This window comes from Corvus cornix, chromosome 5 (assembly GCF_000738735.6).
Source record: "Corvus cornix cornix isolate S_Up_H32 chromosome 5, ASM73873v5, whole genome shotgun sequence".
NCBI lineage: Eukaryota > Metazoa > Chordata > Aves > Passeriformes > Corvidae > Corvus > Corvus cornix.
In genome coordinates, this window is record NC_046335.1 from 57,273,050 (window position 1) to 57,343,691 (window position 70,642).

Here is a 70,642-nt window from a genome sequence, read left to right on the forward strand (position 1 = left end):
CAAAGGGGTTAAAATGGCTCGTCAGAAAGAATCCCAGACCTCAGGGAGCAGCATCTTTCAGCCCAGGCATCATCAACACCCTTTCTTTCTGCAGGGAAGCCATGCTGAGATTTGAAATGTTTTCTTCTCCCAGGTACCGTGCTCAGAACTAAAATTCTCCCTTTCTCATTCTGTCTCTTGATCTTGCCAGGACCTTTCTCACCAGAGATGGAACTGGCTCCCGTGGCTTGGGATGAAACTACACTGATCCGTGTGGTCTGTGCTGAGGAGCTGCCACGCTCAGCTCTGGTTCTCCTGCAGTCAGTGGTGGCGTTTTTGGTGAGCTTGTGAGGTGCGAGGACGTTTACAACAAGCTACTGGGATCAGCTGCCTGTGCTGTAGACCTGTGCTTAGAATCAGCAGTTTTCTGTGGAAGAAAATCCCAAGGTTTGAAACCAACACATTTTTTCACCTACATTTTTGCTTTCCGATGAATGGCTGGGAAGTCTTACAGTAAGGGGAAATCACTGCAAGACCTTTTTTAACAGTTGGACTTGGTGATCTTTTCCAGCCTAAATGATCCTACAGTTCTATAAAATCACACCAGCAGAGCCAGGATCAGGAGATAGTGAAGGAAAAGCACGCCAACGTCCCCACTCTTCGGCACTTAACAAGCTTAATTAAAGGGTAATGTAATCAAGCCAGTGATTAATCATAAACTTTTTATCAATGGAAAATGAAAGATTTTCCCCGCCTGAGACTCCAGCTCACGTTTTGCTATCACTGTAACTTCATCAAGTCCACGCTCTCAATCATTCCCCACCTGCCCAACCTGAGTCAGAAGTAGCTTCATGGAATTATACCAGGGTAAAACCAGCCCAAGGAGACAATGGCAAGGCAATAGGATTCCTTCCTTAAACTCTGATACCTATGGAGAGCCAAACAAATGGATCTGAATCCATATTCCTGCCGGGTGATAAGGAATTTTTACGGCACAAGCAGTGCATTGCTTTGTAGATAAACTGCATGTTCCTTAAGGACACTGCATTCATAATCCCTGAGGCAAGGGAGTGCATTATCCTTGTTCCCAACAGCACAGAGAGTGGTATGAAACACACCAGGAACCTCATCCTGCTGAATAATGCTGTTACTATAATAGGAGGGAAACAGAAGGGGGATGCTCTGCTACAGCCAGCAAGGATAAAATGGCCAGGAGTTTACATTTTCAGCTTCCCATGAAAGGAAAATAACAGCCTGCCCAATCCCTTCCTATAGCTCTGCTCGTGCCGCTGCAGCAACCCCACTGCCAAGCTAAGCCAGCCCATATAGGAACATAAACACAGCCAGAAATCAGACTTGGCAGCAAATAAAGCCCGGGGTGGGAAATACCTCTCACTTAAAGTATCTGCTGCTGTAAGAGGGTCTCTTTGTAGCAAACTCCCACGCTGTAGCCTTAAAGCTTAATGGTCTGTGAAAGTTATTATGCAACGTTTTTAGCATTCGATTCCGTTCTGCCGGGGCTTTATGATCTGTATTACAGGAGAACGCTGCTAAGCTAATCATACCCATAACGAATCTTTGAAATGGAATAGCTTCTAACATTCTGACTTTTCAGAAAGACAGAAGGACAAAGCTGTCACCGATGTTATTTTCCTCCTGCTTCCCCAAGTCCATCTGTTAGAGCTGCTAAAGATCAAGGGCCATCATTTCTTTTCTTCTACAGACTGAACAGTGGAAAAGAAACTTGGCTTCCCAGGGCCTAATTCTGCACTTTTTTATTCCCAGGCACGGACTCTTCAGGCACTATCAATCTGCCTTTTTCTTTTTAAGGCATGCCTGGTATAAGTCATGTCTGAAATATAATTCCTTATTTCTGCTACTGATGACAGCTTAAATGATTAAAAGGAATGTTTAAGTTCTTTGTAGGTTTCCCATTTTCATATTATTGTTATTTTCCTTTCTACATTTCATTCCTGGAGTCACTTTTTCCTTCTGTTCATTAAAACTAATTCTATTCTGTTTGCTTTTGATGAGCAGTTAAAAGAAAAGGAAATAAAAATACAGGTACTAAATAGTCTGAAACACTCACCAACTGCATGTAGGTACAGAAAAACCGAATTTGCATCCTAAAATTGTCAAGAAGGGCCCTTTAAGCTTGAAACTGGAGCATATTCTTTTAAACTTTCCCAGACAATAGCAGTGACCTTGCAGATCAGATAACCCACGGTATCCAAGAGTTCAAATATGTCATCAAGACTTTATTTTACTGCTTGATGTTCCTTGGCCTAGTTGCTTCAACCAGGCTAATTGCACCACTCCCCCCATCCCCTGCCCCCCCCCCCCCAAAAAAAATAAAAAAAATAAAAACCCCACAGCAGGACTGCACAACCAGAACCGACGTCAGCAGAGCAGAGCTGGGCACATGGCAGGAGCAAGGATAAATGAGACACTGTGTGGAAGGCTGGAGGTCTGCTGAGTGACTCTAATCTGATGGGTACAACATATTAAAGCCAATGGAAACATCTGATTAAAAACCTGCTAGATCATTGCTCAGGGTCTTATCACAAAGCCCTTACAGGCAGGCAGCCAAGTGCTGAACAGCAGCACAAATGGTCCATGATGGAAATCCACAGGCCCCAGTCTTCCTCCTTCCACAGAAAACTTGCCTGAGGGATACCTGGGGTCCTCAGACCTCTGCTGCCTTTCAATGTCTGCAGTGAGAGACTGAGATCTGCTACCACCACCCTGGAAAGTGCAGACAGCTCTGCAAGCATCTCCTGCCCCAGCCCATGACTTCTTGGGGTGTGTCCAGGAAGCCTCAACCTTCTCAAGAGTCCACGTGCCTCTGTGTCAGGTGGGCACCCTTCAGTCTCTGTGGCTTTATTCCAGAAAAAAACCAGTCAGTCTTGCAGGAGACAGGAGTGAGCATCCCAAAACGCCAGCATCTCCTGCATCCCACTGAGAGGGGCCAGCATCCCAAAACTCCAGCATCTCCTGCATCCCACTGAGAGGGGCCAGCATCCCAAAACTCCAGCATCTCCTGCATCCCACTGAGAGGGGCCAGCATCCCAAAACTCCAGCATCTCCTGCATCCCACTGAGAGGGGCCAGCATCCCAAAGCACTCTGTCTCCTCTCACTTGCTTTGCAGCCAGCTTGGTTTCACTGACACATTTTCTCTGCTGTTCCCTTCCCCCTGGCTATCACTGGCAGGATGGAAGAGCCCACGAGCACAGGAAATAAAAGCATCCCAGTCAGCGTGAGAACTGCTCCCCTCTGTTCTGTCTCCAACAGGCTGGAGCTTGTGAAATCAAATAGGGGCTGCATGTTAGCACAAAAGCTGACTCCAGCCCATCTCTGTGGATTTTAGCATTAGCTGAGACTTTTACTTTCATTTTTATGAGAATGGATGCTTTTCAAAGCTGTTGAGGAAGTAGCTGTTATTGTCAACAAGCTGTGTTGGTTTTACTCCAGGATGGGCATTTCAGGGAAGTCAACCAGGAGAAGAAAAATCACTTTCAGCAACAGCTACTGTCTAGACTAGTTTAGCCTTAACTTTAAACCATACCCTTAGGCTCCAGTTTAGCAATGTATTTAAACAGATATTTAATTTTTAGGCACATGAGTAATTCCGGTATACTTACTTATTTCAATTTAGGCACATGTTCCAGTCTTTTCCTGCATCAGCTTCTAAACCATTCACAATTTAGCCTCATTTCCATCAGTGCAAATCAGTGTGTTGCATCATTTGATTACTCCAGAAGAAGGAAAAAATATTCTTGGTATTTCTTGAGAAAAATTTCCTGCTTTTATACCAGCATTTTTCTGGGGGTTCAACTTTTTAAACCAGTTTCCTTCTCCAGCCTGAATTCAAAGGCAAAGCTGGGATTTGATGAAACACTTAGGTTTTGAAGAAAATATGCTCCAACTACACACAGATTTTAAAGAGGAGAGATAAGGTGGGGGCATAGCTTCATCGTGCATTTCAAGCAAAAATGCAGCCACTCCCCTTTTCCAGATCCTCCTTTTTCCCAGCTCAGTATTCTGGGACGTTACCTGTTCATTTCAAGACATGCTGGTGGTCAGCACTCACACCATGACACCACCAGCTTGTGGCTGGAGGAGACCTCTGGGTGTATTTTGGGTTGGTGTAGTTGTTGATCGAAACTGACATTCCTATTTTATTTTGATTTTTTAAAAAACTTTAACCCCTCTGAAATGGAACTCAGAAAGAAAATTCCTCTTTTTCTTCCCTGAAAATAAGCATTCACAGCTTGCAAATCAGAGCAATTTGGTCAGTGATGACCAAACACAGGTGAAAATTAGCCAAAAAAAGAAATTTAGTTGAGTTAAATAAGAGGTTATTACCATACCTTGCATCCTCTTCTGTCCCTACCTGTAACTGCAGGGAGAGTGAGTCAGGTTAAGAACCAACCAGAGGGGACAAATGAGCTACTGCTGACACTGTGTAGTGTTCCAGACACAGCAAAAAGAATACAAAATAAATAGGATACAAACATGTCATTCTAGGGTTATGTGCTTCCCCAAAAATATGCTATTCCACACCCATTTTTAACCAAATCGAGCCGCACCTCAAGTAAATAAGAAAACATCAGTTGCCACAAACAGCTTGAATTAAGTCTAAATATTTCTGAAGGCTTCACTAAGACTATAATCTCATCTCTCAGGGTTCTCAGTTCTTCACTTCCCTTACTGATTTGTGGAAACAAGCAGACCAGATGCCCCAGATCTTGCCACCCTGCATCATTATTTATATTTTCACCAATCTAGCAGATTTGAAATGGCAGCACCCTGGATCCACTCCTTTGGCACACACATGAAAGTGCACAGACACACACACGAGGCTAAAGGTGGTAGAAAACCCAGGCAAAGTGAGTTTATTTGATTGTAGTCATTAGGGCTATACATTACAGGTTCCATCCTGCTCCCTTTGAAGTTGGTGGTATTACTCCCATTGAATTCATGTGCTCTGAAAAATGCCTGAGTTTTGCAAATTTATCATTTTGTCATCTATGCTTCAGGTCAAAACTATAATCCAGTGTTTTAGACTTGGCTCTGAGCCAAATTATTTTTACTGAAGGTTCAAAGAACGCATACCTGTCCTTCAGAGAGGTGCCAATCCACTTTACAAGCAAGGAGCAGCACGGTGGAGGATCTCAGAACGGTCTGAGGGATGCAAACATCTTGCAGGTGACCACAGCAACCCCAGCTGCCAGGGTCTGCCCAAAAACAGCACCTTATTTTAAGTCAACAGAAAAGGATGAGAGAAACATGGAAACAACTTAGCTGGGTGTCAGAACTCGATAGGGGCTTTGATTTTGAAACCCTCTGCCTCCATTGCAGGTTAATCTGTAAAGAATTGGGACCCTGGAGAAGGGGAGGAGATTACAAGAGAGCCAGGCGCCCGATTCAGTGAAAAAATGACTCCTAGAACTGCCACTGGTTTAAACTGGAGTTAAGAAGTGCTGAGCATCCACAGAAATCCAGCCCCAGAGGTTCTGTGTACCACTTTTACCCAGAGGGTGTGTTGCAAAGATGCAGCGAGCAGATTTGCCACTGTCAGGCAGAGCTCCTTGGAGATGGAGTGGACAGGGCAGTGGACTGAAACAAGAAGTGCAGTGTGTGGCTGCACAGACTCACTTCTGGGCTCTGGGAGAGCTGGAGAATGGATGGTGGAAACAGTGGCAAAAACCATGCCAGATCTCATTTGTGTTTAGGCCAGGGAGTCCCAATATGAGCTTCTGTCCTCACACCTTTTTAGTGCTCAGAAAAGGGCACAGGGATGTTTGCTGATCTCTGCAGCTGCCTCTGCCTGGAGCCAAAATGTTTGGTCAGGAGGCAAATCTGCCTCCACAGAGCCACCCCACCAGCCCAGCCTACCCTGGATCACAGTTACTAATGCACAGGGATTTTCTGGCAGAGGAAGACAAACAAAATATATATATAAAAAAAAAAAAAAAAAAAAAGACACCCGAGATGTACAGTGTATGTGATCCATGCTGATTTACTGTCACTGACGGGGAATTGTGCCTAAAATCGTCACAAAACATCTCCCCGTGTTTTTTTCTTTTTAAAGAAAAACAATAACACTGCACCTCAAAACCTTCTGAACAAGCGATTCGACAACAAATTTCTAATGGTATTTATTATGTGCCTTTAAGGTGCCTTGCCAGGCTGCAAGAGCAGGTATCAGTGTGGGGAAGAGAGAAAACGTTTGTAACGTTGTAAACGCTCTGTGCAGCCGAGATGTGCTTTTTTGTACCTCACACATCCGTATCAAACCCCAGTGTCTGTGCTGGCCATTTTCATGCTGATATATTACCAAAGCATACTCTCAGCTGAGCAAAACAGAAACTGTAGCTGCTGGTTTTAAAATCAAAATATTTTCCACTAAAACACTTTCACTTTGAGGACGCTGGTGCTTAAATACATTGTTTATTCACCTTGTTACTGTCTGCCAGGCTTCCTCTGGTGCCTCTCCCTCCACTGACTCACTTCTGGCCTGGCCTAACAGGAGGTTCCCCTTGATGAAGAAAGAAACAAAACCTTGCTCCCTCCTCCTTGCTTTCCCTGCCCTTAGCCCTTTTGCCTCCCTTCTCCGCTTTCTTACCTCCAGCATAAATTTGGGCTAAATTCCATTAGCTATGGGTCTGTCCCTGCCTGTTTGGTCCCATCAGTGACACCTCCTCACCTCGGGACACCCCAGGCATCCCTATCTTCCCTCCCACCTGGATTCGCGCCTCTCCCCAGCTTGGTGATGGTTCCCCTACAGAAACCCTCTGTGAGCTTTGCTCCATCAAATTGCTCATTTCACAGTCCCCACACGGCTGCCCTGGGGGTTTTGGGCACCGCAGGTGGCACAGGAACCCCTCCAGGTGGGTTTGGAATGTCTCCAGAGAGGGACGCTCCCCGCTCTCCCTGGGCAGCTGGTTCCAGAGCCCTGCCACCCTCAACATGAAGACGTTTTTCCTCCTGTTGAGGTGAAACTTCTTGTGTTTTGTGTCTACGGCCATTGCTCCTCATCCTGTCGCTGGGTACCACTGAAGAGTCTGGCACCATCCTCTTGGCACCCCTGGGAGATTTTTATAGGCACTGATGAGACGCTCTCGCAGTCTTCCCCAGACTAACCCCAGCTCCCACCATCTCTCCTCCTGGGAGAGCCGCTCCAGACCCCTCATCGTCGGCTGGACCATCTCCAGCAGCTTCCTCCCTTTCTTGTCCAGAGGACCCCGGAGCAGGACACCGCACCCCAGACACACAGAGGGGTGGGGTGCTTTTTTTTTTTTTGGGGGGGGGGGGGGGACGGGGGGAGGTGCTCTCGTCCCCGGCGGCGCCCTCGCTGCGCTGCTCTTCGCGACATTACGGCGGGCACCGGCGGCGGCGGCACGCCAGGAATGCGCGCTCCCGCGGCGGGGCCGCGCGGCGGCGGCGGCGCGCAGCGGCGGGGGCGGGATGACATCATGAGAAAGTGGCGGCGGCAGCGGCGTCCCCGGCAGCGGGCGGGCGCCGCGGGGAGGGGAGCGCCGGGCAGGCAGCGAGCGAGCGAGGGAGGGAGGGAGCGAGGGAGGGAGAGGGAGAGCGGGCAGGAAGGAAGCGCCGTCGGAAGCCCCCGGGGGCGAGAGCGGCGGAAGCGGCCGCAGCGCGCATCCCGCATCCAAGGCTGGGCGGCTCGGGAGCGGGGCGGGCGGCAGGGAGCGCACCGCGGGGTCCGGCGCGGGCACGGCGGCTCGGGCAGGCAGCGGCGGGGCGGTCCCGGCGGCTCGGGCGGGCGGCACCGCCCCCCGGCCCGGGCAGGTGCGGGACCGCCCGGTGCTGCCACCGGGGCGAGCGGGGGCGGCCCGGCGGCGGCTCTGGCACTGCCGCCCGGCCCGTCCCCTTTGTGTCGACGGGACCGGGCGAGCCCCGGCCGAGATCTGCCCGTCCCGCCCGGTAACAGCCCCGCGCCCCCATTGGCTCCCGCGCCGCCGCTTCCTGCGGCCGCGCCGCCCCGCGGGGCTCCCCGGGCCCCGCGCCAGCCCCGCCCCGCCGCCGGCACCGCCCGCCCGCCGCGCAGCCCCGCGCCCCGCCGCGCAGCTTTTATGAATGAAGCGGCGGCCGCGTGCTCCGAGGGGGCAAAAGCACCTCGGCGAGCCCGCTCCGACCGGCAGCGACCGGGAGGATGCCGGGGCGTGGGTGCTGCGCCGCGCGGGGACGGGGACCCGTGTGCACGGGCAGCGTGGCCCGGAACAAATGTTTGGAAGCGAAGAGCTGGCAGGATCCGAGGGAATGCGACCGGCTGCCCCAAGGGCTTGCCCTGCATCCCCAAACCAGCTGCTCACCAGAAAGGTGTTGGGGGTCCAGGGTTGTTTATTAAATAGGGTCCCGTGGATGTGCACCGGAGGCATGTCCGATTTCGACCCGAGAGTGTGGTTTCGTGCGTGTTTCTTTATTTAATGTTGAAACCTTCCCGGCCAACTAAAGTTGTGAAAACAGAAGTGCATGTCCTGTGCGTGAAGCACAATAGACAGGCGGAGGGACAGGGTACAGCTTCCTCGCTGAGGGACCCTCCCGAGTCGCCCCACGGGCTGCGGCATGCAAGGGGAACTGAGAGCGCGGGGCCTCCGACATCCTCCTCCTCCTCCTGACAGACGGAGACAAAATGGAGACAAATGGTCAAGCAAACGAGTAAATGAGAAAAGATGGGCAGACAGTCCATGCAAAGAGATTACATAAACACACAACTGTGCAACAACATGCCCTGTGATCTTTGGCACCGCTCTCCCTGCGGGTCACGCAGGAGAGATGCTGTGTGACTCCACGGCGTGTCCTCCATGTCCAGCAGCCCCTGCCACCAGCCGGAGTTTCTGCCATCAGTGTTGTACCACTGGCAGGTATTCCAGGTACCCGTGCAGCACCTGGGTGATGCTAAAGCACCGGAGCTGAGCTTAATCCGTGAACCCCAATTTACAGCCTTCCCACTCCTCCCCACTCCGCTTTGGTGCAGGACAAGTCGTTTCTCCCATGCATCGGCCTCAGCTCCGGTGTTCCCCAGCGGGCCTCAAGCTCCCCCGTCACCCCCTCGAAAGGCAAGGCTGTAAGAGATGCCCTTTTTTAACAGAACCAGCGCGAATCAGAGCGTTCCCAGGTACAGGCGGCCCACCCGGGGAACGGGAGTTATTTACGGCAGGGCCCCGCCATGGCACATCACGCGTGGACAGAATGTCCTGGAGACGCGGATGAGGCCCCGGCAGGCTCCGGCGGCTGCCGGCACCTCCCTCCACCCCGCCAGCTCGTCTCCCCGTAGCTGCTGGAGGGAGCCCTGGCCACCATTTTGCTGCTCCGCTGGGATGTTTTTCCTGGGTGGCGGTGAGCGGTGGGGGTGGGGTGCCGAGCGTGGCCTTCCCCGGTGTGCGCTGCCACCGGCTGCACCTCGGATTAGCTCTCGCCCTGTCCCCTGCCACCTCCGTGCCCCTCGGGGAAGGTGAAACCTTTAAAGTGAAAGGAAAGACTTTAAAAAAAAAAAAAAAAAGGAAGAAAAAAAGATTAGAAAAAGAACCATCTTGGCAGAGGGGTGGACACCCCAATTGTTTAAAAAATTTTTGGTGTGCAGCAAAACCATCCTGGCTGGGGAAAAAAACCAGGACTGAGGAAATGGGAGAAAGCTTTTCCCTAGGGATCAGCTACAAAGAGTAGGCGTTCAGGTTGGGAGCACGCCTTTTTAAAGGACAGATATGGCAGGTACGCGCCGGTGACAGCAATAATAATAATAATAATAATAATAATAATAATAATAATAATAATTTTGATAACGAACAGCAAGGCACTGGTGCTGCTCCGCTCCCCTCGCCGGCGCCCCCGTAAAATAATACCAAGTCTCCTTGCATTTCTCTCCCTGGTGTCTGTGTGTGGCCTTAGCCCCATTCATCATTTGGCTCCCAGTGCAGAACTCGCTCCATTTCTAAAATTATGCATGATCCACTGAAGAGACAATTTGGGTTTCCCCCACCTCTCCCTTGCCCTTGAAGAAAGCGAGCCCTTGTCTCATTTGCATTAAAACCCTGCTCTCTATAAGCTAAGCAAAGGGGAAGGACTTGAAGCCTATGGGATGGCTTTAGGGCTCTGCCCCTTGCTTTTGGCTCTCTCTCTCTTTCTCATTCTCTCTCGTGCTTTGATCTCTGCTTAACAACACAGGATCTCTGCTTAACGTCACAGGGACTAACTACACCAGGAGAGTTTTGTTGGAAGTTAGAAAGTTTTGGAGCCTCCAGAGGGCTGTAGCGGCAGTAGCAGAAGCAGCATCCAAGGGACTTCTGGAAGGGGAAGAGAGAGAGCGAGCGAGCGACTGACTCAGTCCTGCTGCAGAGAACTGACTCGAGGCGACGGAGGCAGACATGGAACATCAGCTGCTGTGCTGCGAGGTGGAGACCATCCGACGAGCCTACCTGGATGCCAACCTCCTCAATGACAGGGTGCTGCAGACAATGCTGAAGGCGGAGGAGACCTGCTCGCCCTCCGTCTCCTACTTCAAGTGCGTGCAGAAAGAAATCTTGCCATATATGAGGAAAATAGTTGCCACTTGGATGCTGGAGGTTTGTATCTTTCGGGGACTTTTCCTTGCAAGCTCCGGCACCGAAACGAATTTATTCCGGGGAGCTGCTGCTGCCCCATCTCCTGCCCCCCACCCCCCCCCCTTTCCCCGGGATCGCTTCCCCGGCGCGGCACACGTTGCCTGCCCTCGGAGACGCCCGCGTGGAACGAGGGGAAGCGGCCCGAGGTGCCCGCGGCCGCCGCCGCTGTCGCCGGCTCCGTGTCCCCGCTGCCGCAGCCGGGTCCCGGCGCCCAGGGGCGGCGAACGCCCCCCCCCCCCCCGGCCCGGTGGCCCCGGGGGTCGGGGTGCCCGGCACCTTTTCCGGCTGTCGGGGCGAGGCGGTGCCGGCGCGGGGAGCCGGGGCAGAGCCGGCTCGGGGCTCCCCCGGCCGGCGGGGAGCGGCCCCGGCCCGGCCGCAGAGCCCCCGGCCGCGCGGGGCCGCCGCCAGCCCCTGCCAGCTCGTGTTTTCTGGGGATTTTATTTTAAATTAATATCCTTGTACACGTATGCAAGCGGCTGCCCGTGCCAGTATTATGCGCCATCTTTGTTCTTTTATTTGCAAAGCAAAAGTGTTTATTAATCGGGAGAAAAACGAAGAAAGTCCCGGGGAGCAAAGCCAAGGGTGTGTGTGTGTGTGGCGGGGGGGAGCGGGGGAAGGGGCCGGGGGAGGAAGGTCGGGGGCCGGGGGACCCCGCTGGGGCTGCGGGCAGGGGGACCGGCCGGAGGGGCTCCGGCGTTTCTGGGGGAGTTGCAGGGCGAAAGTTTCTTTGTTCAGCGCGAAGAGAGGCTGGAGCTGCGGTCACCCCTCAAAGGCACGCTTGTGCTGCGGCGGCGAGCGGCAAGGTCGCCTGGGAAAAGCCAGTTGGAAAGGGCCTCGTCCCTGGCGGGACACGTCTGGGGGGCTGCCAGCGGGAGCCCCAGGAGCTGGGCTACATTTTCATGCCTTTTCGGAAGCCCTGGGTGCCCGCGATGTATTTTTAATTAATTTTTGAAACCGCAGCGCCCTGCCTTGCTCTGGGAAATGTCGCGCCCGGCTGTGCTGCAGGGCGAGAGAGGGAGGCGGTGAATTTCACTTCGGGGGATCCCCCTGGAGCCCCCCAGCAGGACCAGAGGCACGGGGCTCGGTAAAGGACCCCCGCCGCTTCATTTTCAGCCTTTTTTCAGCGCTCGAATAATTTTTTAAATATTTTTAAATATTTTTTGAAAAGATGACGTCTGGGGAAATGAGGCTGGACGCCACCTTTGTGTCTCGACCAGAGAGTGGAATCGGCAGCACAACGGCAAATTAGATGAAAAAATAAAAGCGAAATAAATAAGCCCGGGGCCGAGCCCGGCTCTGCACCCCGTTCCCAACCACGGGGCTTCGCATTTTCCTCCGCTTTCCGTTTTCTTCCCTTTTTAAAAATTTGTTCTTAGGGGCTGGAAAACTGGGCACAGACCTCTTCTTCGATTACCCCCCCTCCTCTTTTGCCATGAATCGCCTGCGGGTTTCTAACGCAACATTTCCCCCCACTTTGTCACTCGTGACTTTCATTTTCTTTGATGCCGCTGCTCTTCCCATATTTAACCATTTTCCCCAACTGCGTTTTCCCCTCGTCTCCTTCAACCTTGCCCTGCAAAGCCTGGGGGTGAGGGAGGAGGGAGGGCGAGAGCAGCGGGACAAGCCTGGCTTTTGCCTCAATTAAATTATTCTTCAACGATCTCCCTCCTTCTTGCAGGTTTGCGAGGAGCAGAAGTGCGAAGAGGAAGTTTTCCCCTTGGCTATGAATTATTTGGACAGATTTTTGTCGTTTGAACCCCTCAAGAAAAGCCGATTGCAATTGCTCGGAGCTACCTGCATGTTTGTGGCTTCAAAAATGAAGGAAACTATTCCTCTGACCGCAGAAAAACTGTGCATTTATACAGATAACTCCATTAGACCCGACGAATTACTGGTAATTTCACGTTCAGTCACTTCAAGAATAAAAAAATCGAAACAAACATTAAAAAAAAAAAAAAAAACAAAACAAAACCCGAAACATACAAAAAAAAAAAAAAAAAAAAAAAAGAACGCCAACCCCGCACACTTTGGGAAGCGCCGGCCGCGACTGCGGGGCTGCTGGCGGCGGGCGGGAGCTGTGGATGCGGCGCTGGGCTGGGATAGGGCCGGGATGGGGCCGGGATGGGATGGGGAGCGGGGCCCCCCCGCGCTGCCCGGCCGCGGCGCTGGCGGCCCGCGGGCTCCCCTGCCGGCCCCGGCGGGCGCTGCCCGGGGCACCCCGCGACCCCGCAGCCGCCCCGAGCCCGGGACAGCGCTGCGCCCCGGCACCGTGTGCGAGCGGCTCTAACCACGCTCCCCCCCACCCCCACCCGTCTTCTTCCTCTTCTCTCCTTCCCCCTTCCCCTCCCTCTTCTCTTTGCAGCAAATGGAGCTGCTGCTGGTGAATAAGCTGAAATGGAATCTGGCTGCAATGACCCCCCACGATTTCATTGAACATTTCCTTACTAAAATGCCTCTGGCAGAGGACACCAAGCAGATCATCCGTAAACATGCTCAGACTTTTGTGGCTCTGTGCGCTACAGGTATGAGCCCTGCACGTTGCGCAAAGCGCGTTGCTCCCCGACACGCGCCCACCCCCCGGCTTGTAAAGCTTCCCGTAGCTGTTGGTCTCAGGCGCGCTCGCAGAGCTGCGGGGAGGTAGTTTAAGCCCCGATTATTGCCCCTTGTTTGCAGAAGGTGGATTACTTTGCCAGAGGTAAGTTTTTCTTTTCAGAAGATATTTCGCTTCTGAGTCGGAGTTTTGTGTGGTTGTCAGGGAGGGAGAGGGGCCACCCTCCCCCCCCAGCCCCGTCTCTGTAGGCTCAGCGGGGCACGGTTTTCCTCGCCCCCCCTACACCGGGTTTATGTCGGGGCTGCAAAAGGCTTACTGCCCGTGTGGGGAATCCCTCCCCGTGTGGACTCATTCTTTAGGACGAGTTTTTAAAGGCGGAGGGAGATTTTCCCTGGGAATAGCTCTGCGTGGGGGTTTTAAACCTTCCCTCTTCAAGTTGCCTCTTCCCCCCTCCTCGGTGGCTGGTGGATTGGAGGAGGGCCACGCGGCACAGAGGCTTTTCCTGGCACGGGACCGAGCCGTGCCATCTGCACCCTCCCGACCACGTGCTGTGCTGGAGCCATGAGCAGGGCTGGCCTCCAAAGTGCCGTGGTATCCACACTCCAAAGGCTCGGTGGGACGTGCGCGGCCGGTGGCACCCATTAATGCCGTGTAGCTTGTTTTCCGGAGGTTGGATTTGGTATAGAAAGGTTGAAGGAAGATGGCAGGCGCTCAGAAGGGGAAAAAAAAAAATTATTTCGTGGAACCGGCCCCGCTGCAAGGCCTAAAGATAGAACAACCAAGCCTTAAAAGAGAAGTTTATAAACACTGGCATTGCTCTTCAGCTTGGGCCTAGCATCAGCGTAAGGGGCAGCTCGTAGGCGAGGTTGCCTGGAGTAATGCTCGGTGTTGGGAGTGCCACAACCTTCAAACCACCGGCAGCAACATTTTGGGAGAGTCCAGTGTGTCCCTCCGTGCCAGGTTCTACCAGATAAGAGGCTGCTAAACTCTGGAGGCATGATTTGCTAAGTTTGAAGCTAAAAGGAATGGCCACCCGGGCTCCCCTTTGGATGTGGGGATGTTTAACCTAGGTTGTTGTGTTGGCAATGACAGGGATGAAAACAAGAGTAGTTCAAAGGTTGGAGACTTGCTAAGAGTCCAGTACTTTGATCTACTGGCGGTGTTGTTATGTTTCTTTTAGGAAGCACATCCAGAGCCTTTATTTAACACTGCTACACACCACAGCTGGAGAATGGATCAGTAAATGAGAACCATGTTCTGGGAGTTTTACTTAGCTTTTAAAAAAGCCAGCGCTGAGCTCACCAGAGTTGGGGCCCTCTTCAGCTCCCTACTGAAGCTGGGAATATTGCCTGGGGAAGGAGCACTCAGGAAGGCTGCCACTGGGCTCTGTGTTTTTATTGTTATTTTTGGATGCCAGGGGTTTCTCTACCTTTTGCATTTCTCATGACTTCTTTGTTGGCTAGTGAAGATCACATGTGGCCTAAGCAGCATCTGGACTTTGCTTTGCTGTTGCTGGGTTGTGCTGCATTTCCCCTTGCCAAAACGAACCTAGACGGACTGCAAATGCCTTGTGCTGCCTGGATGCTGTGGGGCCTGATCCAAAGTCCACTGGAAACACTGACAGCTCGCTTAAGTGGCCTCAGGGGCAAGTGCAGTCTATATTTTGCCTGTGTCCTCTTCTGTAAAGGAGGTTCTCCTAAGAAGTGACTGCAAAATAATAATGCTTGCTTAGAAAACAAACCCTTGGCCAGTTGGCTCACCGAGGTGAAGGCTGTGGAAGTGTTTGTAGATGCGTGTGTATGTGTTTGCTCCAGAAAGAGAAGGTTACGCTGCAAGGTGAAGTTGAGGGGAATTCCTCCTAAGCTCTCTCTCCGGTTGTCTGGCTAGTAGAAGTGGGTTTGTTTGATTTGGTTTGGTTTTGCAAAATCCATTTTCACCAAAGGATGCCTTTGTGCTGTGGTAGGTTTTGGAGAAAAAGTGAAAAAGAAAAAAAAGAAAAAAAGAAAAAAAAAAGAAAAATTACCAGGGGTTGTTTGAAGTTAACACATAATTGAGCTTAATGAATGGGGCTTTGGCATGGCCGAGCAAGGCAGGGAGAGCTCAAAAGGAAGCAGGCCTCTTTTGGCCCAAGTTAAGACCAGTGTTGAGGGAGAGCTGCAGCTCTATACAAGCATAACAATGAATAGCAACAAATATTGGAGCTTCAGCATTTCATTATGTTCCTCTGGTTATCAAAACATACCAGACTCCTTTTTATTATTATTATTTTTATTATTATTATTATTATTGCTATTATTATTGTTGTTGCTTTGGTCCTCTCCAAAGGAGAAAGAAAGATCCCCCTTTGAAAGGAGCGTGTTACAATTCTCCCATTCTCCGGCCTTTATAAAATTGGAAGTCTCAAGGTATGTGACCAGTTGGAACCTGTTGCATCTTGCAGCAAGTGATTTATGTTCACAGTTTTGATTTGCCTCAATGAAAAGATTTTCATTCATAGCCCCCAGCTCTCCAGACGGATGGAATTGCTGCTCCATTTAAAAAGGAAAAGGGGTGACTCGCCTTGTTAGGAATTTTTTTTAAAGCGCTGCAGCGCCTATATGCCTGCTTTGTCCTCCCTTCAGGGTGGCTGGCATTCTTCTCTCTCCTCCCCCTCCTCTCTCTCTCCCTCTCTCTCTTTTTAACAACGCTGAAGTTGTTTATTCTTTTTGGATGAAGTCTCAGATAGGCTACTGGGGATGTGTGCTTCAATTGATGGGGCCCCCTACCCCATTGTGGCTGTGTCAGGTCTAATTCATCTCACCGAAGCCCCCTTGTTCCTGAGCGCTCAATAGCGCAAGATGAGGCGATGGAGGCTGACAATGATGCCACACTCTTCACTTGGGGGCATCCAATTACAGGCGAGAGGGGCCCCCTGATTAATATGCTGAAATTAGTGGCCTCTGCCACAAATAATTCCTTGTTGAGTTGCAACAAAAAGGCAGTCCATGCTGCTTGTCTGGAGTGGTTATAGGGACAGACACAAACTGGTCATTTAAACTTCATTATCACTTTTCCACCTTGGAAAGAATGAGGGTGTGACTATGAATTCATGTTCTTGTTTACTGCTCCGTTTAAAGGAAGGACGCAAATATTAATCCCAAACGTGATCCTGTCAGGACAGGCTCATTAAAGTGACACATTTTGGTCATGTCCCGTTTGTGGAGCTCGGTAAACAGTGTCGGGAAGGCACTGCCACCCTACCCCTCCGAGCAACCCCATCCTGGTGGGATCCATGCTCGGAATCCCCCGTTTCCAAAGTCCACCTGCAGCTCTGTGTCAGTATTTCAGTTCGGGACTGGCTTTGGAATGGGTACAGTGCCAATAAGCAGTCTGGAGTGCTGGTTTGTTTTGGTTTTGTTTTGTTTTGGGAATGACAGTGGCTTGCTAGAAGGTGGGTGTGTTTATATCTGCCCAGAAACGGGCAGGTTGGGAAAAGGGGGGCAGCCAGATTTATTTTGATATGATTATTTTTAACACAAACGAGATGACTTTAGCTCGAGCTTGCCTTTTCGCTGGCAGTGCATCCTAAAAGCTTGGCCAGATTTCCATGTATCAGTTTAATTTTGGAGGTATTCGCAGGATGCTGGGCGAAGTGCCCCTTTCAAGGTGGGTATTGGTCAGGGCCACAGCGGAGTGTCAGAGGTGTCTGAATAAACAGATTCAGAGCCAGGACTTCCACGGAGTCCTGATGGCTTTAGTTTCACTGGTAAAGCATTTGCACAAAAGTTATTTTATCATAATAACGGAGATGCATGATTTAATACTTAAACTGTTCCACTGAGCCCTCTAAGCTGTCCATTCCTTTGATTTTGTTCAGGGATTTGACAGATAGTTTATATTTTTCCAACCCAGAGGAAGCTGTATTCTGATAAAAGCTGAAGGAATGTATCTCAGGTTTTGGTGTACATTGTGGCCTTTCCCTTTCTCCCTCACCAAATTGGACCTTCACTTGTGCCACTTGCTTCCTTTGCTCCTGATTCTCCTCCAAGGTGTTCACTGCCACGGATCAAATGCATTCCTGTTCAGCAGAAGGAATCTTACCCTTAAAATGTGGACTGTTATTATTGAAAAATACTAGAAAAACTCAAACCAGACCAAATAAACCCAAAGGGAAAACATGCTAAATGGCAGAGATAGCCCCTTAAGGGATCCTGGGAGTGGCTTTGTGGAGAGACCTACAGCAATGCAGTCTGGAAGGGGGCCCAGCCTCTTGTCAGCATGGTGTCACATCAGAATGTAACTGATTGTCCGCCAATTCTTGGGACCCCCGTCACTTAGTTATGCCACATTTACATTAAATCCCTGTTGCCAGGATGGATGGCAGCCACTGACAAGAGACCAGGTTGAGACAAAGCATTTTTAAGATGAAACCTTAATTTAAATATGGATTATCTGCCTCCTGACAGGGTTAAGCTGTCTTTCTCTTTTCTTTCTTTTTGTTGATGTTGTTGTTCATTAAAGCAATATTCCTTTGAGTGTCAGAGCAAAGGTTTCTGCTCTAAAGGGCCCCAGGACTCGTTGTTAGAGTGCACCTTGGATCTGACCATGCAGAACACTGCAGGATGGGAACAGGTTTTCTCAGATGTGCAGTGCCATTGACCCCCGTGGCATTATTCACAGGAGCAGAGTATTTTAACGTTGGAAGAATGGGGGCCCTGCTTATGATGAAAGTACCTCGAAGTGATGAATGGCGTCCCAGGCTCAGTGCTAGCAAGGGCCACTCTCTGCAGAGCAGTTGCTCATGTGGATTAAGTGTTTGCAGGTTTGGACCTGTAGCAGTTTTAGAGCAGGAGGCACCTTTCTGCTCACCATTTTCCCTGCCTTTTCGGATGCAATAGTTGGCAGCTGAAAGCCACGCTGGTAGGAAGAGTGTATGTGTATGGACAGGCTTCTCCTAAAGCAATCATTTCAGTCTTTTTTTTTTTTTTCTTTTTTTTTTTTCTCTCCTTTCTTCATACAGATATTAAATTTATTTCAAACCCACCCTCCATGATCGCAGCTGGCAGCGTGGTAGCAGCTGTGCAAGGCCTGCATCTGGGGAACACTAACACTTTCCTCTCCTATCAATGCCTCACACATTTCCTATCACAAGTTATCAAATGTGATCCGGTAAGTGACTCTTCCTCTCGGTTGATCTCCTGCGTTAAGGGTTTTTAAGAATGAATGCCTGCTTGCTGCACGGGAGCTAATCTGACAGTAAATCTTGGGAAAGGTCAAGCCTCAGAGTGGGGGTTCTCAATGTGCTCTCCTGTGCTCAGCCTGCTTGCTTGGCTGTCATGATGCCCACCGATACTCTGTGGTGACGCTGCTGCAGTTCCCGGATGGGAATGGCACATCCGGCTCTGGTGTTTGGGAGAGAAGGAAGCCCTGCACTGACTTAGGAGGTGGCAGAGGCTGTGTTTGGCTGGGGGGTAAATAAAACAGGAGCCTCTGTATAACAAAACTTGGGGAGCAAGACCAGGAAACAGTTACTGAGACCTTGTGGTATCTCTGACCTTATCTCTGACCATTCTTGAGGCCTTTTATTGTGCCAAGTGGTGTGAAAAAGCCCTTCTTAAAAGAGTTCTAATGATCTAATTTGGTTTATTACGTGCTAGACCTGCACAGCAGCTGGTGTTGAATTCCTTTTTGGAACAAATGCTTGTCCCACGACTTTGTGACAAGGTAGATGGTCCTCACAGGACTCTTCATTTTGCCCTGCAGCTTCCAGGAGATGCACATCAGTAACTAGTGAGCAATAAACCTTTCATGAGTGAATGGGCCAGGAAGGGAGCCTACAAGGAAGACCTAAAGTCAATGATCCATGTCATAATGGTGTGTGAAGTTGGGGCAGAGTTGAGCTTTGTTTCATAACAATGTGGAAGACCAATAAATAGATGCTTTAAAAAGGTTCTTGTGAGGTCTCCAAGCGCTGGACAATGAGTCAAATAGAGACAACTCAGTGGTTAGGGGCAGAATCTTGGAGATGCTGTTAAATTATTTTACGTGTTAGTAATTTAAATGCATAGAAAACTGTCCCAGTCCAGCCACTGCAAAACTGGCTTTGTGTAATTGGGCTTTGTTGACAGGATTGAGCGATTCCTCAGCTTGTTATTTTGATCACCTGAACAGTGAGCATGTCATTTTTGCCACTTCTATCACTGCAGCTGAGGTAATACAGTGCTGAAGTGTTAAATACTCTAAGAACCTGAAATGCTAAATACTGCAAGAAAAGCTGACATAATGGGCTGCTCACTTTGGAAAGCACGTGTGATGCTTTTAGTCAGTTTGTGAGCAATGCAGATGATTCCAGCCTGTGGTTGGCCACCATCCAGGGCGAGATGTTTGAAGCAGGTACTGAGGGAAAATGCTTGCTATCTGTTCAGGCAGCATCTTGATTCAAACAATGATTGAACCATTCCTGATACTGGGCATTGAAGTGGATTCCCTCACATCGTGCAGAACAACGGCCTGTCCTTGTGTGACTTGACTTACTTGATGACAGAGCTCTTTAAAAGAAAACAAAATTGCTTTAGCAAGAAAAGAGGATTTTTGATTATTTCATTTTAATTGTCCACAGTCACTGCAAGGCCACAGTCTGTTTGATCTGAGCTTGGTTAACAGCTTGAAAAGGGAGTAACTCCCCTCCAGCTTCCAGTGCTAAATATATTCATGTGTTAGGGAGAAGTAAGGATTTTGTATGGATTGCTACAGAAAATGAGCATCATAAAGTTCTGTGTGTGCACAGGTATACTGTTGTGTTGGGGGTGGAGTAAGGCAACAGCAACTTCCACTGCAATTGTTCTGAGAGAGGAATCTGCTTGGTTGCATACAGAGGAGCAGGACTCCCCTGCAGGGAGACTTTCCCAAAATACCTGTCTGTGTAATCTGTGCTATCAAATGCCATTCCTGCTATCCCACTCCACTAGGATTTGTATGAAGTGTGTTATGCCCCAGTGATGGTTCCCCTTGTCAGGGAACATGTTTTACACTGGATAGTCTTGGAATGTTAAGAGCAGGGCTGGTATTCTCCCTGATGATCTGTTAGCTGGAGCAGCAGGTCTGTGGGATTTCAGGTTACATAATTACACTTTTTTACCTTTATTCTCAAAGAAGGCTGAATCTAAAGTAAAATGAATTCACCTGATTGGAATTCCTTTATGGTTCATGTTTATACGTTGGTAGGAGTCCAATTTCCCATTTTGCCTTTGATCAGGGGTAATTAGAAGTCAGATAATCACAATTAGAAGTCTTGGGCTGTCTTCCATCATTCTATTCCTGACCCCATCATCCAAACAGATGGAATTTTACCTGACATTCATTTCCAGGCCAGAAATTTGCTAAACTAGATTAGCATTGGGTCTCCATGCTGTCTGTTAGTGCACTGGAATCCGTCTCCTGCCTGCCCCTTCTCAGAGGCACCTTCAAACATGTGCTTGTTATCCAGAACGGGTCAGGCAGGAACAAAGGATTTCCAAGCAGTTCCTTTTTTGTTGTTGTTTGTTTCCTTTCCTATCTGACCCTGGAGTCTGATCATGTCCACTGTGTCTTAAAGGTGTTTGACCACATCAGTTAAGCTAGCAAGTTTGGGTTGTTTTTTTTCCACTGAGGAGCTTAATTAATCCAGGAAGGGTTTATGACCTTGAACAAACTGTGGGCATTGAAAATTTGGGTAGTGAAGCAGAAAAGTTGTTGGGAGAAGTTATCAGAGTAATGCACAAGTTTTGTATTTGCTTTTCAGTGTTGGGAAGTACTGAGAATGAAAACAGCTTTGGTGAGGTTGTTCACAGTGAATTTTATGTTTTGCAGTTATTTTTTGCTAGCTCTAGTGCATTCCTACAGGCCAGCTATTTATCTAATAGTCATGTGAATAAGACATGGACAAAATTCCTTGAACAGTAAAAAAAATATTTTTAATTCAACTGTAGCTTAAGACAGTCTGTTCATAATAAATTGCAAAGATTGTTTTTAAAAAATACAGTTACAGCATGTTGCACTCTGAGAATTTTAAATGAAAAAAAAATTCTGTGGGCAAAAAGTACCTTTAAATTACAAAGTCCTACGTAATTATTCATAACTGGACTCCAGAGGGAGAAGAATAGGTATTTATAGAAATTCTTTTGAATGGTTTTTGTTTTCAGAGCTCAAACACGCTATATGCAAATGGTCAGGATTAAAAAAAAACCCCCACGAAGTTCCCATCAAAACTCACCAGAAAATGAGTTTCACTCCCACCTGAAGAAAAACCCCCAAAACAAAACCCCAAGAGGGTTCATTTTGCTCTGAAAAATAAATGTGCTTTCAGTTTGGAACACTGAACGTGCTAAAAGAGAATTATCCTCAAGAGTGGCTTTGTAAAGCCAGGAGCACCTAAAGCTGTGCTGGTGCTCTCCTCTTTAACACGTGTGATTCCAAGGGCGAGGGAGCTTTGTGGTGCAAGGGGGAGCCTTACAGTCAGGATTGATCTGTCATATCTGGAGGAGGGCTGGGTGCAAGGACTTCATAGAGACCTTATTGTGGAGGCCAGAGGTATGCAGGAGCCAAAGGCATGATGACTTTAGGATATGAGGCGTTTCTTTTTGTCATTTAAAACACTGTGTGTCTCTGTCAAGAGGAAATATTACACTAGGGTTTAAACCAGGAAAGGTCATAGGTTATGTGTTTTCAGTGAGCTGTAACTGATGGTCTGATCTGCTTAGAGGTAGGATTAACCTCCCTCTCTCTCAGAAAGGACTTGCAGAGAATTGTTTGCTTGGGTTTCTAATCTTATTTTACCCCAAATGCCATGTGCCCTTATTGGTGGCAGAGGAGATTCTTGTGGTAGTGGAATCAGTGAAAAGCTGGTAGATCACACAAGAAGCCTCTGAATGAAGGCAGAATTGAAACTGGGAAATAAAGAAAACAGCAGGCAGGTCACCCTCTCAGGAAAACAACATTCATTCTCAGTCATGCACATCCTAACACTTTTGACGGCAATTTATCATGGAAGACTGGGTTCACCGCAAGGGCTAACACATGTCATAGGTTAAATCAGAAAAGGCAATGCTGAAAGGAAACTTCAAAGTCCTTAATACACAGAGTTAAAGATGTTGGGGGAAAAAGCTTATGATGTTTGTTATAAAGATGAGGGTAAACAGCATGCTGGATGAGTTTTGGCAAAATGCTGTGGGATTGTTTGGCCTGTTCAGGGCACCATTTTTGTGTCACTGCCGTGGGTGTACAGGCCTCCCTAACCTGCAGGAGGTTGGGCAGGTTGAGCTAAAAGGCTTTCTCCCATTTCTGGTTGCTGGGAATCTGATACATCTCCTCATGGTATGGCTTTTAATGCCTGGGGGAAGTCACCTTTCCCCACCCTAGACAGGATCCTCCTTGGTGCTTTACGGTTTTTTGATTCCCAGCGAGGCCTGTGCATCCTCCTGAACCCTCAGGAGGATTGTGTGCACATCCAGCTCGGAGAAAACACTCTGGAAGTGAGAGGAAAAGGTCTCCCCCTGCCTGAGATTGCCAGGTGGATGTGGTAGCACACAGAAAGCTTGGATGAACTTGGTAGTGCGGGGGTAGGGAGGTGCTTCGTGGTGCTTCTGAGAGGCCTCTCCATTTTGGGGTTGTCCAGTCCAGTCCAGTCCATCTCTGGAGGTGCTTTCAGAGTTAGGAATTTATCAGCTGCCTTGAGCTGCCCACAGCTGGACATTGCAGCAGCTGGCAGGCAGCTTTGGGCATGGGCATCTAAACATACATGGCATTTCTAAGAACTTAATGTCATTGGAACTTAGCCTGGGGAAAAATGTCCCTGCTTGTGAGCATTGCTTCTGGCAGACTCTGCTGCTGAAGGGTTCCTGGGGTAAAAGTAGAAATCACAGTTGTCATCCATGGACTTGTACAGAAGTGTAAACAGCACAGGCAGAGAAGCAGCAGTGCAAGGTGCAGTCTGCAAGAAATGGGCTTGCTCATCCAATGCTTTCACTGTCGGGTGCTTCTCCTGCTCTTCCCACCCTCCTTTTCAGCCTGCTGCTCTCCCAGATAACCCGACAGCATTTCTCTTGCTTTGCCAAGGAACGGTATTTTAGCCTGTGATCTTTCTAAAGGACTCTTGGGTCTCTCTCTCCCCTTCCATTCCACCCTTCTGCAGGATTGTTTACGAGCCTGCCAAGAACAGATTGAGTCCCTCCTCGAGTCCAGTCTACGCCAGGCACAGCAGCACAACGTATCTTCAGAAACAAAGACTGTAGAGGACGAAGCAGACCTCTCCTGCACGCCTACTGATGTGCGAGACGTGAACATTTAAAGAGGACTTCTTCTTAATGGATTTGCTTGGCAAGAAAAGCAGACAAAGAAAGGGCATCTGAGAAGGAATCAGCGTCAGGATCTCCCCCCCAGAAACCCTTTTCTCCAGGACATTTTTATACCAGAAGGGAAAACCAGTCTTGTTATATTTTTTTCTTGCTCTGTCTCCCTTCCATCTGTGACTTCAAACAAACAAATAAACAAAAAATACCCCAAAAACTGTCTTAAAAAAAGAAAAAAATAGTATTTGCATTACCCCCAGGGGTTTGTGCTACAAAAATAGAGGATTTTATACAATAATAATCAACTAGTTTTTATATTAAAGTGTTCTTGTCTGTATGTTGTAAAAATAGGCATTAACACACGAAATGTCTCCAGGGGAGGTATTAGATTTGATTTCTTACATATAAAACAAACCAACCAACCATTTTTAAAGTAGAAGAGGGTTTTTTTTTTTTGTTTTTTAGATAGTAAATGAAATATTCTTTTCCTTTAAAAAGCATAGCTTTAACGCAGTTCTAGGCTTTTCTGTATCTTGCTTGCTTATGCATTTAGTCACTTTATAATTCATCTGTAAATGTTTATTTTATTTCCTTAGGTTTTTTTTATCCTCTTCACCTTATAAATGGTTAACGTAACCCATAAGTTAGTGTATGTTAGTATGCAGCATTATTATATGTTAATCTTTTTTTTTTTTGTGCCTGTGGATTGCCTGTGCATTGAGGCATTTGTAGGGTTCCAGCTTAGCATGGTTGGGAAAGGCCAATGTACTACTCATACAGTACCCTATTATAAAGAGAAACCGAAATAGTGACATAATATATTATATTTTTGTAATCTTCCTATTTTTGTAGTTACCTGTGTAAAGATGCTGGTCTGACCCCACAGATATTCAGCCTAATTATGGTCAGGTTCAATCCACAGTTCAGTCTTTTTTGTTTTGTTTTTTGTTTTTTTTTCTTTTTTGTTCGTTTGTAATATTCTAAAACCATTCCATTCAAAGCACTTTCAGTCCATTAGATATAGGAAATACATTCTTTTATTGTGTGGGAATTTTTTTTTTTGTTTGTTTGTTTGTTTGTTTTTTTAATGGAATGGTTTGGAAATATATAAAGTGCTTGTTGGCAAACTTGGAATTGCAAAGCAAGTGCATTTAACTATGGTGTTAGAGGAGAGGTGATTCTTTTTTTTCCGAAGGTTGTGTTCCAGTGAGAGTAAATTGCATTCACAAATTGCCAGGATATCTTCCTTTCCTTTTCTATAGAAAAGTTTGAAGTTTAGAATCCTTTGGTGCCAACTCATCTTTATAAATTAGGGGCCTTAAAGGTTCACATATAGGACACATAGTTTTAAGGATTATCGCTAGATGTTTTACAACTGAAGGTTTTTAAACACTAAAATATATAATTTATAGTTAAGGCTAAAAAGAATATTTATTGCAGAGGATGTTCGTAAGGCCAGTATGATTTGTAAATTAATGCAATCGCCCCTTTTGAAAAAGAAAATCTTTCTACCCTTGATGTTGCAGTTTTAACCCAGCTTATTAAAGCAAAAAAAAGGACACGCTTCAAAGAACAAACCCAAAACCAAGCAGTCTATTTGGCCCCTTCCTATACATTTTCAAAAGCAGTCTAACCATGAAAAAAACGCCATAGTTAATAGATATGAAAATTGGAGTACTTGAAAGAAGTTTTTATTCCAGTATATGCCCCATTTGTTTTTTTTATTTAGCTACAAATAGAAAATTTGCACATCTTGGCTATGTATCTTTTTATTATTATTTTAGAAAGTAGCTGAAGGGACGTGGACATAGCTGTTGAAGTTGATGCTCGAGGAGAATGTGATGGTGAAATGTATGTGAGAAAACTGCCGCTAAGGTGTTGATTGTAAAAAAAAAAAAACCAACAACAACAACAACAACAAAAAAGAACAAAAAAAGGAAAAAAGAAAAAAAATTCAAAAGAAAAAAAGAAAAAGATAAAAGAAAAAGGAGTGGATGCTCCGTTTTTATTGAGCTGCTATGGATAAATTCCCAGCATGGTTTGAAAAAAAATTAACATTGCTTTTCTGTATCTTTGTCATTGTGTTTTGCTGCTATTTTGTGGATCAGTTTTTTTTTTTTTTTGTTATACAATGTCATATACTGCCATGTAATAGGTTTTAATTTTCTCATAGAAAATTATATTATTGACATCTTTTTTTTTTTGTAGATTTTTTATGTGATCAATTTTTACTTAATGTGATTACTGCTCTATTCCAAAAAAGGTTCCTGTTTCACAATACCTCATACTTCAGTTACCCGTGTCTAGACCAGGTTTTGATGTTCTTACAGTGCCTCATAGTTCTACTGCAAATGGAAATGCATCGAACGTTGCTCTGAATGGGTCTCTGCATTAATTTAAAAGCCAGCAGACATTTCAGAAGATCAAGTAATGTCAAGGGTTGGTTGTTTTTTTTTTTGGTTTTTGTTTTGTTTTTTTTTTCTCGTTACACATTTTATAAAGCTGGATTCTTTGTCTGATCTGGGGTTTATTATCATAGTAGTTTTAAGCTGTGTTATTAGCCACATTGATATATGAAAGGTGCATTATAATATAACTCTTGTGTGCCACCTGGTGTGGTTCCCCCTCAGCTGGGACACATCATTTGGTATGATAGGTTATCTTCTGGAACTCTAAGTATTTTGTGTGTTTAATCTGTTATGATATACTAGGGTTTTTTGTTTGTTTTGGTTTTGGTTTTTTTTTTTTGTTTGTTTTGTTTTGGGTTTTGTTTTTTTTTTAATTATAGCATAATGCTAATTTAAAAAAAAAGCCTGTAAATCTCATAAATAAGCCAGCTAACAGAGTTGTATGCTGAAGAATAATCTAGCTGTTGCCTGTATGCTGCTAAACCAAAACAGAATTAGAACTCATTTTGAGGCAAATGCAGTTAAGATCCTACATAGTGCTTAAATAAGCATTGCAATGCTACTAGCAGTCGCAGGACCCAGGAGGACTGGATACATTCTGTCCAAATTTCAGGAACATTTCTTACTGCTTACCTCATAAAACACTTCTGTTCGTGGCATCTCTGTGTCTCTGAACCAAACATGATTATTGAGTTTAGTGCTTGTTGGTTTTATTATGTGTTACACTGAGTGGCAGTGTGTACTGCAAGTTTCTTTAAAATATTGTTATGTACTGAAAAAGGCCAAATCCAGATAAGTGGGTTCACGTGCCAACAGAGATGCTTTATTTGTCACGTTATTATAACAATCTGTAGTAAGCAAAAGCAATTCAGATTTGTACATTTTTATATTGTACTTATTGGCATCACTGGTCTGAAATGCACATTTTCACCAACAGACCTGTAACAGACAAGTTTCCAGCAAAAAAAACCTAAAGTCTAGAAATAAAATTGGTAAAACCCAACGTGTGCCTGTTGTCGTCTTTTAATTTCCCTTTTTTTCCCTTTTTTAAAATTGCCTTGAAAATGCTTAATGGTCGTAACTCCCCGGTGCAATGAGCAAAGCACATGACATTTTCTAGGTTTGACTCCACATTTTAAAAGCTGAAGACCTTTTCTGTTGTTATTTTAGGAAGCCGTGGGTGTTTCGAGCCATGGGTAGGTGACTGCCTGCCTGTCACACCAACAGTGTCTTTTTAAAGATGCAAAATATTTCTTTTCTTCCTGAAGGCTTTATTTTTTATCATCAGAAGAAGTTAGTTAGAGTAAAACGCCCTTTGGTGGTTCATGTGAATGAAGGGTAAAACAAAGTAGGTGTTGGATGGCACAGAATGTGTGCTTGTATTTTCTCATCAGTGGAAGGTTTTACAGCAGGGAAGAGCTTTACAGAAGACAGTTGGTTTTAAAAGCCAGGTGGTTAAGCTGCCTTCTTCTCTGTGCCTTCCCCTCAGACACAGCTTTTGCATCTTACAGCTGAGATAATAAGGAATAAACCTGAAAAATATTGAAGCCTACTAAAAGTATGTAAAAAAAGGAACTGGACATAGAAGGACAGGAATTAGATACTGTTACAAAGTAAAACAAGAAAAAAAACGGTAACGTGTGTTCCAATTCACATTCCAAATTATCTCTGAAAATGGGGGATGCACATTAGCAATCATTATTATTTTCAGAGCTGAACACAGCAGAAACAGCTTATTTTTAGTGGAGATGGTCAAGCTTATAACCTATGTATTTATTTATCCTGCGGAATTATTTCTGCCTTAAAAAAATCCATGTAAAAGGCCAAGTGCTTGTCCTCCCCGTCACAAATCAGAAATTCAGTATCTGCCTCCTGAGTTTCCCATTGATTCAACTTCACATTACAACTGATTCTGTGCAGTGAGTGCAGCACAGGAAATGAAAAATGAAACTCCAGAGCTAACTTCTAACGTGTTAATCATTGTCTAGTGCAAAATAAGGTTCTCTCAGGGCAGTTACCACTGACGGGAAACCACCTGCATGAGAAGAATCCCAGATGAGCAGCTATGAGCTTGGTGGTTTCCCAGTAATTTCAGCCAGAAACTTGAAGCCTACATCAGGTGGGTGAAGTAAAACCAGTACAACTGTGGTCTGGTTTGTTCCATTTGAAATGGGCAGCTGCTCTGTAGGGTGAAGTACACTGGGAGGCGTAAAACACTGAAAGATGACCCAAACTAAACTTACAGGGACTTCAAAAACACATCAAGCCAAAGCTTAAATTGGTCTGGGCCAAACATGATTCATTTTCCCCAGCATATTAAAAAAAACCCTGAAACCCCCAGAAAGAACAAATAGCTTACTTTTATATGGCTGATGGCTCACCCCTCTGAAGCGTTTGAAAATCAAGTGAAGACACACTTAGGGGACCTTGACTTCTGATAAAAATCTTGTGCTGATAAAAACATTACAATGATTCAGTGAGAGATGCAAACCTGGGTTTGGCTGAATGTGTTAAGTAGGTTTTGCCATTCCTATCTCTTTTATAAACTCTATTAAATGGACTAAGTGTTGTGACTTAAGTAGGTTTAAGCCCACATAGTCAGCTCTGTTATTTACATTTTCCTTCTCCTGATCATCATCTCTAAATGCAGACTCCTAAACTTGAATGTTGGGTGAACTATGCCAGTATTACTCACGTTGCAAAGGGCAGAAAGACAAGAATGTAGCAAGAAAAACAATTTACTATAGGCTGTAAAAAAATATTCATGTTCAGCTAGGCTATGCTGTAGCATATTAAAGGAAAAACTACTGTATTTTTTTGCATCAAAAACGTACACAGAAAAACCTCCAACAGAAACCTCCCAAAAACCTCCCCAGTTCCATTGCTGAATTCAAGCCATTTGACACTCTTGGACCTTTTATGAACACTTAAATTCAAATGCTTTTTATTAAAGAATAAACAAGATCTATTAAATGTAAAACCTCAATCCACTTGGATTCAAGCACACCTGGAATTTCAAGTGATAGAAAACTCCAGAAGATAGAGGAGAAAGAGAAGGTTGGAAGGTTTTAAAAGAGCCATAGAAATGACCCGTGCATGTGGGCTTCATACTCTGAGATTTCTACAATGGGACAATGGCAATAAACCTATAAATGATGGCATTTTAATGAATTCCTGTCGGCATCATTTTATGAGAAATGTATCTCTTCAACAAACAAGATATTTTTACAATCCCACAGATATAATTGCTCATAGCAATTGCATTGGCATGGCCAGAGTAGATTCCCATGTGGCTTCTGACTGAGTTCCACACGATATTCCAACCAAGCGATCAGAAAGGGATTGCAAATTAGTCAATGGGATTGCACCGATAATGTGACGTTTGCCAGGCTTCTGATTTTGTTCTTTAATGGCCAAGCAGGACCAAATCTAGGAAGAAGGCAAAAGTTTTGCTTCTTTTCCTTCTTTAGTGTGATAAACATTTAAGAGTGAAAACAGAAACAGTTCCTTGCTGATCCTATAGCACCTGCAGAGTCCTACCTAGACCTGTCCTCCTTTCTGCCTGTGTGAAGAGCAGGTATTAAAATGTCTCACATTTCAGGGAATTCACCAAGTATTCGCAGGCATCATTTTCCTGAGGGCTCTCACATGGAAGAAGGAATTACTGGCAGAAAGATCCCGTGTCCATGGCAAATTGGGACATGGCACATGGGCAGCATCTTTACTATGGGGGGCCCTGCCTGGTGCCAGACCTCGACTACAGAAGGAAAAGAGGGTGAGAGGAGCCTCCTCCCCACCAGGAACTGGCCTCAGGTGTGGAAAAAGAGAATGGCCTGGGAGTGCCTGTGCTGACAGACACACAAAACAAGAACTGGCTAAGAGGGCAATCCCTCGGGGCTGGAGAGAGCTCCAGGTACAGATCTCTACCACCACCAGGAATGCTGAACCAAAGGAGGAATTGTGACATGCAGGGGCCAAGCTCCAAGCTAGGACCTGACACATGGACTGCCTGGTGCAGGAATCCTCCTCTGGATCCGTGTGGGGAATGGAGGTCTAGAGCTCTGAGTTGTGCTTGTAGCATGTGCATCATGGAATGGAAATTGCTACCCACTCACCCTTCCCTGCTGAGTAAATAAATTTTAGATTCTATGTTACCGAGTGGTTTTGTTTCATCCATCCCACCTGGCAGCAGCCCCTGTGACACTCGGCTTAATCCCCTCACCAGCCATATTCCACAGATGCCTGGTCTCCCGTGACAGCCACCACGCTGCTGTTGGTGTGACTGGGATGTGATTTATAACACTAGCAGCAGCCTCCAAGGAGCTGGGCTGGGAGGGGCACATCCTTGCCCAAGGCCCACGAAGGCACCAGCAGGGCATTACGACAACACCCCTGAGGCAGCCTGCGGCAGTGACCTGGTGTCCTGAGTCACTGCTCTGGTGGCAAACGTCTGCAACGGGCAATTGAGCTTTTTGATGTTTCATTTCTCCCCTTTATTAGATTGTATCACTCCAGATTGTTCAAATACTGGGTATTATTTTTGAACGGCTTTCTTTCCTCCCTGAACACCCGCAGGCCACAGTTCTTTACATTTGCCTGTTTTAAATACGAAGAGCAGACTTTCAGCCAATGCATGCTGTTAAATTTCCAGAAGACACCATAAATTATGTACTCATAAGTAAACATTATTTCTTAAATGGGTAATACATTTATTTTGTGGGTTTGACTCAATATTTCTGTAGCCATTTCAGTCACTCACTCTGACCATTTTGTTCCTTTTGGACAACACATCCGTCGGCCACGTATTTTTTAGGTTTCTCTTTCCATGGAGATCCTTGGACTGCAAAGGATCAGAAAGGTTCTTCCTTTATGGATAACATTTTCCAGTGTCAGTGAAAGAAGTTTCATCTGCCTTCACTTCTGCATGACAGAGCTCAACAGCGCTGCAGAGTCAAACAACGCAAAACCTCACGTTTGTGGAACGTTGTTTCCCTCCTCCCCAAACGCCTTTCCAACCACCTAAATTCAGCCCTCCCATGTTTTTAAATCCCTCTCTAAAACTGTTCAGCGTGCCTCCAGGAATCTTTTTCTCCCATGTTTCTGCTGAAAGAGTATTTCATGCGAATCACAAGGCAAGGCTCCTTGAAAAAGTGTCTCCGTGTTTTTCTCTAACACCATTTTGTTTCTTTCTCATTGGTTTGAGGAATAATGATGCTACTGGCTTTTTTTCTGAAATTTGTCCTCCTCCTATTGCATAAGAGAACTTAAAAGAAGACATAAAACTATAATAAGGCAGATTCTCTCAGGTTCTAACAACGTACCTGTGGTGAAGCAGGTTAATGAACTCCCAAATTGTGGTCCAATCATTCTCTACCTTACTCAAGTGTTCTGGCTATCTGGCTATGACACATCAAATGATGCCATAATTCATGTGGGTTTAGGTTTCCAGTGCACTTGACTACCTGCTCCACAACCAAGGTGTCCTCAGGAAGGAAATACACTGCAGACATGACCCCTAGCTCTGCTCAGAAATGACATTCTGTTCTGTCTGTTCTTAGTCTCAGAGCAATTTGTTTTTCACTTATATTTCAGAAACTGTCAAGTGCTTATTAACAATAATTTCTGTATGTGTGTGTGTTTTTAACGGAGGTAAACGGGGTCTCAAAAATTCAGTGTCTGCACATACATTGCAAAAAAAAAAAAAAAAGAAAAAAGAAGCCAGTTTAGAGAACAATGTAGGCATGTGTTTTTAAACTACTGTTCGTGCAGTCTGGTCAGGGCTGTGTGACACAGTATACAGTGTTTTGTCATCCAAGGAATGTCTTTGATCAAGAGTTTATGCAAGAAGAAAAAAAAAGCCATGAAACCCTAATCCGTTCCCACAGTCCAGTAAACGTGAGCTGGACAAACAGTGGACAATAGCAGCAAAGCTTGCTGCTGGAACAATGGCTGCAACTAAAAAAATTAAAGGGTTGCTGACTCACAGTTCCTACTATCGAGATTCCACACAGTGTTGATTATTCCCCAGAATCCTGAAGATGCTGAAGGTTAAAAGGTGTTGAGATAAAGCAGAGAAACAGGGGGCTAAAAATCAGAAATGAAAGATAGTGACAAATGCTGATGTCGATTCTGTCTGATGCACAGTCAGGATGATGCAGGGACTGAATAATCGACCTCCTTTCTGCCAAACATTTTGCTAAAATTAACTCCACGATTTTATTAGGAACAAGTATCAGTTAAAATCTTTCAGACAGGAGGCCACTCTTTCAGATGTTGCCCAAACTAATTCTGCACAACTATACTAACAGCTTTCTGATTTTTCCATGATGAAAGGTTTATGCCATTTCTTATTCCTATTCAGAAATCCTCCCAAAACCAGATACACAGAATGCTGTACTAGTGCTCAATTAGTTATGGTCATAAAATAGGATAAAATAATTTAAAGCACTGTGCAGCAAGCTGCTTTGGAATCAAGTGAAATAATCCCTGGGTTTTTTTCACCTTTCATATATATTCCATGGATTTAGGAAATCTCCCATGTTCCATATGAGCCTAGTGACCATGTCTCCTTCCACTCAGTAGTGCATCATTTGGTAAGTAGTACTAAAGGATTCTAGGATGAAAAATGCTGAAATAAACTGATTACTACACTTAGGGAATAAACACTCCAATGACTAAGGTAGGAGCATTCACAGTCTGATACCAACGAGATACTCAGGTTAGCTACAAATGAACTGTGCAAGCTTTCAAAATAGCACACAGAGTTTTTATTACTATTTTTATTATCACCCCAGGCTAGGCCGGTCCTGCAATTCCAAACCCTGGGACACTCTGAAGTGCTTCAGAAGTGCATTGCTCCAGTTGGCCTTTACACATCAGTCCCAGACACCACAGCTTGCAACTGGAAACCTGCTGCAGAACTCCTCTCACACCTCCCAAATCCCCGTTTTCCCTGGTGATACATCCACTTCTGTGGGAATGTGTACTGTCACAGCTTTATCCATTAAAAAAACAACTCTGGCAGACTGTAAAATGAGAATCTTCATGGTTACTTGCCAAACTATGAAAGCTGAAGTTTTAGGCTGCAATTAGATCAGAAGCCACGGTCGCAAGAAGTTGCAAAGGGCACTATTCAAAAGGCACTTCCATTCACACTGAGTAGCACCAAGAGTAGAAAGAATTATAACAGTACCAGAAATATTAAGTTCTTACTCTAAAGCACTGTGGAGTATTAGGTGCAGGCAGACTTTTGACAGATGGGTCTCCCTTTATTCCAATGCAGGAAGTTGTATTTCCAACCAAAGTGTAAATGAGCATTCATAAATACAGGGCAGGCTCAAACTCTCTCTTGCATCTCTTCAAAAACCAAAACCTATGTAAACTTTGAAACTGATTTACCAGAAAATTAAAACTGCTAGTTTCATCTCACCTGTAAATTATCACAACCCTGTTTCAGAAAAAACACAACAGGAATCAAATGATCCAGAGTGCCTCTACAGGGTTGGTTTTGAAGCAAACAATTGCACACCCAGATTATGTTTTTTTCTGATTTATTTCACCCATTTCTGTTGATTACAGGTATTAATTCAAAGCTGGAATTGATCACCTTTGATACAGCTGACAGGAAATAGAAAGGAAGTTGCTTAATGAAGACAGAACAAGAACTGTGCCTGGGAACTTTACCAAATGGTATTCAAAGTTTACCTCTCTCTGCTGATGCCTCAAAATTCACTGTTTCTTGTACTCATAACACACTGCAGAAAGGAAAATTACAAGTATTCTGGATTGCAATGACTTTAGCAGCCTAGAAGTAATGAGCTGTGTATCCACCTTTTAATAAAATTCCATATTCCACAGGCTCAGCTGAGAGATGAAGAGACAAAACAAGCTAGAACACAGTCCAGGCAAGTCAGAAATTGGTAAGAGAAATGTTTCAAACATTCCTCCCTAACTACTGAGCTATAAGTAGGGGTGGTGAATGAATACACAGATATATTTTTAAGTCTTACTTCTGCAAGATTTAAAACTTCTTGGACAATCAGCATCAAGCAACAATCTCTATGTCCTGCTTTATTAATAACCAATATCATAATGTACAAGGTTGCATATTTTTTCATATCTTTGTGACCCAGCCTAAGACAAATGAATATTTTTGATGTAACCTGGGCTTTAACCTCCTTAGCGGTAAATCAGGCATAAAAACACCTCTACAGAATGCTGGGAATGTTCCACTGCCACAGCCCTGAACGTCACAGAAACCACCACAACTCACTGCAGAAAATGATAATTGACACAACTGCATATCCAAAATAATTTTGAACTGTACCTCATTTAATAAACCAAATCAGGCCCACACAAAGTGCGAAGCAGCAGATATTCAGAAAAATACAGACTCATGGAAGAAGAGACTCCATCAGTGTGTAAACACAGATGAAATTGAATTAAAGACCTAAGAGATAATCCTAAACTTGGTACATCCCAGCTGGAAATCCTGGTTGATACAATACTTATGGTTAAGTGTGTACATACACACATGCATTTATATAATAACTTATTATAATATTATTTTATTAAAAATAAAACTAAAGCAATACAAGAAAATTAGCCACCAAACCAATTTTCCAAGTAACAGTCACCACTTGACTGCCAAAGACCCCTCCTCTCCTGAGCTGAACAAAAATAACTGTGTTTGACACAGTCTCTGGAGCAGCACCTTGGACTGTCGCTCACGTATCACACACTTCTATCAAACAAATGCTCCACCTGGAGCTCTCACAACCCTGCCCTTGCTTTTACAGGCATTTTTGCAAACGAGGGAACAAGTACAAATGAATCCTAGCTCAGTGTTACTTCATGTCAAAGAAGTTCTCCACATAATTAGAATTATCATGACTGTGGACATTCTGTACTGTTTTAACAGCTTCACCACACAAATCTTTGTGAGCTCTTACAGTCCTACACATCCACTAGATGGCTCTGACACTGCCTGTGTGCATCAAACCTCACGTGTAAGACAATGAAACAAACAAAAATCCTCAAACCTGTCTTCAGGAGGCTGCACTGTGCCACGCAGGCAGAGCCAGACACACACAGGGTACAGTTGGCGAAAGAATTCTGCTGGAATTCCTTACAGAACTGGAATGCAGAGACATCCAGCAGCCCAAGCTAAGCCTGTTCCAGGTATTTCTCTCCAACTAACACAGTGAAATACATGCAGCTGGCAGCATCCATTGATCTGGAATGAGACTGGAGAGGTCACTTTTCAAGGCTGGCAAATAAAAAGCTGGTCTGTGGTAAGAGGTACCAACAAATACAGTCAGTGAGAACCACAGCTCTTCTGGCAGTCATGTTTATCTCACCCACCATTTAAACTGGTAACTTTTGGGGGTTATTTTTTGTGGAGTTTGCTCCCTTCCCCCTCCTCAGTCTGCAAAACTCTTGGAAAATCCAGGTGCAAATTCCATGTTCTGAGCAGGCATCTTCATCCTTCTCCTTTGCATTCTGACCTCCTTTGCCATTCCATCCTCTGCCCACAAAAATGTTTCCTGCTTCAAAGGCTGCAGGGAATTGATTTTATTTTCCTTCCCCTACAGCACCTACACATTGTGTAAAGTGAATGATCTGCATACACAGATTTTTAAGTAACAACCATCCTTAAAACAAGGAAACCGTGCAAACACTTGTTTTCCTTTTGAGGAATTATCAGTAAAAGACTAGCAAAGAATTAAAACAAGTATTTCTATTTAACATATTTACACACTAGTGTGTGTAATATCCTAAATAAAACTTGGAGATAATAAATGGTAAATTACATTGCAAGTCCAGTGATTTCCCCCTTTAACATCTAACATCTCTTCACTATTTTGATTTTTTTTTTTAATACAAAAGTAGATAAACATTTTTCCAGTTCTGTTCTTTTAACGCTTTTTTCCTTTGGTCATCCATATTTATCTTCATCTGTTGCATTCAAAATGTTAGTGAAGATCTCTCAGTACCAATTCTAAAATCAGACTGAATATTTAGCATTGAACAAACCTGAAAAAGAATACACAGAAGTGTTTCAAAGGCTCTGTTGTCCAAGAAGAATGTTCAACAAAGCTCCCAACTGCTCCATTTCTCTTCTTTTGGTTTGTAATTCAAATTGTCAAAGATTATTTCCAATTTGCCTTTCAAATAATATTTTTCCCTTTTTTTTTTTTGCGTTTGTTATTGGTTGAGAAATTTTCAGCTATCAAGGATTTTCAGTTTATTTATTTCACTTCCAGTATTTTGTTACGATTGCAGAAGGGGAACAATAACTGCTCCACACAAATACTGTGTTTTGGTGTGGCTTTAGAACATAAACATCTTCAAGAATGAATTTGTGTGCTAAAATAGCCACTTAATCCTACAAACCTGTTTAAATTTTCCTCTGATTTTTTCCAGATCTTCTTGCAGCTTATCATAAGTGGGGTTTTCATATGGGAATTTCTGAATCATCCCTATTAATGAATCCAGAGCCCTCATCTTTTTGCTAGGGGGAAAAAAAAAAAGTCAAAACAAAACCCAATGATCCTCACACAGGAGTTTTTTCAATCCACTGATATGAAAATTATACTGATATATAATAATCCAGAGCATAAAACCCAGCCCTCCATCCTTCTTTAATTCAACTTCTCCCATTTAGCTCATTGCTCATTCCACACATATTTAAGAAATCCAAACTAGGAATTATTCCAAATTGGGAATTAAGCATAACTGACTAAGTTAAGGTTTCCCTTCCAACTTACCAGCCCAAAGCTAAGAAATATTCAAGAATCAACAAAAATACTGATTAGATGACGGGGGAAAATAAAGAAATGCAACCAAAAAGGCAATTCTGACAGATTAATCAAAACAGGACAGAAAAAGAAAGATATGCAGAATTAAAGTCCCAGCAAAATGACTTTTAGCCTTTTTAACCTCACCTGTTCTTTTCATCTGTGTGCTTCTGGAGCAGGCAGTGCCACGTCAGTGCAAAGCCAAGGTAGCAGCCGATCTAGAAGTGAATTTAAAAGAGTGTCTGTCATGAGGGAAAGAAGAAACCCCAGACAACACACAGCATAGACAGACACACAAAAATGAAGCCCCACACTGTATCTCACTCTTCAGGTCACTAAACTCTGGATACACATACATGTTTCCAATCAGAGCACCTCTCTCCTATGGTCTGCCCAGGACCATTTTGTACAAAAGCATCCAGCTTTGGAGGCTGCTTTTGGCATTCTCATCCTGGAGCTATGACCAACTGGAGCCAGACGTATGGGACAAGTTGAGGTGCCTCCCCACCCCTCTCCAGCCCCTGAATTCCTAGGAATGGTTATTGGTCCAGGTGTGCCAGCACACAGAACTGGCTCTGTGTGCTGAAGAGGAACAGTGCTACAAACCTTCACAGAATTAGAACTAACAAAGAGTGCACGAGACACACAGAACTGCCTCTTTGTGTCTCCAGATTCCATGCCTTTCCCTATGCTGAGCCACAGGAGATGGTGGGGGAGGGGCCCTTAGCCATAAATTTGGGGAAAAAAAATTACCAAAGCTTCATACCGCACATAAGCTCAAAAAACACAAGCACATTTACTGAATTCTCCAGATCCAAACAGCACCTTTAAAGCAGTTTTATGGCTCCTCCTGGACACAGTGAAACACAGCAGGCCTCAGCCTGCCTGTGCACCAGGCCTGGCCTGGAAGTTTCTGTGTGCCTGTCATTTTCTAATGACAAGAAGATTCCAACCCTGAAGCATTTCCCCATTTACCTCTGAGCCAATCCGGGCTCCATGGAGTGCTCCATACCTCCTTCCCTCAGCCATTCCAGCGTGGCTGCCCTCTGCAAAGCCCTCCTGGTAGCCCTCCCCGTGGAACCTGGGAACACAGAATCACAGCTCTGTTACTCTCATGCTGAGCTCACGCCGCACACGAGCACCTCCACGGAACAGAAACGTGCATCACCTCCAAAGCTCAGAAATACCACATAACACTTATTTAGATTCCAGAATCACAGGCTCATTTTGGTTGGGAAAGACCTCTGAGATCATCCAGTCCAACCTTTAAATGATCACCACCCTGCCAACCAGACCAGAGCCCTGTGTGCTACAATTTGTTCCTTGGACACCTCCAGAAATGGTGACTCCAGCAGCTCCCTGGGCAGCCCCTTCCAAGGCCTGGAAACCTTTCCCATGGAGAAATTCGTCCTTATGTCCAACTTAAACCTCCTCTGGTGCAGCTCAAGGCCACTTCCTTTGGTCCTGTCCCTTGTTACCTGGGAGAAAAGTCTGACCCCCACATCAGGGGCTCCTGTCAGGGAGCTGTGCAAAGAGGGAATGTCCTCCCCGAGCCTCCTTCTCTCCAGGCTGAGCCCCCCCATCTCCCTCAGCCGCTTCTCCTCAGACTTGTGCTCCAGAGCCTGCCCCAGCTCAATTCCCTTCTCTGGACACGCTCCAGCACCTCAAAGTCTTTCTTGTAGTGAGGGACCCAAAACTGAGCCCACGATTCGAGGTGGGGCCTCAGCGATGCCCAAAACAGGGGGACAGCCACTGCCCTGGTCCTGCTGGCCGCACTGCTGCTGACCCAGGCCAGGATGCCAATGTCCTTCTTGGCCACCTGGGCACACCTGGGCTCGTGTTCAGCAGCTCTTGGCCACCACCGCCAGGCCCTTTCCCTCTGGGATGCTTTCCAGGAACTCTCCCTGTATCCTGGAGGGAGTTGTGGTGACCCAAGGGCCGGACCCGGCACTCGGCCTTGCTGACCCTCGCACCGCCGGTCTCGGCCCATCGATCCAGCCTGCCGGGCTCGGTCCCACTCTGTGCTGAGACCGATTCCCTTGGGAGCCTGTTCCAGCAGGATGGATGACATCCAGACTGGATGAAGATACCTGATTTCCCTGATATCCAACCTAAACCTCCCCCGACTCAGCTTCAGCCCGTTTCGCGCTGGTCGCTCCCTCAGAACGCGCAGAGGCGAATTTTCCGCGCCCTCCTCAGGCTCACCACCCTCACGCTCCCTTGACGGCTCCCACTGGGAAGCACAGGCCCAGGGGAGCCCCGCGCTGCCGAGGAGCCCCTCTCGGGCGCCGGGGCCCGCTGCAGGCTCCCTCTCTACCCTCACCTCTGCTCGGCCATCACGATCCCCTCGAACAGGTCGGCCATGGCGGCGCGGGGCACGCCGGGAACGGACGGCGCGCGGGAGGGGGCGTGGGGCGCGAGCTCAAACCCCCGCCCCTCACGGGTTAAGCCTCGCCCACGCGCTGTGGCGGCGTGCGGCCACCAGGGGGCGCCCGAGCGCCGCCACAGATCCCGGGCCGGGACATCCATAGGGAGACGTCGGTGTCCCGAAAATCCCACCCCGTGTCCCGAAAATCCCACCCCGTGCCTCAAAGCGCTGTCCAGACGCTCCCTGAGCTCTGCCAGCCTTGGTGCTGTGGCCAGTGCCCTGCGGAGCCTGTTCCAGTGCCCGACCACCCTCTGGGTGAGGAACCTTTTCCCGACATCCAGCCTAAACCTGCCCTGACACAGCTCCAGGCCATTCCCTCGGGTCCTGTCGCTAGGCATGGAATGATGGAGTTTGCACATCTCTCTCATATGATACTGGCGTCTGTGGCTTTTAAGAAGTGTATTTCTGGTGCATATGCCCGCGAGTTTTCCCTGTGAGGGTGGGGTGCCCAGAGAAGCTGTGGCTGCCCCATCCCTGGGAGTGCCCAAGGCCAGGCTGGATGTAGCTTTGAACAACCTGGTCTGTTGGAAGGTGTCCCTGGCCCTGGAATTAGATGATCTTTACGGTCCCTTCCCACCCAAACCATTCTGTGATTCTAAAACATAAATATTTTTGGTGTAAATACCCACCCCAGCTGTAGTGTGCCGTTGCAGGCTGCTCTGTTAGAACACTTACGAGTTGTTACAGATCAACACTGGTCAAAGGAAACATTTATACTTTTTTACAAGCATGTATACTTGTATACATTATGCATTACTTTCCGGATACTTAATGAAAATGTGGCTCTGGGTACGTCATGCTCTTCTGCCAGCCTGGTGTTGGAACACGTATATTTTTTGAGGAAAAAAGGGAAGTTTAATTTATCGGTTTGTTCTCCATTCATATGCAAAGTACACTGGCAGAGTAGAAAGAGTGGCCCCCAAATTTTCCACCAACAGGGTTTCAGTGATTTGAGCAGAGGTAAAGTGGACACCATGACTCTTGAATTGATTTATAGGTTTTTACACTTCCTCCAAGTGGAAATGAAGACGCTCAGTATCTCCTTTCCTGCGGCCTCCCCACTCCTCTAACAATTCGTATTTGCACATCACAGCTTCCAACTGAGACTTCACAAGGAGACATTTGACACCTGAGCTTTAAAAACCTTTTAGGGCTGTAAAATGTGCTGTTGCAAATGAAAGCACTGCCATTGTCCTACTGTCTTTGAGGAGCTCTGATGGACAGGGGACAGGGGACGGGTGTGGTGAGGGGTGGTGGTGCTGTTTACATTCCCACAGAACCAAAGGCAGGGGTGTTTTTTGGAGGTTTTGCACACCCAGTTCCTGACCGAGTCAGGTGTCGCAGGGCAGGGGGAGCATTTCCCAGCAATCCTCCCACCTCCAGCCGAGATCTTGTCAGATTTTATAAGCAAAACAGCCAGGTTTGGTCAGAGCTGGGATGGGAAAACTCCAAGGAAAACTAAAGTGCTCCAGGAAGCGGTGTGGGTTAATTTAGCTCCTGGCATTCTTCCCTCTGTCTGAATAAATATTGAACCAACCTCTAACCATGCTGTTGCAGGAAAAATCATCGTGCTGCCGGTGGAAGATGGTAATCCAAAGGTGTCAGCAAGTAGGGTCACGAGAGAGCTCCAGATGCTGTTCCCAAACATAAGGTTGCCCATCTTTGCACCCTTGAGAAATATTCACGCTGTTACACCCACTTAAAAAAATCCCTCACTGGTGCAGTTAAACTGTGTACTCTCCTAACTCCATTATTTGCCACGTTTCCTGTCAAATCTGTGCAACTTTTTAGCAGAAAAGAAAAAGTGGAAGTTTTTTTGACTGAACTTTAGAAGTTCATTAGTATTTTATTTTGTTTTCTGATTTGGGTTTTTAAAAAAAAAAAAACAGGTCTTGAAAGGCATTCAAAGAAAGTACAGCAACTGATCAAAACTGGAAATGAAACCCCCTGAAATCGGAAAGATTTTGGAATAAAACAACCTGAAAATCAGAACTACTTCTTCCAGCGCATAAGGAGTGGGAACCCTCCGGATGTGCGGCAGTGGCTCAGCACAAAAGAGAATGGGAAAACACCATGAAAGACGCTTGCCAGCCAAGAAATCTGCTGTTCCTGTGACTCACAGCATTTCCAAATGGAAACATTCAGGCTCTTTTCCTGCCAGAAACTGACATCTTTTTCAGGCAAAACTCACCACTTTTCTCCCTGGCAGCACTGGCTAGAATGGTTCCCATTTTTAAATGGGAGCAGCCTTCTACCCACAGGATTTTTTTGTCAGGAAGCTGCCCAGGGAAGTGGTTGAGTCACCATCTCTGGAGGTATTTAAAAGATGTGTGGACATGGCACTTAGGGAGGGACAAAAGAGTCAAGCAGATTTTGGTGTTGAAGATGATTTTCTCTTTTATTGCAAATGTACACATTACACTACTGATAATGCACAGAAATTTAAAAAACTATCGTTGGCTAAAATTCCGTGATTACGAAACTCCACAAGATTTGTTACAACTAAAAAAACCCACCTTCAGGAGTATATAAATAGAATTTTGAGCATAAATAACAGTAACAAAATAAACAGGTGTATGTATTCAATAAATTAATTATAAATATTGCATTGGCAATGAAGTGCTAGGTCAGAAGAACACCGGTATTTCCAGTAGAGTTTTTTTTTTTGTACAGGAATCTCTATTATAAATGAACCTTTGGAAACAAGTAGAATCCCTGAACTATCCTTTTTTTTTTTCCTTTGGCTTCACCTTGGTTATTCCTTCATTGACTCTTTTCAAAGGGAGAACAGAACTGAAGACATCAGGTGCCTTGTCCAGAGGCACTCACAATCCCTTCCTGCAAGGAGAATCCTGACCCAGTTCTGCAGCTTTTAACTCACTAAACCATCTCTCCACTGATTCCCATGGATGCTGAATCAAGCCTGGAAGTGACTTGAAAGAATTCCTGGTGGTTAAAGGTTAAACACGAAAACCTATTTTGCAACTGATTTGACCTATACATCCGTTTTCAGTGGTTTTCTCCATTTGCTAACGACATATACATGCTTATATACAACAGAATCTTCATTTAAACACTCATTTGAGCTGCTCATTCCCTACCTGATGAACATCAATTCTAGCCCTGTGCACTCTTCCAACCACACAATGAATTCTCACTAATTCTGATGAGAACTCTCTGCTGCATGATTCTGATGCCACAGAGAACATAATTTAGTCTACAAAAGAAATCAACGATCAAGTTTCCCAAAGTACTCTTTAGAAATAAGGGAAGGGAGAAATTTTTCCCTTTCTTCCCTTATTTTCTAAGGGAAGAAAAAGCACAATATACAAGCAGGATTTGTTTTTTTTCAGTAGTATGCTTTCAATAGAAAGTTTTCCCCAGAATGTTGTTAGCAGCCTTTTAAGAAGCAGCATTAACTCTAGTTACATCTGCTGGGATGTTTTCCTTCATCTAGTTTTGGTCCAAATGTTTTGGGTTTAAGGTCTCTGAAGAGGAAAAGGTTTTCTGCATTTGCTCATATGAGCAGATATAAGAGGTGAATATATGTGGAAGCTGGTGTAGAAAAATTATGTAGAAAAACTTTATCACCACCTCTGGAGCAACTCTGATAAAGCTGCGAAATTTTTCATATTTAATCCTCCTTTTCCAAACAAAACTATGGATAGGCAATTCTTTAGACTATAGAACAGCCTCTTGGCACTCATCTCTTACAGGTACAACAAGGGTGAGGCTGGCTCCATACTCAAATACACAAAAAAGTTCCCAAATATCACTACCTGAAAAGCTAAAAACCCTGCAGTACTCTGCAATACTCCTGTAAAAACACATGCTGAGCACAGTCACTTCTGGAAGCTGGGGCTCTTCACTGGGGACAGTTTGGAGGTGATGCCAAAGGGATCCATGCTGTCTGTCTCCAGGGGCGAGGAGAACACCTCTGGCTCAAAGGCCTGGCTGTAATCACCGTATTCACCAAAGTCCGCTGACTCCACGGGCACGGTGTTGATCATGGGCAAGAAGTGAGACAGGGGAAGAAAATCTTTCCCTTTGAACTGCTGTCTTTGTTTGGCACTGCTCAAAGACACTGATATCCCGTGTTTTTTTGATTTATACACGTTGTAGCCATCCGGGCGAATCTCCTCCTCAAAGGAACAGTCTTCAGTGGAATACCTGAGCTGAACAGCAAGGAATAGCAAGAGTTACAAATATACCCACCAGGCTGGTTGTAGTCAACCACAATGCAAACCTTCAATGGGACAAGTCCTTCTCCCTCAGTGGGGGTGTCCTCCTGCCTTCTCCCAATCTCCTATTCTATTCTATATTCTATATTCTATATTCTATATTCTATATTCTATATTATATATTCTCTTCCAGAACCCCTGAAGTTCTTTCCAGGTCCATCACTTTAAATAAGCTTTGAAGCCTGGGATGTGCTTCTCCACAGCCACCACACTTATCCTGTCCTGAGCACTGGGGAAGAAGAATCTTAGATGCCAGTGCTGAATTAGATGGAATTGTCCTTAATTGCTGACGGTACTTAATTGCAGTCATGAGTCCTAATCCAAGTATAGAACTCCTGCTCTGTTAGAGATTTGCCTGTGCAAGGGCTTCAGGATCAGCTCTGTAGAAAGGCAATGTGGCCAATCAGTAAAACAATGCTAAAAGGTAATTTCTACTATTTTCCACTCAAAATTTACTGAAATTGCAAAAGACCCTTTTACCAAGTGTCATTTTCATGTTAACACGAGAACTGTTGAACGTATACCAGCACAAGTTAGGATTTTGTACAGAAGAATGTATTTTCTTAGGTATGAATTTGTAGGATTACATTTGCAATGGCCTGTACAGATATTATATATCTTTAATATCTTATAAATATATGTATCTATAAATAATATATTATATATATTTGTGTATTAGACTCATATCAGCAGGTCAGACCTCTCCAGATTGTTATACCAGCATTGCATTTCTTACAGCTCTGGTGCTATTTCAGTCTCAGCCACTGCAGGTGATTGAACCTGTGGTCAATAAAAGAGAATTGCTGATTATGTCTCAGTCTGCAGAGACAGAAATGTCCTCACAGGAATGTTCCGCCTGTTTGAACAGAGAGCATATTTAATACTTTTGGGCCTTTCTCAAACAGCCTCAGTAACATGGAGTAAAATTAAGGGCATGCATTTGATTGTCTTTTAAAGGCATGTTTTAAATTAATAAAGTAATTTTAAAAAAAGATGTTTCTTCAAATAAAATGGTGCAGTATTTATGCTTACACACACGCATTATATGTCAGAAAAATATGTGTATATGACAAAAAATTGAGACTGGATTGTTAGCTGTCTTTATGAGTGCTCAGCCTCACTGAAAAGGATGATGAAATAAAAGAGGTTCTTGCTCAAGAAGTGCACACTACAAACAACAGATATTGATTGATATCAGTCAATCGATTGATACCCTGCGTCTCAGCTATACCTTTCCCTCTTCACTTCATTGGGATGGTCTCTAGTGTGTTTTTTTAAACAAGTACCAATCAGACTTTTTAAGTATTTCCAGATTAGTTTTTTTTCACAGGAGGAATCACAGTATGTCAGTATATTCAGCGTTTCCCTTAAACTACTGACTACAGCACACAGCGCATTCAGAAACCAACCCTAGTCATCATTTTTCCAGTGTCAAAACAGGCCATGTTGCCGGAGTACAGGTTCAGCCCCCAGACACCGTGTTTGCCCTTTTGTTCTTCCACTCCTGAGCGCGGTGCTGATAAGGTAAAGATTTACCTGCAGAGCTGCCTGGCTGGGCTGTGAGCACAGACGTGACAGCAGGTGTCCACAACATGGAGATGTGACAGCACGGCTACGTGCTGCTGTGTTTTCAGAAAAGAAACCCCCAGCCTGCATCGGATACTCTACACCAACAAATGCAGCTTCAGTCAACGTGTATGCCTTCAAAATGCTGTTATAGGAAAGCCATTTTAAAATTCTGTGATTGCTAAAGTTCAGCTGGTAGCTCCAATGGGAGCTGAATATGATTTGGATATACATTAAAATACTAAGCTAATAACTACCGTATCATCTGAACCTGTGCACCTCATCACAGCATTGAGTGATTTGAGCCCAGAAAAGCAAGGAAATTTGGAAAGAAAGGCTTAATTCTATATTATATCTGCATTCAGGAACATCAGTGTTGCTCTTATTAAATATACTGAGAGTTTTGAGGATGGGCCAAGTCCATTCCTCACTGAAATCAGCAGAAATTTGGCTGGAGTAATCAAAAAAGGATCAAGCTGTATCTTTACTGTGGCATCATGAAAAGCCATTGCTCTGTGAAGCTCAGGCTTCTGTACAGACTGAATCTGAACTGTACCTGTCAAATTCTAGAGTAAATAATGTATCCACATGCCTTAACTAGTGACTAGTTGCTGTACCTAGTGAAAAAGCATGACCTAACCAAGTGGCACCAGTGGGGCACTTAACTCCCCAACCTCTCAGAGTCCCGCAGGTGTCCTGTTATAGCAGCACAGAAGTGGGACAGTGGAGAAGCATCCTTTCCCCTCAAAATCCTTTTTCTGTTTGCAACTTCCTAAGAGATGGCAATCCCATGTTCCTGGGAGTTGTATGCCTGGCAGCCAGCTGGCTGCAGCTCTTCTCCAAAGGAGCAATCCCTTTTTAAATGTTTTGTTGGATTTTTTTTCCAGAGTACCTGACCTGAACGGTGAGAAATTATTCACATTCTATGGCAGGGCTTAATCTATTTCTGCAGCAGAATCACGGTCTCCCTCTGATGAGAATTTTAAACCTAAATGCAATTTTGCCCTGGGCTGTACTTTGGGTATATTTTGGCAGGAGACACGCACAACATAATTTACTTTCTAAACGACGTTTCCTTTCTGCCTTCTAATAATCCCCCCAGCGACGGTGACAAGAACCGCAGGTCCTACGGGGAACAGGCGGGGGAGGGAGAGGGAGGGAGGGTGGCGGACACCTGAAAGCTTTGTTACCCCATTATTAGCAGAACACGCCGGCTCTTCGGCCGCTGTTCCAGGGTGGAAATTCCCCCCGGGGAAAGCAGCGCGGGTGCTCACCTGCCCGTGCAGCCTCCCCGCCTCGTCCATGCACAGGTACCGGGAGCTCTGCACGCCCTTGATGGCCACGGTGCGCACGGCCACGGCGCGGATCTCCAGCAGACCTGCGGGCAGAGAGAGAGAGAGAGGGGACAGCGCTGTCACCCCCGCGGCCCCGGCCCTGCCCCATGCCCGCTCCCCGCCGCCGCCACTCACTCTGCGGGCTCTGGCTGCCGGCCGCGTCCACCCGCCCGTCGGCGCCGATGCGCAGGAAGCAGCTGAAGAGCCCGTGCTTGCTGGCGGTGTAGAGGTGCCGCAGCCGGATGGGCTCTCCCCAGCCGTAGTTGAGGTGCGGGCCGGCGTCGGGCAGCGGCAGCGCGGAGGCGGCGGCGGCCGCCAGACCGAGCAGCGCCAGCGCGGCGGGGCGCGGCCCCATCCCGGCGCGGCGCCTCGGGGCTGTAGCGCGGCCGCAGCCGCCCCCCGGCCTTTTATAGCTCGCCGTTATCAGCCCCATCGATCCGGCCGCATCCGATATAGAGCCCATTTCATAGCCGGATCGGTCACTCCCCCCGAAAATATTGAGCGGGTGACATCATTTCGCAGGGGACACCCTGAAGTCGCTTCCTCCGCACCTCCGAGCTTTCCGCTCCGGCCGCGGTCCCGGAGCACTGCACGTCCCGCAGCCCCGATGTGGCGCCGGGACGGGGCCCGGGGGTGGGCGTGTGTGTACCCAGCCCACCCAGAGGCAGGAGGCTGCCCCGCTCCCCGCCGCGGCTCAGCCCCTGCCTTCGCCCTTGCCCGTCCTATATTTCATTTCCCCTTTCAGAAATCAAAGAGCTGCTGCCTGAACCTGGGCTCGCCTCTCCGGCAGGGGCCGAGCGCTGGGGGAGCGGGACGGCCGCTCCCGGTTCCGGACAGCCGACGAGGCACATGGCGCTGGTGCAGCCCGGTCCGGCCCTGCAGAGCCCGGTCCGGCCAGGTACCGCGGCTCCGGGGGTCCCGGCGCGGCTCCGGGCTGGATCCCGCCCGGCCATCCCCGGCTGTGTCACTAGATGGAGCCTGGCCCTTGGGATGCGGCTGCCTCGCCTCGGGGGAGCCGCTGCCGGGGGGCTCTCCAGCTCCTATTCGTCCCCACTTACAAAGAGACTGGGGGGGAAAAGCCCCTGTGTGCAGTAAAACTGCATCGCCTGATTTAAGCTTCAAATAGATATTTTCTTCTGGTCTGCGCATGGATTTTTTCCACGTGGGCGCCTCCCAGGGAGCTCGCTCAGCGAGTGCGCCAGGAGAGATGGAAAGAAGCAGACACACACATTTGGGGGTTTTCCACTCTATTTGCATCTCAGAGATGTTTAAAGGGATTGCTGCCGACTTTTCTGCTGTACATCCAAACTGATCATCGAAGGAATTTCCGCAGATTTCAAAAGAGAAAACTGGTAATTTCATAAAGGAAAAATAGTTTTCTTTCCCCCACAGGACATTAAATGACAATTAAACAAGACACAGGCCCACCTCCCCATCATCTCCTCTGAAACAACAAAGCTTCTGTCAGCTTCCACATACTGTTTTTATATTTTGCTACTTGTTTGCTTTCATCCTTTTGTGCCTACACTTGCATCTCCCCCCTGCAAACACACAAATAACTTCTCTTCATGAGCAATCTTAGCTAAGTGAGGTTGAGCACATAGGCAAGGCCATGCAAAAATACAGAGGCTTGTAGGATGATGTCTTGCACTTATCATGTGCAGCTTAAGGCATATTTAGCTGGAGTTAAAGACATAGATCAGTGTGAGTTTGAATTATCAGGGTCTTGCATAACAACCTCACCAGGAGTGAGGGATTGAGTCTTCTCAATCGTTTCAAAATGCTACTGCTTTTGATTAGCTTTGGGCATTTTTTGGTGATGAGCTTGAGGCACCCAGAAAAGAACCTAGTTCTTTTCTTTTATTCAGCATAGCTGCTGAATAATTAATAAGAATTTGGACCACTTGTCATTCAGGTGTCTCCTGCTGCATCCTCCAAATCATGGGCTTTCCTACCAATTCTGGTCTTTCCTACCCCACGGAAGTTCACAATATTATAAGCCCAGTAAATAATACTAAGGCATGCAAGTGCCTAATTCTTTTTCTCCTCTGCAGTGTTATTACATGGCTGCTACAAAGGCAGTTACTGCCCCGCAACCCTGGGCCCCACAGCAGTTGTGCATGTAACTCATCCTGGCATTCTTCAAGGTACTGAGCACCCACCACACACGCAGAGGTTATGGTCTGAAATTAATCTGAAAGGCTTTTTTAGCTCAATTTTTCTGTGCATCTCAGTGAATAGAAGCTATTTTACGATCACTACTTCTGCTATACTCTAGTGTGGATAATAATAATGATTGTAAGTTTTATTTTCTTCATCAAGAAGCTCAAACTTCTTTCAAGCAGTAAGGAATCGATGCTTGCAACTTGTTCATTCATCTCTGTGCAGATCAAAAATTGAGGCAGAAAGGACACATCACTTGCACTAAATGATATTTCAAATCAGTGAAAAAGCTGGCTATAAAGGAGAATTTCCCAACAGCTGATGGAGAGCCTTTAAAAAATATTTTCATTGCTGCTGTTGCTGATGTTACATGGGCTGATGTTAAAGGGCTTGTGTCTAATCAAATTAAAATAAAAATTAAGCACTTAACTAATTTTTTTGAATGGCCTCTCTTTTGGGGGGAAGGTTTCAACCTAAATAATTTGTCCATGTTCCCCTGTAGTCCCTGACAGAGGTAAGTGCCTGAAAACACTTAACTGGACTGAATAGTACCAATCCTATCACAAAACAGCTGTTGAAGAGATATGGGTTAAATATATCCTGGAAGTGTTCATTTCTTTATTGCCTCTGTAAAGAAAAAAAAGCCTAGATGATTAACTCCGATTCAGGACTTATTTTTAGCTAGAGATAAATGAGCTAATGAATGTCACTGTATTCAAAATACAAGAGTTGCAACACATGATTTTCATTTCAGTTCCTGTCTGTGTCACTGAACTTTATCATTTATTGGCATCTTTTACCAAAGTTCAATAGAAAGACACGTCTTTGCATGTTCCTACAAATGCATTTGCAGGAAAATAAAATGTTTGCTGAACAAATGTGTTATAGGGTAAATCACACCGTCACTTCCAGTGCTGGACCTGCTTCCTGCAACAAGGAAACCTGGTAGTGTTGGATTTTCTGCTTTTATGAGGGTAGAATAAACAACCAAAAACCCAGGAGGAAAGTCTTACAGAACAAAAATACCTCCTGACCAAACAGCACACAATTGCAAAAGCATTTTCACCTGTTGCAATGAATCATTTATTTCCACTGCACTTTTCAATGTCCCAATGTAATTTCTGCAGAACGAGAAGTCCAGCTTTGTGTAATAATGAAGCTGAAGTGGATTTGTTTTGGAAGAATATAATTAGCTATAATTAAAAGTCAAACATCCAGAGATCCTGGAACACACCAAAAAGGTAACAGAGGGCTTGTGCTGTACTGGATAATGACATCATTGAAACCAGCTGCAAAGAAACTGAGGAAGGTGGCCACAAAAACGATTAGAAAATAGGGCAAGAAGCCACCCACGAGTCAAAGTTGGTCACAGAAGGCTACCTTGTGGTGGAGATCAAAGGAAAGATTACATAGGTGAGTCACTCAACCCTGAGTGAGGGTCAAAATGTGATAAACTGGATGTGTTTAGGTGAAGAGACATTTTCTCAGTTACGGAATATCTTTGGAGTATGATGGTGAAAGCTTTGGTTGTGCAAGTCACTGCAGGAAGAGGAAAATATCTCAGACTTTCTGCTTCCTTTGGGGTGTCTTTGGGACCTCCTGCAGATTTTGTACTTGGGATTACATGAGTGTGATCCAATATTACTTTTGAGAAGAGATCTGTCAGTCTTCCCCCCTTTTCTCTGAAGTCAGAGGTGGGAGAATTACAGAGGCTGCAAATACTCTGAGGGCAGTAAGGTTCCAGGCAGGGCTGGAGATGTCAGTGCTAATGCCGCTGGTTTCTGGTTTCTGCTGTAGTTCCTGCCAGTCATCCCAGAAGTGACAGAGAAAAGAAAATTATTTTACCCATGGCAACGGGCCAGCAGAGCAGTCCAGCCTTTTCTCTTGCCTCTGGTGGAGAAGAGTATGTCAGGAGAATGAGGGAAGGCAGAAGTGAAGACACAGGACACTGCGATACACAGTTATTCGAGCACGAGCTTGTTCTATAAAGAGCCTTATCAGCACAGCACAAGTTAAAAAACCTGCCTAAGAAGGAGAGGTTACTCCACCATATGTCAGGGACTGCTCTGCTTCCCAGCTGCTTCTGCAATCCAAGAGGCACGGAGGTGACAATATTTCTCCCCAGGCTGTGAATGAGTGCAGAATTGAGATTCCACAGCTCCCGCTGCGCACGCCCACTGACAGGATGTCACAGGATGGGACGGGCACTCACTGAGTCTCTCCCCTGATACCACAGTCCTCAGTGAATCTGTAGGATTCAAGTGCATCAGATATTTACAGATTTTCCAAATGATCCACTTCCAGAGGGGTTCTGCTTCTAAAATCGCTCTGCTGAGGAAGGTCAACAAGCTGGGGAGACTGTTGCTACTGTAATTTGTGTGTGTTGTTGCTGGTTCTTTCCAATGAGCACAGCCAGACAACCAATTTCAAATATCTCTCACCATTCTGCTATCTAATGCTTCCTCAGCTATTGCTATCAGTCAGTGCATTCCGGAGAGCAATGCTGAGCCTGGGATCGACTTGGAGCTTGCACAGCCAAATGATATCTTCTGGTTAGGTCTGCTCTAAAGCTCACAAAATTCCCATCAGCTTCAAATAGACTCAATGCATTTTTTTTATCGCTGCAAGCCATTATTTCATGTTTTAGAAGTATTTCATCCACCCCATCTTTTCTGTGTGCTCTGAAACCCTTTATAATTCTGCCATAGAAGAGCCCTTACAGATTTTATGGGATCTTATTTGGTGCAGTGCTTCTTCAGCAGCTTATTTACACTGACCCAACAAAAGCCGTTTTTTTATTATGTTTTGAGCAAACCTTCATCCTGCAACAGAAAGGAATAATTGCAGGTTTCTTTGCCAACAGATTACATTTTGATTTCCAGCTTGACCTAGGGAGTAATGCCCCTGGACTTTGTTAACACACTGTGTTTGTGAAAACCATGAGGAAAGCTTTTCTAGAAGAGGGTAACTCTAGATCATCAGCTTCTCAGTCAAACGTGGTATCCTTGGAGCATTTACCTGTATTCTTTTCCTGTCAGTGACTAAATAATGCTGTCTTTATCACAAGTTCCAGCTTCACTGGAAATATTTTTCATGTAATAGACAGAGAACAGGCCAGTAGAAGAAGATGTACCAGAAATGCTTCAAACTTGCAGGAGTGCATACTTAGAGCTGCGGTCCTGTACAAATACATCTGGACAGGCAGAATTAATCAGGTGGTCTTATTCAGCCTGATAGAGTGACAATTCCCACAAAATCCCTCCTAAAGAGCACAGTAGGAAGCCAGGATTTGCAAAGACTTGGGCAACAAGACCAATACAGGCCCACGAAAACAAACCTGACTCCAGAACAATTTCACTGACTGAAGTCTGGGATTAATTTGTTCCACAGAGGTCTAACTTTCACTGGAGGTGCATTGTTAAGAAGACACTGGGCCAGGGGTGCTCAGGTGATGACTTTTTGGGAGTCAGAAGGAAGAAGGAGAAGTATGAAAGGGGTTTAGCTCTGCCTGTCTGTTTGGTGAGACACTGAATTCCCCCTTTCCCTTGAAGTTAAACCACCTCAGAAATGTGATTATACCTTTGCTTAAAGGCAGATGTTTTCTCAAAAACACCTAGGATAATAATCCTGATTTGTTGTAAAATGGATTCTACAAAGTCCTCTAGTCAGGAAGATGGTAATAAATTAAATCACTAAAGGTTTTTATTATGCTTATGACCATCAAAGTGGTGTTTTAGCTAGAATCAGTTAGGCTCAACTGAGAAACTCTGGAGAGTTGTTATGGCTTATGTGATGCCAATAATCAGTCCACCCTGATGGAGGGACAGATTGTCCCTACACAGGTTTGTTCTGGATGGCTCAGTCCTGTTAAGACTGAAGGATGTGAAAATTAAAACTATACTACTCTGGGGAACTTCCACTTTAGATAGTTGTGGCTTTCTTTTATCTTTTTTTTTTTTTTGGGCTTCAAATACTTGATCAAGATCAGATAAAAATGGGGGTGTGCTGAACACATTACAACCATTTACCATGCTGGGGAGTAAAAGAGGTAGCAAGGGAGTAAAGGAAGCCAGCTAACACAGTTTTCTTGCTGTCTGATATTTCATGCTACACTGCTGCTTATCACTACTAGGAATTGCAAGGCACCAACAGAACTGTATAAATTGTTAAGAGATGTAAATGATTATCGAATTCAGCCCACGAGTGCTTATTCACCTGCTGTCATCACCTTTGATTATGATGATACTGCAGGAAGGACTGAAACGATGAAACAGTCTGAACAAATGTAAACTCGAAAACTTAGTACAAAGTTTCCTAATGATTTAAGGCCGTCATGAGTGTTTTGCACACAGACATATCCTCAGCTTCTGGAGAGCAAAATGATTCATCTGAGTCAGCAGAAGTCTAACCTTTCACTCCAGCTTGTACCCTGGGCCAAAAACCCTGGAAAAAGATCTCAGAAAAAATCAAATTCCCATGCAACTCCTCCAAAATCTGTTTAGCACATGGAGTTGCTTCACCTGGATTTTAAAAAGTGTGGTGGTATCTTGTCTCCTTTCTCAGAAGACCCCCGGACTCCATCCTTAACATTGGTGACAGCCATGTAGGAGGTTTTTACAATGACTTTGCTCTAGAGGCAAGAGAGGAAGATTATTAGTAAGCTGTTCTTCCTGTTGGAGGTGGTGGGAAGTAGTTTTCATCTGAAATGAAGCCTAAAGCACAGCCTGGGGGTAGCTGCCAGACGATTTGCCATGAATTGGGGAAACCAAATAACTTTCTCTGATGTTCCTTATTGCAACTGGTCCCCTTTGCTGCCACCAAACGTGGCTGTGGGACATTTGGGGTCAAGAATTGAAGGGCAGAGGTTACTGAAGCATCCTGCCAAAGCAGCTAAAAGTGACCTTTAGCTGACAAAGCAGAAGTAACACGGGATCTAAAAGAATGGTATTCAAATAGCCAGTCCATCCAAACCATTGCATTTGGATTGATCCTAATCAGCCATAATTTCCTAGTTTAATGGCCAATTAAAAGGCCATTTGAAAGTAAGAGAAGCAGAACAAATCAGCATGGAAAGAGCCTAGATGGTCTTTAGAAAGTAATTCAAGTTTACTTAGGTTTTACACATCTGACTAGTGAGGAAACGAGTGAGTAATGGATGTCTTACTCCAAAAGTAATTCAGCCTCATTAAATAACTTGTTTCAGCAAGAGATAAAATCTGAAGCACCACTGGAAAGTAAAATGAAATATCTGCATTATAGCAAGGTATTTATCTGTCTAAACAGCACGAATATTGGAAGGAATGTAGAATCCCCCACTATTTAGCTATTGTGTGTTGTGTACATTGACTTGAGATAGGAAGCAGAATTAAACTCAATATTTTTTATGTGTATTTACGGCTGTGATCAGACATATAATGGTCAGAACAATTCTATTTTACCATTTTCAAACGCCAAATGTTTTTTATGTCAAACGCATCTTCAATTTGTATTCCTTTTTCTGAAAACAAAACTCCTAAAACATTTCAAGCTGAAAGTGGGAGCCCCATTGCCTCTGGTTCTTTCATGTCTGGAGGCACCAGGAAGATCCTTGCACGACCAGAGGCAGAGACCCCTCAGTTCCTGAAGTGAGTAGAGCAGACAGATATGCTGAGGATGGAAAAGTGGAGTTGATGGTGCCTCTTTCAAGACCTTCCCCTCTCCCTGTGTGCGGCACCGAGGTTTCAATCAATAGCAAAGGCTTCCTGAGACCTGCCTATTGCTCTTTATCAGAGGCCTCCAGCAGATAAAGCCTGTCACAAAACAGCTACTGATCGCTGCCACTGCGGCCTCACTCCAAGGAAGAGCTGCTGTTGCAAGGCGGGAGATGCCCTTTTTCCCATTCCCTGGACTAACTGGACACAGATTGTCACCGGTGTGGCTTGAACTCAGCCAGGCAGATGTTCCATTGACTGTACAATAGTGTAGAAGGAAGTAGCCAATACTAATGACATCGAGAGCAACAGAACTGTGACTGAGCCCTGTGCAAACCCTTTCAATTCATGGCCCCAGTGGCAGTACCAGCACCCCATTCTCAAAAGAAAATAATCCCCACATTTATGGTTTTTTTCTCAAACGCACGCAGAGGCAGCAGTGGCAACCCTCTGCACAGCAAATAGCAGATCTAAAACCCCACTGATTAATCATTCACCCCTCACTCCAACTCTGTGACTGACATTTCCTTTAGAGCTGTGATTTAAATTAATATTTGTAGTTTAGTCCTGCTAAGGCTTCATGAGAATGAAGGCTGCGTTTTGCCTCACATCTTTATGAGCACGCAAAATAAAAAGCAGCAGTGTCGTGTTTTCCCTTCCTCACATAACAAGATGCACAAGGCGTGGATTTTGTAGCCCCCCCAGGCTGCACATTTATTCCTAGAGAGTCCTGCTCCCCTTACAGCTGTGGACACACATGGCTCCAGTTTTTCCAATTTCGGATCAATGAGCCGCCCAGGAACGAGCACGGAGTTGGCAGGTCCTCCGCATTCATCCGAATGAAATGAAAGGGAGCTCAGTTCTTGGCTCCAGTTTTCTGTCACTCCATTGTCATTCAACGAAACGGACCAAAGAGAAAGCGATCAATCCATAAACTCGTGAAGCCTCAGTCTCCAGCTGTCATCAGCTTTGAGCCCCCTCCACTGATCTTATCTGTTGCAGAGTGATTGAAAGCAATTTGTTTTGGTTGAAAGTAATTTGTTTTGGAGAGTAATTAGATTATCTCTTGGGGGGCTTCCTACCTGGTGACCCAGTGTTTCTCCTTCGCTTGCTGCTCATTAACATCAATTACCATAGAGACGCTCTTCAAAGGAAGGCTTGCGCTGCCCAGGGTGGGGAACCTATTAAGAAATATGCTTCTCATTCCTGCTAGCAGATAATAAACCTTCTGGTGTCAAACAATTATTTGTGGGTCAGACACATATGATCCCGCTGGGACTTAAATCTTCCATTTGCCAGCCCGTGTGAAATATTTAGCAATTAGGAAATGAGCTGGATCTCTCTATAACGGTGGATATTGAAGAGAACAGGCTCAAGCATAGTGCCTGGGAACATTTCCTGGCACTGGATGAATATCCCACACTTGCAGAGGTACTGGGATGGCAAATAAAGTACATGTCTGTAGAGGAAAGTGCAGAGAGGCTCAAAAGGTCATACTCCGATTTTTGTCCTCAGAATAAACTCTTTTTAATTGAGACAATTTATATGGTTATGTAAATGACACAGCACTGATAAGCATCGTCATAAAGCCAGTATCTATTTTCTGCAATAATGTGAGTGCCAAGTGAGTGGTTGCCTGACTGGGACATTTACTGGTAGTGATTACATCATTACTACCGAGACAAAATAAAGAACCGTAGTGGTCCACTTTGGACCAGGTCTCTTTTCAGGCACAGCAAATCTGAGTAATAAATGGCCCTGGTCATGCCTTCATTTACCAATATTCAGTCCAAATTTTTCTCTTGTTGCATCTGATTTCTGTGCTGCTCAGGAAGTAGAAAAACATACCGAGGGAGCAGAAATTACCTCTAAAGGTAAAGTTTGCTTGTGTAGATGTTGTGTAGAGGTCCCAGAGTCACTGAAAGCCCCGGGCTGGCCCTGGGCAAGCAGGATGAGCTGGGCCTGACCGCGAGGAAGCTGGGGGAGAACCGTGGTGAAAATGTCCTTGTTCTGCAGCTCATGGTTACCTGCTCCATAGGGAGAGGAGTTTAAATTGGGACAGCTTGAGTCATCATGGCAGGGAATCATCAGCAGTGCTTGCAGTCATCAAACCCCACCCTTTCGGGTGGTCCTGGTTCTCGAGGTTTAACTCCGCGCTACGAATGCTCTAAATGGCTTTTCTGAAGAGCTGCTAAGCGCTAACATCTGAAGTAAATAACTGCCCTTTTTTTTTCTTTTTTCATTTGTCTTGTTTGAGTAATTAGGTCATTATATCTGAAAGTGATTGTTTCATGCGTGCCAAGAGCGAATAATGAAGACCTTTGATGAGTCCAGCGAGCAGCATGTAAATGTGGGGAAGGAATGCAGAGGCAAAGGAATGACCTTTCTGGAGCAGAGTTTCTCCCCGCGCCACCATTTTTATCCGCATTAAAGTCAGTTAATGCGTTTACTTTTTCCTGCTGTGTGTATTCTTCAGAGCTTCCTTTTCCTAATAAAATGCACATTGTCCAAAGGGTTTGCAATGTTCTTTAAATAGGCTACTGCGGGCTCGTGAGCCAGCCAGTGGCTGCTTGTCCAGAGTTAAATGTTTCCTCTTTCCACAGCTTTCACGGAGTGCCTAGAACTTAGGTATTTAATCAGATTGCATTTATGTAACGTTGATATTAGTGCTGAGCTAAGAATGGTCTGTAGCCACCTCTCCAGACCCTAACCATGTAAATGAATGGAGGTGAAAAAGTAAACTGATTTTATTATTCATTAAAGTGATGGTTAAAAAATAAAACACAAGGACCAAATATGGAAAATAAATAACCTTTTGTTTCTCATGACTGATCCTCACAGGTAAGGGTGGATTGACTTATTCCAGTTAGCAGCTCATGTGAGTGACTGCGGGGTGTGACTCTGCAGCCCAGTGCAATGAGGCTTTTGTTTCTGTGCAGCAGAAAAAAGAAGGTCTGTTTCGGCAGACCTTTAAGCTTGAGTCAAAATAAATGGCTTGAGGGAAAAGGCTTCTCTCCTTGCTGAGCTTCAGTTTGCTGTTAGGAGTTAAGTGGCATCAGAGTGTGGGGACTGAATTCTCCTTGGAATAAACCAGGCCTGGATTTGTGCTCAGTGGGGTCCCCTGGCATGGTGTTAGCCCCCAGTGGCCACTAAGTCCATGGGATCAGGTTAGGCCTTACCTGAAGCAACTCTTTCAACCATGTCCAGTGTGGATGCTGGGTGCTTAGCACGCAGGAACAATTATGGGATAATTCAGGATATCCACACCATCTTCTGGTTTCTCGAATAAATACTTTTTTCCCCTGTGACAGACAGCAGGTGCAGTAATTCCAAGTCTAGCTCTTTGTTGCTATGATTCTGAAGCACAGGTCTAAGCAACAATGGGGGGGATTATCACTGACTCCTTATTTACTCGTGGGAAAGCTAACGATGCAACAATGCAAAGCAGGCTGCTAGGTAAAATCAAGACCAAAATGTGGATCAAATGAGATGAAATCTGTGGCAAACCCCCTGAATTCCCTATGGGGAAAACTGCAGTTTTCCCAGCTAGAAAATTGAAAATTGCTCAAAGTTGTAACAGGGAGATGAGGCAGGCCACATATCTCAGAAGTAATATAGACAGATACCCTGTTTACATCTGGCTTACAGTTTAGAGTTGCTTCTGGGACTATAGAAGAGAGAAACAGAGTTTAAAGACTAAGCCTCCTTTCTGGAATGCAATACAGCAAGTAGGAGCTAATTCTGAAATGAATTTCTCAACCACAGAATCACAGGACAAGATACGTTCTTAATAGTTGTGTTAGACCTCATGTGGGTTTTGTTAAGGCTCCTGTGGGCCTTAAATCTCCTGTCTACATAAACCCTCTGTCCCTTCTTAATTCTCTGCTAATGTAATGTAAGAAAGGAAGAGATAAAGTGACATAGAGGCACCCATTGATGTCTTTTTACCCACTGAATTACTGACCATAACAAATGTAATTGCCAAATCATTTTCTGTGCACGCTGTGGAGGAAATCATTTTCTGTGCAGCCTGTGGGTGGTTGATCGGGAACTCTTTAGAAGCAGAGCACAGAGCCATTTTAAACTGTGCAGGTTACTCAGCCAAGGCAGAAATGCCAGGGTGTGAATTAGGGATCCACTTGTCCAGAAGGGGAGGAAATACTATGTATGTGCATGTCCTAAACACAGAAATTTCAGCAGTTTTTCTCTTTGAGACAGGTAGAAGACCCAGACATAGGCTTGTATTAGAAAGCATCCACTGACTACTGTTTGAACAAGCAATCACAGGTTAATTAATTAGTCCAAGTAATCAAACCTCTGTGGGCAATTTACTAAGTCCCATTTGTTGCTGTCATGGCGCATCCAACTACCCTAAGAGGTGAATTCCTAAGCTCCAGAAAACAACATAACCAAATTACAAAATACCAAATGCAAGGAGTTTATCAGCTTGTGCTTCCCCTTATCCTGAGATTGCAACACTTCTTCCAACCTTCTTCCAACATTTCCAATTCATGACCACAGCTTTTCCCACCATACCCTGCGGTGGCTTTGCTGGCTCTGCCTTTCCCCTCTTGATGCTGCTTGGATAACCTTGGTGAATTCCCCACAGGAAGAGCAGGGCTGTGAGGGATCCTAGAAGAAGAAAATGAAACATCAGCACCCTCTTTTTTGGGCTGACATGAGGGTCCTGTACAATCTGGTTCATTAAAGGGATGTTGCAAGATGGTGATTACAGGGAAAGTTCAGCTGGTTTCCCTTTGAAATGTGAAAGGGTGGTGTTCAGGTAATGGATTTGAACACCAGTCCTTTTGATGTCTGCAGGCTTTGCACCTGCACATCTGGAGGCCTGGACACCTTGCTACGAACAGGCCTCTCAGCTCTGCCTCACAGCTGCCTCTACAAAAGGCCAGCAGGATGCACATCACTCACAAAGGCCGCCCTCCTTCCTTAGCTCGCCTCAAATTGTACGTTGTTACCTTGCTTTGGTGGTGGCTTCATTCATTTTCTCTTTACTCACCTTCAAAGAATAAGCAATCTGACCCCACAGATTTTGCTGTGTTGCTGTAGGGATGGCCAGGGTCCAGCGTTTGTTCTTGGAAGCCCATTCCAGCCTCACTGAGGAGCACGGGAAGGCTTGGCTGTGGTGCCAAGTGCCCCCAGCCCACCATGAAAGAGCTGAGGGTTTCCTGGAAATCAAAGGAGATGTGCTGGGGGTCGGTTTGGACACAAATCTTACTAATTTCAGTCTCTCTACACCTGTACTTAATTACCTTTTACTTCTAGACTCAACATCAGTGTGTAGAAAGAGTGACAGAACATCATTATCCAAAAACTGAAGAGCAAACCTCTTCGTGTCACAGCTCAAAAGCAGAATGCACGTTCTCCCCCAGAAATGGGAATGAACATCACTGCTTTGTGAAATACGTGGGGGAAAAAATACCATTGTGTTTGAGACACTGTTTGATTTAGAGAGTGGCCACGTCTTCCCAGGTAAATGCTGTGTTGCTCACAGTTGCCTGCTGCCAGCTCCCTGCCTCGCCGGGTTTGGGGCTTTAAGGGGGCTGTGTTAAACATTAGAGCTCACTCCATAGGACATAATTTTCCAAATTCTCCATTTCCCTGCTTTCCAGTTGGGTCTTATGTTGAGCCATTTGATTTAGAGATTGGGTAAACCCAGAACCCTGGTGTTCAACATCCTTCAGATGTTTTGCTATAACTGGAAGAGTGTGTCTAGGAGATTTGCAAGGACCTAAGTTTGGCTGGAATGAGTCAGATTGAAGATGAGTTTAGTGCAGGACCCTGTCAATTTGGTTGTAGTTGGCTACAGATAACTACAGAACGAGATAAAAAGGAACACAGAGGCATTCTTCAACCTTGGGCAATATTTTTTTAGAGGCACTTTTTGAAACAAATGTTGCAATAATTTTTTTTTTCCATTAGGGTTTCAAACAAGGTGCCCAGTGCTGATTATTTACTGATTTCTTTTTTTTTTTTTAATAGTCTTCTCTTGAGCCCTTTTGAAAACAGGCATCACATTTGCTCTCTTTCCTTCCTCTGATACTAAGCCTGGTGCAAGTAGTAAGTGTCACATCCCCGTCATCAGTTCAGTGAGTCCATATCTGAGCTCATCCAAACTCTGATACCCTTTGGTCAAGAGCACTGTGGTTAATTACCCCGTTGGATTTGCCCCAGGATAGAAAGAAAATGCAAAGGATGGACACTTAGACAATTAAAACGTTATTAATATGGCAAAATGTGTAACAGCACTTCATCTGCTCATCTCTCTGTGGTACTCAGCGTGGTCTAGACCCTCCATCTAAATAAGACTTTTAGTACATTTTTTATCACATTGCTCACCCACTGCAACTTTTTTGTTTTTAAAATAAACACATAAATGAAAGAATCTCACATTTTGTCTTCTGATTTTTGAAACATAAAGAGCAGAAAAGCGCCATATCTTCAGACAGGTTTTCAAACTGCCAGTTCCCATCCAAGTGTGCCCGTCCTCCCTCCCCCTTCTCCATCCGAGGAGCAACATTCCTGCAGGACTCCAGCTGAAGTGGCTTTGTTGTTTTCAGCGTGCCCTGCCAGCTCGAAGCCCATGCCATGACACAGCATTCCTCCTCTTTGTTTGGGCTGTGCCACTTGGAGCTGACCTTTAGCAAAGTGGCATTAATGCCTCCCCAAGACAAGGGGCCTTGTTGAGTGCAGTCAGCTGAGGCTGCAAGTTGGAGGCACTGGATGTGAGTGGGGTGTGGAGCCATGAATCCCAAAAGGAGTTTCCCCCCTCCTTTGGGGGTGTAGGACTTGTTTTGCCATGGGTCTGGCCTTGGGCAGGGGTTGCACCTTTGAGGCAGCCAGAGAGAGCACAACCATCCCTCCTTGGAGATGAGGGACTGTCTTTTACCTTGGCATTTTTAGGGGACAGGCGATGTGGGGAAGACTTTTCCCATCTCTGTGCAGATGCTCACCCTCTACCCATGAGAGGCTAGCACAGGTTTTTTGTGTCTGAAATGGGATGAACAGGGGGACACAGATGGGATGGGTGTATTTCCTTACCAGCATCTGATTTAGGGCTTGACTTCACTGAAGGCAGTAGAAGAATCCCTCCTCACTTCAGTAAACCTGAATCAGGGCTGCAATATAAAGCATTCTGCAACTTAAAAAAGTATTAAAGCCTAAGAGTATGTTTGTTAATCAATCAGTGCTGATACATCTTTAAATTAGCAGCAAATGCTCTTTTAAAGCCATCACAGGGAAAAGTTTTCACAGCAAACCATCCTCTCTGCCGAAGGAGGCAGCTTTTGCTTATAGAGGCGTGTAGGTGTTAGCTGGAAAGGAGAGCTAAATAGTAAATGTTTGCTTTCTACTTAGCGAATGTCTGTCATAGCCCTGCTAAGTAGCCAGAAACAAATTATGTGTGAAACTCAGCATCCCTCTCCCTCTTTCTCTCCTGTGATTGATATTTGCTTATGCAGCCCAAGTCCTTAATTTAATTAACAGGAATATGCTTATTTTACAAATTATAACCTTGTAATCTCCTTAGCAGGAAAAAAAGGAGTGTTTTTTACCACAGGCTATTCTTTGCTGCACATCATCTTATTACCAACATTGTTGTGGCCTTCTGTTTCTTAAAAGAAACCCAAAACTATATTAGACTTTCTGATTATTTCCACTAAGTTCCAAGTGGATTTTATTTGCAGACATTTTATGGGAAAGCCACAGAAATCTCCTGAGGCTGTGTGTGTCACTAAACAGGCTTCTAGAGTAGCTCAATTTTTTAAGTGCTTGTGTCAAATATAAAATGAATTAGCACTGACTGGTTTTAACATTTTCTTTAACAGAATTATTGGGTGGATTTGCTCCTGGTGTCACCATTTTGAATAAAATTGTGAACTTTGAACTTCAGTGAAATTTCACAGATCCCCATGAAAGGTAAAAAGGGAATAGGTGTTGATAGGTAGCAGAGGTATTTTTAAGTGGGTGTATGTATGTTTACATCTACAGACATATTCACAGAACTGTGGCTCTTGTGCTTTTGTGATCCTGTATGAAGAACCTGTGCTGGATCTGCCTTGAACGTGGATTTATGCTTGCCAGTTCATTCACTCTTCCCTTTTATCAAGGAATATATCCTTCAGTGCACTCCCACCACCAACACAAAGAAATATTTTTATCGATGGCCACATGCCAAGGTAATTCTGTTAACACAGCACCCTGTGCAGGTGAGTGCCCCACTGTCCCTGGCAAACCTGCAAAGGGGACAGCATGTTTGATGCTCCTACTATTAGAATCAGAACAAATTGGTTAGGCAGGTGCATGTTTGCTTACATATTTTTCTTAATTAACTGCTGGAGAGTGCAAACAATGAATAAATGCAAATTTGTACCGTGTCATCTTCCAGAAATTGAATGGAAAGAAACTCAGATTTGTGTCACGAGGAGAAGGGAATGGGGTAATTTTCAATCTGCACCTCTGACACCCACAGCTTTTGATTGAATGTATATCTGGTCCCTATTTCTGCATCTGCTCACCTTTCTGTTAGAGTCAGAAGGTGATTACAGCAGAGTATTTCCATGACTGTTAAACTCTAATTGAGTTTGGCCATTCGGTGACTGCACTGGTAGCCTTATTTATTTGCTGTCAAAATTAACCAGAGGAGCATGACTTATTTAAAAACTGAGCTTTAAACTAATAATGTAGCACCTGCTTCCAAGCACATGCCTTCCCTCATTCTGTGAGGTCACTACTTCACTCTCACCTGACTGGCAAGCACAGAATACCTGGAGACCCTTTCTACACCAGCTCCACCTGAACAGGTGTTCAGTGGTTTTTCAGCCTTTATTCACAAACCACTTTGAATACTTCTTTCCTGTTCTTCATTTTGCTGCATACCTGTGACTAAGAGTAAGCTGAGGCTTACAGGGTCCAAATTAAGTCCTAATGATACGTGTAATTATTTTATTAGAGTCACCCAGGTTGCACAGGAGGACTTTGTTTAGAAGGGTGGCAATTGCAGTCCTATTTCTAATGTGAACATTGTCATTATGGTATTTATTTGATAATAAAAAGTGTAAAAGCCCAAGACTGAAATGAAATGTCTGGATTTTTAACCTCAGGGAATATTTTGATAGACTTTCATCACATTAACCTTTGTGCCTGTATTTACTCCTTTAATCTATATTTTGGACTAAGATATATTCCAAAATGATAACATTTACTGAATAAGCTCTAATCTAGTACACCCTGAGGAATAATCACGTGAGATCATCTTATTCCATGAAGTCACATTCTTTGCTATTTACTAACCATTAATCCAAAATACCAACTCCATGAGTTATTTGCCAATGGTATTTTATGGCTACAATACCCATTATGTAATTTAAATTGTGTATCTCTGTTTATGTGTATATTTAAATGAACCAAATAAATAGCAGGAACTAATTTAAAACAAATCACTGCCTTGGATGTGACCAGTATTTCTAGGGATTTGCAGAAGATGCTAAATATCTGACCCTCAAGGTCAAAGACTTTCAGTTTAGCTTACTCTGTGATTTCTTGGGCTTCCATTTATACATCTGACTTCAGCAGCAATCAAATTCTTTCGAACACAATCACTATCAATCCCCATTGAACACAAAGCCACATGAGATGGCCATCTATATAGATATCTTTCTGATGAAAGCACACTTTGCTGTGATTATTCCATCAGGGCATGGGACAATCGCAGCTCTATTTATAACTTACACAGCTCCATAAACACTGAAGTGCTTTTCCTTGGCCACCCTAAGAGTGCTAAAAAACCCTATGCTGAAATGCCCATGCTGGGATTGCTAGAACAGATACAACCCAGTGAATCACATCTGATAGCTTATCAGGGAGCACAAACAACCTGGTTTTTATGCTTTTCTGGCTCGTAAGCAGACGCTCGGTGTTCTAATTCTCCTTCCATCAGGGTTTGTGACTGGCACACCTTGCTCTTCAGAGGCATGTGTGGAACTCCTCACAGGCTGAGCTTGGCTGTGACTGGCTGAAAATGTCTTTGGTCACCTCTGCAGCCCTGAGACGTGGGGAGAAAAACTGCAAAGGACTGAGGGAAAGGAGATACATGGGTCAAAATGAAATACAGTCATTCAAGTCAGAAGCTCTGTGCTAAACTGAAAAGGAGAATTTAACACAGAAGATGAAAACTAGGGCCAGATACTGACCAGAGCACTTGGAAAGAGTTTAAAATTGAAAAGGGTAGATTCAGACTAAGTACAAGGAGGAGCTTTTTTGAAATGAAGGTGGTGAAACACTGGCCCAGGTTGCCCAGAGAGGCTGTGGATGCCCCATTCCTGGAAAATCTCAAGGTCAGGTTCAACAGGGCCTTGAGGAACGTGATCTTGTTGAAGATGTCCCTGCGCATCGGAGTAGATGACCTCTAAAGGTTCCTTCTGACCCAGACCATCCCGTGGTTCTGTGCTTCTGTGAAAATAAACCCACCCTGACAAGAACATAGCAGGCAGTCCATGCACATTAACATCTGCAGGAGCAAGTCTGACTCACGGGGTTGGATGCAGGTATGAGTCGCTCCCACGTTGGCAGAGTTTACATCACTGCTCGCCTGACCCGTGCCAGCAGGCAAGTCCAGGCCCATGCTTGGGTAAAGCTTAGGTGTCTTTGACCTTGAGTGTCTTTGGCCTCAGCATGGTGCATAAGTTCTCCAGAATAAAATCTAACAAAAGCGTTCAAGGAGTAGAAAATGTGGGAGAGAAATGGAGGGCGATCGGAGAGAACACAACTGAAAAACCTCAGGAAAGGTGGTAGAAAGTCAAAAGAGGACTATATAAATGTGTCAAAACAGGATGTGGAAGAAGGAAGAGTGTTGGCTTGGATGGGGGATGGTTCTGGGCATAATGTGAGGAGGAAGCCAGGCATAGGCAGGGCCTCTGGGGAAAAGCAGTGCCAGCCACCCTGCCCTGGCAGAGGAAGGTCAAAACCCAGGCGAAAAGCAACCGAGGTAATCTTCCCTCGGGGCTGTGGAAAAGCTGTAATAAATTGCCGCTAAAGTTATGGCTGTTGGCAAGTTCCTGCCCAGGTTCCTGGAGCAAGCACCGCAGGAGACTCGGGGTCATGGCACAGGAGTAACCCTGGGCTGCAGTGCCCGTGCCCGGGGAGATCAGCCCTTATCTCAGGGCTCATTGACGGAAAGGCACCGACAGAAAGGCGCTCTGGCTCCAGAGCAGGAGCACACAGGGGAGATAGGGAGCTAACTGCCCGGGTTAATGTGTAACTCCTCGTGGCTGAGCTCCTGCTCCCAGCAGCGGCGGGCTGCCTCGGAGAGGGATTTGGGATGGAAGGCGAGCACTGAGGAGCTGTTACACGCCCTTTCCCAGAAAGGGGAAAGGTTTGGAGCACAGTGGTCTCCCTCCCTCCCTGCAGGAAGAAGAGGAGAGGGGTTTCCAGGCCTGGCAGAACAGTGGTACTCACTTGGTAGAGGAGCAGAGTCTTTCCTGGCTGCTGGGGCTGCCCTGCCACGGGGCCAGGAGGAGCTTGCAGTGGGAAAGGGCCATTATAATGCTGGGTTTTAGTGGTGATGGTGGGCATGGGGAGGCACTGGAGCAACCTTGGCTTGCTGATGAAGGAGCTCTGAGATGGGCATCCATCCCACTGCGCTGCTCAGCCACGAACCAGCCTGGGTCAATCCCCACCCTGGACAGGGATCAGAGTGGGGATCCAGTTACCATGTGGCCAAGAGAAACAGTTCATAAAATGTTTGTCCACCAAAAGCTCCAAAATGCTCCTCATGGGTGAGCCCTCAAGCTTGCCAAGCAGCCATCAGTCAGAGGTGCATGGCTGGACATTCCTTCTCATCTTCTCTAAGGAGATCCCCCACAAGGTTGGGGCCTCTCCCGTCTCTCAGGGACGCTCGTCCCGCAGGTGGTGCTTCTCATCTCTTTCCTCTCACAGGCACCCTTCCCCTCGGTGACATCCAACAGCTGTATTGGCCCCAGCCAGCACTACAAACACCTTCCTTGAAGGCACTGGAAGCAAACAGATGTGGCTGCAGAGATAATGAAAAAGTATGTAAATAGTAGCTCCCCAGAAACTACCGAGTTTTACCAAGTGGCTTTGACACTTGCCAAATACCTTTAAGCTGATAAAGATCTGATTTGTACTTCAGAGGTAACCTGATTAGCAACCAGTTTGAATCTGGAATATGTTAATTGGTACAAACATCACTAAATCACTTTCTTTAACCTATATGGAGCAGTGTGAATGAACGATAGTGACACAGCCTGGGGAGCCATAGAGGATGAGCACTCCTGTATCTACCCACAGTAAAATAGTATAATTAGAAATAAAAGGTAATTGCATGTACACACACAGAATGACACTAGAAGTTACCCGAGGTCAATCCAGCACTCAGAATTCAGGAAAAACTCGATTAAACCTGCTTTGAAACTAAAATCTGGTCATGCACTACCTTTTTTTTGTCAGGAGTCCTGCCTCTTTCAGTGCCCAGTACAGGGGCTGTTCAATAAATGAGCACCCATTCCTCATTTTGTTTTGTTCAGCCCTAAGCTGACTGACCTCATGCTCTAGCAAGCCCCGAATCTTCACGTCTCACAAATTTTAAAATTTTACTATATTAATGAACGTATTTGGAAGACTATTTATGACAGCTTGGAAACAAGGAGCTAAAGGAATAGGGGTATTAGTGTCCAAAAGTTGAATTAATGTAAACTGCCCAGGTTCAAACCTTCCTGGCATGATTTTTTCCTAGTGCTTGTCATTATCAATTGTTTATACCCACCACACAGCCGCCATTGAGTTGAGTTTTGGGTGCTCACCATCTCCATCACACTTCATGGAGTCTGATTGGGCATTCAGGAAGGACGGGCTGGATTTTGCTGTTGCTCACCTTGGAGAAGAGGTGGCTCCAGGGAGACCTTAGAACCCCTTCAGGTACCTAAAGGGGGTCTGGAAGAGGTGGAGAGGGACTTTGGGCAAGGGTACAAGGTGGTAGGACAAGGGGTATGGCTTTAAATTGAAAGAGGGCACAGTTAGATGGGATATTGGGAAGAAATTCTTCCCTGTGAGGGTGAGGAGGCCCTGGCACAGGGTGCCCAGAGAAGCTGTGGCTGCCCCATCCCTGGGAGTGTCCAAGGCCGGGTTGGATGTGGCTTGGAGCAAACTGGGATAGTGGAAGGTGTCCCTGCGCATGAGAGGGTGCTGGACTGGATGGTGTTTAGAAGGACAAAATCACAGAAAGCTTTGGGTTGGAAGGGACCTTAAAGCCCATCTGATCCCACCCCCTGCCATGGGCAGGGACACCTTCCATTACCCCAGGTTGCTCCAAGTCCCATCCAACATGGCCTTGAAACTTATGATGAAGACTCTGATGTAAGCTAGCGGCGTTGTTTTACATTAAGTGATTGTTTGCCTGAAGTGACTGGCAGCAGACATTTCTTGGATGGTATTTTTAAGTAATCAAACTTTTAAACCAAATGGTTCAGGGAAATATTTCTTGTCTGAAGTCTGGAAATCATGACTCATGTGCAGGGAACAGAAATTGTGCTGTGTCCCTCTTTTGCATGCTGTATTTCCTGATAGCAGCTTGGCATTACAATTTTGCACTGTGCCACCCATTTTTAGATTATTTAGTACAAGAAGAACTGGGGTGGTTTTGTTTTGGTGGGGTTGGTTTTTTGTTTGGGTTTTTTTTTTTCTTTTTCTTTTTTTTAGCTTCAGACTGGCTTTTCCGCATTAAAAATCTGTTCTCATCTGTTCCTGGCAAGCAACAGAGCTTTGTGTCATATAAAGGGAGCTGCAGCGTTTCAGGGAATTCCTTTTAACTTTCTCGCTGCGGTGCTCGCTAGTCGTTATCAAAAGCCTCCTCAGCCCTTAGCAGAGTACCTTTAATTGGCCACTTGCACGGTCAGTTCACAGGCTGCGGTGGAAACCAAGTGGTGAAGTGTGAACAAGCGACTCTGGCACCATAAACTTGGTGACCCGCTCTGAAAAACCTGCGGCTATTTATATACAAGGCAGTGTTTTGTCATGCTGATTTTTGTTAGCGCAGATTAGATACAGACAACTTGGGAGATGTCACGGGTGAGTCACAAAATGCTAAGCGGGGCTGGGGAAAACAGGCAAGGCTGCAAACGAGGGATGGGGCAAGCAAGGGCACGGTGTAGGGCCAGGCTGGCACGCTCCCCTTCTGGTTATCCCACAGGCTGGATCATCCCTGGGTGGAGGGAAATCTGCCTGGTTTACAGAACCCATCCTCAGGAAAGGTTTTTGGTGGTTCTGTGCAGATAAACATTCGGTAGATGGCAGGAACATTGGCCATGGCAATACTCTCAGTGGTCTCAGAAATGTTGCAACCCATGATGTACCAGTGCCTTCTTTTGGAGGGTTGAAGTTGATTTTTACCTTTAATGCATTTATTTTACTGCCTCAATAGGTAATGTGAGGAAAGCTCATCCCTGGAAGTGTTCAAGGCCAGGTTGGATGCAGCTTTGAGCAGCCTGGTCTAGTGGAACGTGTCCCTGCCCATGGCAGGGGGGTGGAACGAGGTGGCTTTTAAGACCCCTTCCAAACCAAACCATTCCATGGTTCTGTGATTCTATGGTTCTATGATTCCATGATTCCATGATTCCGTGATTCTATGAAAGCTGGCTTAGCAGTGAAGCAAAAAATGGGTGATGCCAGAGGAGGAAAATTTCTCCAGAGCCCTCTGTGACATCTCAAGCTGCTCCAGATGTGGTGGCCCTTATATTTTTCTGTGGGTAGGACACATGTGCAGCACCAGTACTCCAGGCCCTATGAACCTTCAAAGCTACTACTCTGAATCTCACCTTCCTAACAGCCAAGCCTTAGGATTTACCTCCAGTCTTAAAATTGTAATTGATAAAATTCATCCCCAAGGCTGAAGAAATTTTTTATCCCCGGCGACAACATTTTGCTATAATTTTGGCAGTCATAAATTTGTGATTGTTCTTTTTAGAACATGGTAAACAAAAAAGTTAATGATGAGAAATTATTATGTCTGCCTGCCTATTTATTCTGGCTCTATTCATAGCAGCATTAAATACGCTGGAGCTATACTTGTGCAGTTATAAAAACTCCACCTGTGCCACGTATTTATAGAGCCTGCACAGCTTTAGAGAGAAATCACCCTTGCTCAGAGCGAGGGCACTGGGCATTCCCAGCTCATCCATCGCCCTCCCCTTTCTAGGAACAGAAAAAGAGCATCACTCAGGGGAAAATGAAGTGGAGAAGTCTGTATGGTGGAGTCTGGATTTCTGTTTTGTGTGGCCCTTACTGAGCTGGACAAACTCCCCTTGTTGTCAGGGTGTGGAAAATCAAACCTGAATGTTGTCCTTCCCATTATGAAACCTTTCCTAATCCTAGGAAAAGGGTAAAACTGAAAGCACGGAAATGGGACATAATGTGTGTGCGTGTGTGCAAGAGCACCCATGTGAGTGTGTATAAATAAAAGTTGTTTAAGAAAGAATCACAGGGTCATTAGGGTTGAAAAAGACCTCCAAGATCATCAGGCCCAACCTTTGACCAGACACCACCATGTCCCCTAAATCATATCACAAAGTGCCACATCTACTCATTTTTTGGACACTGTCAGGGACAGTGACTCCACTGCTTCCTTGGGAGCTTTGATCACTCTTGCAGTGAAGAAATGTTTCCTAATCTTGCCATATGATGTCACACAGCCCTTCAGATTTCTATACATGTGGACTGAGTATGAACACGAATTGTAAAAAGATCCTATCCCAAACCAAACCAAACCAAACATCGGTGTTGTCACACTTCACAGGGAGAGCAGCCAGCCCTCACTGGAGCCCAAACCAGGTGATCAGGCTTGTTTGTAACATTAACAACGAGCAACATAAACCTTGCAGCTGATTTGTGCCTCTGACCATTAATTTTGGGTGCTGCTGCTGTTAATAACCAGGGAAACAACGCAAGTGAGAGCAGCAGCGTGTGGCAGAGCTTGTTACTGAGCTTGGAGCTGGGCTTTCCTGGACAACGTCCAGCTTTGGCAGGGGGAACTTTAGCTGAGTAAGAAATCCAGGCTGTCAGTCCTGGAGTAGCTGGCAAAGGTGCAAAGGCTTTGGGAAAGTGAAATAGCTTTTTTTTTTTTTCCCATGCAGGATGCATTGCATTATAAAGAGTTAAAAATCAGTACCAGGGTGTCAGGCATTGTAAACGTTCATCATTTATTATGCATTTAAGTGTGCACAGCACATACACCACAGTCTTGAACAGCACCTGTATAAAACTACAGACAGATTCTGGTAAATGGTGACAGCTCATACCATGTAACGTTGTTATCAAGGTTGCATCACAATATTTAAAAGTTACAACAACTACCTCTGAACATATCTCGTGTGAGGCCGTTGGCTGTGGATTTAATGAAGTGAAGAGTGGCAAAGAAGAACCATTCCCAGAGAGAACCTTTGTGGTCTGATTTTGCTATCTGAAATTTGGAACAAAATCATCTGTTGTCAGAGGTAGTGATGATAAATACACAATGATTACTCACG

General features: G+C 45.4%; 3 protein-coding genes across 3 annotated transcripts; 1 reads left to right on the forward strand and 2 right to left on the reverse strand.

The window, feature by feature from the left end:
* Positions 1-10,053: 10,053 nt before the first annotated feature.
* CCND1 (cyclin D1) lies at positions 10,054-26,871 on the forward strand. The gene is made up of 5 exons (XM_039552047.1): positions 10,054-10,566; positions 12,284-12,499; positions 12,968-13,127; positions 18,156-18,304; positions 23,304-26,871. Exons 1-5 carry the CDS (start codon positions 10,369-10,371, stop codon positions 23,457-23,459), a joined length of 879 nt encoding a protein of 292 aa, XP_039407981.1. The 5' UTR covers positions 10,054-10,368; the 3' UTR covers positions 23,460-26,871.
* Positions 26,872-33,401: 6,530 nt separating this feature from the next.
* Positions 33,402-39,062, reverse strand: LTO1 (LTO1 maturation factor of ABCE1). Its single transcript, XM_039552048.1, has 5 exons — positions 38,991-39,062; positions 37,643-37,748; positions 36,815-36,885; positions 36,264-36,381; positions 33,402-35,903 (listed from the first exon to the last, which is right to left on the reverse strand). The coding sequence occupies exons 1-5, from the start codon at positions 39,029-39,031 to the stop codon at positions 35,835-35,837; spliced, it is 405 nt and encodes a 134-aa protein (XP_039407982.1). The 5' UTR covers positions 39,032-39,062; the 3' UTR covers positions 33,402-35,834.
* Positions 39,063-41,474: 2,412 nt separating this feature from the next.
* FGF19 (fibroblast growth factor 19) lies at positions 41,475-46,591 on the reverse strand. The gene is made up of 3 exons (XM_039551773.1): positions 46,372-46,591; positions 46,177-46,280; positions 41,475-43,270 (listed from the first exon to the last, which is right to left on the reverse strand). The coding sequence occupies exons 1-3, from the start codon at positions 46,589-46,591 to the stop codon at positions 42,938-42,940; spliced, it is 657 nt and encodes a 218-aa protein (XP_039407707.1). The 3' UTR covers positions 41,475-42,937.
* Positions 46,592-70,642: the final 24,051 nt, after the last annotated feature.

What these genes read in the sequence shown, in the direction of transcription:
- CCND1 (XM_039552047.1), top strand. Translation starts at nt 10,369, where the DNA reads ATGGAACATCAGCTGCTGTGCTGCGAGGTGGAGACCATCCGACGAGCC. An exon ending in TGTGGCTCTGTGCGCTACAG is followed by an intron (nt 13,128 to 18,155) that starts GTATGAGCCCTG and finishes TTCTTCATACAG; the next exon opens with ATATTAAATTTATTTCAAAC. An exon ending in AAGTTATCAAATGTGATCCG is followed by an intron (nt 18,305 to 23,303) that starts GTAAGTGACTCT and finishes ACCCTTCTGCAG; the next exon opens with GATTGTTTACGAGCCTGCCA.
- LTO1 (XM_039552048.1), bottom strand. Translation starts at nt 39,031, where the DNA reads ATGGCCGACCTGTTCGAGGGGATCGTGATGGCCGAGCAGAG. An exon ending in CACACAGATGAAAAGAACAG is followed by an intron (nt 36,382 to 36,814) that starts GTGAGGTTAAAA and finishes TTTTCCCCCTAG; the next exon opens with CAAAAAGATGAGGGCTCTGG. An exon ending in TCAGAGGAAAATTTAAACAG is followed by an intron (nt 35,904 to 36,263) that starts GTTTGTAGGATT and finishes ATTCTTTTTCAG; the next exon opens with GTTTGTTCAATGCTAAATAT.
- FGF19 (XM_039551773.1), bottom strand. Translation starts at nt 46,591, where the DNA reads ATGGGGCCGCGCCCCGCCGCGCTGGCGCTGCTCGGTCTGGCGGCCGCC. An exon ending in CGGCAGCCAGAGCCCGCAGA is followed by an intron (nt 46,281 to 46,371) that starts GTGAGTGGCGGC and finishes CTCTGCCCGCAG; the next exon opens with GTCTGCTGGAGATCCGCGCC. An exon ending in CGGGGAGGCTGCACGGGCAG is followed by an intron (nt 43,271 to 46,176) that starts GTGAGCACCCGC and finishes CTTGCTGTTCAG; the next exon opens with CTCAGGTATTCCACTGAAGA.